At 44.0% G+C, this 72,089-nt stretch overlaps 1 protein-coding gene across 1 annotated transcript; it reads right to left on the bottom strand.

Annotated features, from left to right (window-relative positions):
* Window positions 1–19,587: 19,587 nt before the first annotated feature.
* Window positions 19,588–62,397, bottom strand: LOC147613622 (protein CONTINUOUS VASCULAR RING 1-like). Its single transcript, XM_086781610.1, has 7 exons — window positions 62,106–62,397; window positions 21,920–21,972; window positions 21,708–21,817; window positions 20,957–21,124; window positions 20,691–20,788; window positions 20,141–20,267; window positions 19,588–20,025 (listed from the first exon to the last, which is right to left on the bottom strand). The coding sequence occupies exons 1-7, from the start codon at window positions 62,253–62,255 to the stop codon at window positions 19,949–19,951; spliced, it is 783 nt and encodes a 260-aa protein (XP_086637736.1). The 5' UTR covers window positions 62,256–62,397; the 3' UTR covers window positions 19,588–19,948.
* Window positions 62,398–72,089: the final 9,692 nt, after the last annotated feature.

Raw genomic sequence — 72,089 nt, 5'->3', positions numbered from 1 at the left:
AGCTTCTCCGAACTCTATAACTGGGTTTTATCCCAACTCATGGCTATATTTGTAATTTTCAAAGTTCAAATTTTATCTTGCACACTTTATCACTACGGACAAGTGTACATACAGACCTGCCAAAGAGTCAAGTTACATGCACAAGCCTTGGCGTCCCATTCCACCAAGACTACAATCGATTCCGTGAGAATTGATGTCCCATACCATCAAATTACCACCAAACCAATTGATGTGACATATGGAAAGGCTCTTTCCCCCCTCGAAAGATCACCACAAACTCTCGAGCAGTGGGATGTCGACGCATGGCAATAAAAAGAAGAGAAAACCATGCTTAGTAAGTTTAAGAACAGTTCTCTTCGATCAACTTCTATAAGGGCATTGAGCATTACATCTCAAGATTATACCCCTTCAGATTTGTTTCTTTACAAAACAAACACAAATTTGTCCGAACAAAACTTTAACTCTAGCAAGACAACGCTCGCAAAAGTGGAAATTGAAATCTGGCGAGGCTACGCTCCCAGAGTCTAACACTAGTCATGTCTAGAGAGTACGTTGCTAATGGGGTCATGTGATCAAGGCTACTAGCAGGTAATCGATAAACGCGACCTCAATCCCAGCTATCTTAAATGCCATTGACCAATTTTAGAAGTCATGACCATGGCAAGACCTCGCTTGCAAAAGTGTCTCTACGGACTACATTTGTTCGTCACAATGGACCATGTCCAAGTAGACATTTTTCATTGGGTCTAAGCACATTGGAGCCACGAACTTCTTCTTGTGGACTTTCAACAAGAACAATGTGTCTGATCCGCTCTCATATTACTTTGTGGTAAACCACATGGTTAAACCACTAACAGAGAGAATATATCATGTATTTATGTATTGTCAACGAATACTTCTCGAACTACGCGAGAACATTACCATCGATTTCCCTCTTGCCACCTTAAAAAAAATTCTAGTGCACTACGGCACAATGTGGGTATGAGTGCACTTACGACGTGACACCAACATGTGCACGCCATGACATGACGTGTGTGCAAGACTGTCAATGGTTCAGCAGACATGGGCACGCTACGGCACCCTTAGACGTACGTGCACCGCACGAGCAAGTGCGTTATGCCACAAATGGCCAGGTGCACTACGGCACGACTGGGTTGGACTCTACCAATGCGTCCACAACTGGTACCAAACATTGGAGGATGCAGGCATTGTGCATATTCTCGCGGGCTACGGTCATAGACGTGTTCACTAGGCACAACGGCCATAGAACGGCTTTCTCCGAAGGATTCGGCACTACGGCCGTGGGACTTGTCTCTCTCTTAGCACGCGACGCTACGGTCGTGTGCGGTGGGTCTCTCTCGTGGAAACAGGCACTACGGCCACACGGCACGACGACCGTGTTGGGTTTGTTTGCGTGGGGTGTACCATTGTTTTGTGTTTTTTTTTAAATTAAAAAAAATAAAATAAATAAATAACGGGCCGGGCCGGCCCTCGCCGCTTCGGGCGTGGCCGCCCGCCCGTGGGGAGCGTTCTTAGGGCCGAGTTTTTGGCCGCCGGCCGCTGGTTTGCCGCCTGACTGCTGGGCTAGCCGCCCGTTTCATTTTTTAATTAAAAAAATGAACAAATAAGTTTCATTTTTAATTTAAAAAAATGAACAAATAAGATTTTTTTTTCCTTTTTTTTTTTTCTGCTGCTGTCGTTGGTGGTCGTTGATGGCCGCCTGGCCGCCCACTCTGCTGGCCGCCCGCCTGGCCTTTGGTTGGCCGCCCGCTGGGCGCCTAAGGGTGGCCTGGCCGGCTGGCCGGCCGCCTCAGCTGGCCGCCTAGCTGGCTGCTGGGCTGGCCTGGCTGCAGCGCCGGGTAAGGCTTGGCCGCTGGCCTGGCCTGGCTGCAGCGCCATCCTCCACACTTCCAGCAACACCAACGAGCAGGCGGCGTTTTTTGCTTCAGCTCTTCCCAAGCTTTCGCAGGCTTTCGCAGCCAGACGTCATTTTCGGCAGAATAGGCGTGGGGCTGGTCTGCGCCCCCCCCCAACACACGGGTCAACGAAATGCGTCTCACGGCATCGTGGTATTGCGGTCCTTTCGTGGGCTGGTTTTCGCTGGGGGCTGCTCTTCGCCCCTTCAAGGCTCTTTCCCCACTCAGCCCCTTCAAGGCAGTCAGCGCAAGAGTGTGACGTCTCACACACAGCAGGTTCAAATCGTTTATCCACACAATGCAAGTCGCCCCCCAGGCTTTTCCACGCAGCCGTGGGGCTCGTGGGCGAATCTTCGCAGTGGGGCTGGTGTGTTTCCCCACACACACAATTGTGCTTTCGAAACCTTTCGTTCAGAAAGCTTCAACGATTTTTGCAGACAAGCTCATTATCAAAGAAATTTTATTTCGCATAAAACTTCAACGCAGAGAAAAAACGAGCTCTTACCTGCAATACTCCTTCGTGTGTGTGACGGGGAGAGAGAGAGAGAGAGAGAGTTCTTCCCCTCCATTCTTCCATGGCTGTCTCCCTCCACACCCTCCATTCGAGATAAGGATAAGGAGATTGTGGATGAAAACCATCGAGTGGGCTCCGGTCCCCCGTTCACGCGCGGGCTCTCACGATTCCCTCGAACCACGCTCTGATACCAGTGTTACATATCCGTAACGCCGCTACGGGCCTTACCACAAGAGGGGACGGCCTCTGGCTCACCACCCAGCCATAGAGGAAGAATGAGGATTGCCCCTCATCCCCCAGGCTATATAGTGTGTGGCCTGCCGTCCACACTAGCCTGGCCGCCCATGACTCCGCATGGGCGTCCTCTCCCACTGAACCCCGGATATAGCCATCCGGTCTGCCGTCGGTCACAGGCATTACAGCCTACGTGACACAATATATTCTCCTGAATATTCTCATCAACACATAAGAGCTCCTTGTCTATATATGAGCTACCAAGAGTGTGCATACCCCCCAAACTGTTTGTAGTAATGTCATACAAGTAGACAGTCAAACCCTTGATCCAAAAACCCATGTGATATCTTAACTGCATCTGTGATATGAGCAAGAAAATCCCGAATGATACACTCATCCTCCTCAACAATGGCAGCCCCAAGAAAATCCCGAATGATACACTCATCCTCCTCAACAATAACATCCCCAAGAAAATCCTCAATGATACACTTGTCCTCCTCAACAATGATAGCCCCAAGAAACTCATTTATATCTTCAATGTTGACCAAAAACTTCCCAATAGTATCTTTGTCTTGAGCAACCATGACACTCCCATGCTAAGAAGCCCATAGGCATCCTCATCCATGAATGATGTGAATCACACGAGACAAAAGAATAAGCAACCCCCCATTTTCCTTAAGCACAAAGACACTTTCATAAAGCACAAGCCAAATAAAGACTCAATCCTTGAAAATGATTAATCTAACCACAAGGAACTCGTAAGCATATGCATAATCCCAAATTTTAGGCCCAAGTTCTTGTGATGACCATATAAAGAACATGAGCCTTGAAGAGCAACCATACCATCGTGTTGTTAAAACCATGTCTTGTCAAAGAAGAAAGAAACATACCATGCATCATCATCAAGTGTAGTATCCAAACCATATACTAACCCCCCAATGTGTCCATGAAGATCACTTCCTTCATGAAATTCAAGAAATTTTCCACAATCAAACATAGAACATGATGACATCACAATATCCCCTTTGTAGAATCCATGCAAATAATCATTTAGAAGCTTATCACATGGCCAATCAATCCTTCTCAAATGTTTGTAATCCATATCCATGTGATCATCAACAAGCATCAAGGCATAAGGTGCTTGGTCCTCCAACTCAATATCAACAATGGGCTTCCCATGCACAATATTGTCAAGAACTTCATGTAGCTCATGCACATCAAATTCTAGACAAATCATCAAATGTAGCAAATAAAAACAAACCATCATAAGCATCGTCCTCATCATCAAATGTAGCAAATAAAAACAAACCATCATATGCCCCATTTTTGTTGATGTGGTTGAACACTTTTCCCTATGGGTCTTCAAATAAATGCACTTCCATGGAGAGAAGATCCTCCCCCTTGAGCTCATCAATGTAAAGTTTAGGAGCATCCACCTCCTCTTCAAACAAATCCCTTACAAAAAAGAGAAGATCATTCTCCTCAAGCTGCATAGCTTTTTGAGAGATATGTGTACGTAGAGTAGGTATAAACCATCCATATCTAAATGATAAGGAACCAAGGTACAACTCATTTTTTTCCCAACGGTGGAGAGATGGCATATGAACTGATGTCCCTTCGCAATGCCATAGGCGCACGAATGAGAGCCTTCTTCTTTCCCTCAGCCTCACTCTCCTACTTTTCATCAAATACCACTCATGGCACTGGATTCAAAGCTCGCAATAGCTGAATGACATTAGAGACTAATGGTGGAGGTGTGGATATGGATGCTACAGTCGCTACTGTGGAAGTGGATGTCTTGGTAGACTTTTTGGCTTGCCACTTAGTGTAATCCTTCTTGTCGTGTCCTAAACAACAATTCTCTACCTTGTATCATGTATGTTTATCCCGTTGGAGGTAAGCTCCAGTGATGCCCTCCTTAGATTTTTCCTTTAGGTGTTTTCTTGGGTTTAGAATCTTTCTTATTTCTCAACGACCTTGAAAATTTTTCTTTTTGTCCTTCTGGTCTTTGTTTAAATGGAGTCTTTTGCTTTTATTTTCAAAAGTGTTACAACAAACAAAAGACAAAACATCAAACAAAATTTATAGCATCACCTTCTAAATCAACTATGCCATGCACTCCTGCATACCAAGTTAAGAAAACAAAACGGCAACCTCTTGGGGTTCATTAGTGGTGGTCCAAAAACCCTCATGAGGTTTGGTGGCACTACTGATAGAGTAGATCCAATGGATCAACACCAATCTCTAAATGGCCCCCACTCCATGTTCCCCTATCCATGGCCCCCTCAAGCCTTCAATCTCTCATGTCTCTCTCCATGTCTCTCTCCATGGCTCTCTCCATTGCAAATACAAAATTCAAAAAAACGCCCTGTGGGCAGGCCGCGTCGGCACGGCCTGCCCATGGGGCGTTTATTTTTTTTGTGTAGGCTCTCAAAGCCCTCATGCTCTCAATGGCCACAAAGTCCTCATGCTCTCAAAGCCCTCATGATCTCAATGACTCAAGCTCTCCATGGCCATAAAAATTTTAAAAACGCCCTATGGGCAGGCCACGCCAGCGCGGCATGCCCATAGGGTGTTTTTTTTTTGTGAAGGCCTTCAAATCCCTCAAGATTGTAATGACTCAAGCTCTGCATGGCTCTCTTCATGGCCACAAAAATAAAAGAATAAGCCATCAAGCTCTCATTAACTCAAGCTCTCCGTGGCTCTCTTCATGGCCACATAAATTTTAAAAAATGCCATGTGAGCAGGCTGCGTCCACGCGGCCTACCCACAGGGCATTTTTTTGTGAAGGCTCGTAAAGCCATCAATCTCTCAAATGACTAAGATCTCCATGGCTCTCTTCATGACCACAAAAATAAAAAAAAACTCCCTATGGGCACACCACACCGACATGGCCTACCCACAATGCATTTTTTTATTTGTGAAGTCCTTCAAAGTTATCAAGCTCTCATTGACTCAAGTTCTCCATGGCTCTCTCCATGGCCACATAAATTCAAAAAAACACCCTGTGGGCAAGCCGCGCTGGCGCGACCTAGCCACAAGGCTTTTTTTTTTATTTTATGAAGGCTCTCAAAGCCATCAAGCTCTTAATGACTAAGATCTCCATGGCTCTCTCCATGGCCACACAAAAAATTTAAAAAAAAAGTGAAGGCTATCAAAGCCATAAAGCTCTCAATGGCCAAGCTCTCCATGGCCACATAAAAAATTACAAAAATGCCATGTGGGCAGGCCTACACGGCCTGCCCACAGGGTGTTTTTTTAAATTTTGTGAAGGCCATCAAAGCCCTAGATCTCTCAATGACTCAAGCTCACCATGGCTCTCTCCATGGCCACGAAAATAAAAAAATGCCCCTGTAGGCAGGTCTACGCGGCCTGCCCACATGGTGTTTTTTTTAATTTTGTGAAGGCCAACAAATCCCTAGAGATCTCAATGACTCAAGTTCGCCATGGCTCTCTCCAAGGCCATGAAAATCTAAAAAAATGCCCTATGGGCAGGCCGCGCTGGCACAGCCTGCCTACATGGCATTTTTTTAAATTTTCGTGGCCTAGGAGAAAGCCATGGTGAGCTTGAAAACCCTAAAATGAAGAAGAGATGCAAAGAGAAAAGGAAGTAGAGAAGGCACTCACCTACAAACCAACTTCCTCGACGGCATCGAAGCTTCAGACCACGAAGAGGAAAGGAAGAAGAAAGATCTCAAGACCAAAGTGATACCTTAGTTAAAAGAAAAGAGAGAATAAGTAGATAAGTTTTTTTTGTTATTTTTTAAAAATTCGTACTTGTTAGTTAAGATGCATTAATTTTTTTTTCCAAAAAACTGGCTATTTATATTAAGAAGTTAGAAAGAGATAGGTTACAACATGTTGAGAACTCTAATGAGACCAGTGACTATGCACATGACATACAGTTCCGCAAGCCCCGAGCTTGCCTTTGACTTAATTGAGCAGTTTCTCTAGCTGTGAAACCAGCTTTTCCCTCTTTTCGTGAGTGTGACTTTCAAAAGGCATAGAGTGCTTTGATGAGCAACACATCCTTGGAGATGACGGCCTCTCTCATCTTCTACAATTCTTGAATTTGCTGTGTTATTTGATCCACTTGCTTTCCTTTAGCTTTTTCCTGCATAGCCGATGAAGCTTGGAGTCCATGTCTTTCAACCTTCTTTCTATGCATCTTTCACCTACATGAATCAAGTTCTCTTTCGGCCTGAAATTGTTAGTATGCATACTATTAAAAATGGAATCAAGTCTATTTAACCATAAGCACCATAACATTTCGGTTCTTAGGACAGCCCATAGTTCCAAGGTACACCCGATGCCTTCTCCAAGTAACAAGTTTTTCCAGCCAAGGGTGTAGCCATTCCATAGCTTAATGCATTTGGCCAATGACTCAAAACATTTCTTTGCAATAGGGCAATGCATGAAAATGTGCAGGTCATCCTCCACCTTCTTGCATCTGTGGCACTTCCCATCCCCTATGTTAAGTCTGAAGGCTTTAAGCTGGGTCCAAATAGCTTTGCACATGACCAACCAAGCTAGGCCGCATGCTTTTTTTGGTTCCACATACTTATTCCATAGCTTGTCAAATAGAAAATACCATTGCACTCTGTCCAGAAGGATTCTCCATCTCTTTGTTTAGTGTGCAATGGATAGGATCCATCCTCTGTTTGGGGGGAATAGGGAGAAGTCATTTTTTATTCTTCCATTGGAAAGCTTTGTGCGCTGGCATATCTTTAATCGAAAGCAGCCAAGTGTCCGATTGGTGCCATAAACTGATTCTTATCCCAATAAGGTCTAATTCTGCATATGAGATTATAATCTCAGATCAGCTCTGGACATCCAAGCATTGATGTCTGTGTGTCCCAAATATCCCACCAATAGCATATTCCTTTTCTGTGCATTCTCAAAGCTGCTTCAGCTTGGGCATTATCAATTGGGGGGAGAGGAATGCTTGGCCAGATAGAGTCTCTCCCGTGTACCCCCCATGTGTAGCTAGGCTTCTCAGACAGGAAAAGGTCAGTCTTGATAGCATTCCAGGCGGACCAAAGTGAATGGACCAATTGGCTGCCAACCGGTTTCACCAAGTATTTGCTCGCCATAATTGTGAGTGGGGGGAGCTTCTTCCACTTGGGGAAGTGTTTAAGTTGGAATTTTTCCAGCTTCCTAGTGATCAACCAGGCCTAGTCTTTAGAGGGGTAGAGAAAGCTTCTCAGCACCACCCACTTGGCAGCCATTCTATTAGCCAGATTGGACACGTCTTTAACACCATATTAGTGAATTTGGGAATTTCCCAATTCCCATTTTTGAATACTTAAAAAAGGGGACATGGATAACATGTTTGTAAGTTTCTCAAAACCCTATCATATGACCTATCGTTGGAAAGCGCTTGAAAAATGGAATCTAAAGAGTTATAAAGCGCTCATTTTGGATTAGTGGTGTTCAAGTTATGGTTAATCCAAACTTTTGACCACGTGTCCCAAACTTGTGGAAAATTTCCATATTCCCCAATATGGTGTTCTTTGATTCCAAGGCCCCCTTTACCTGTATCCAAACAGCACCATTCCCACCTGACTTCAGGGATTTTCCTAATCCAGGGGTCCCCCCCCATAGGTAGTTCCTGCAAAGACTTATGACTCCTGCAGTAGACCAGAGAGCGGTCTCTAGCAGGTAAGAAAGTAGATGATAGAAGGGATAATGAAGTGGTTAATTACCATCTTTCTACCCCCCAAGTTTAGATGCATTTTCTGCCATCTGTTAAGTTTCTCTTCCACCTTGTTTAGCACCCACATCCATCTTTGCTTCAAGGTGACCTTGAATCCCATGGGAATGCCCTATAATCTAAAAATTACTCCCTCTTCCAGGACTTTGCAGCCAGCTTTAATCAGCCAATCAGGAGGCTTGTCAATAAGGGACCTGATACTTGTTTTTTTATGGTTAATGACTGAGCCAGAAGCCCTGTAGTAAATGTCCAAGCACTCCCAAAAGCACTTTATACTTATCTCAGTATTGGCAACCATGGCATTAGTATCATCAGCAAACATTTGGGTGCATAGCTGTTTATTGTTGGGCAGAGATATACCATTCATTTCCCCTTTGTCCATCCTATCTTTAATTAGCCAGTTCAGACCGTCTGCAGGCAATAGCATAGAGGAGGGGAGCTAGAGGGCAGCCTTGTTTGATAGATTTGGTCAGGGAGAACGCATCAGAGAGCACATCATTGACATTCACCCTAGCTGTGGCATTCCCAAAAAGAGTACTCACCATCTGGATGAAGTGCTGACCTGCACCCATGTGTTTAAGGGATTCTAGAACATAATGCCAATCGAGCCTATCATAGGCTTTGTCAAAGTCAATTTTGAAGAAGATGTAGTCCTGTTCAGATTCTCCTGCATACTCCATACCCTCCCACAAGGTGATAATGGGATCCAGAATGTACCTTCCTTTGATGAATCCCTTCTGCTCCTGTTTGATCCAACAAGTTGATAATGGGATCCAGAATGTACCTTCCTTTGATGAATCCCTTCTGCTCCTGTCTGATCCAATTCTTTAGATGACTAGATAGTCTCAGCGCAAGGGCCTTGGCAAATATTTTGTAGGCATAGTTTAACATGGTAATCGGTCTCCAATTGCTCAAATCATTCTTCTCCCCTTTCTTATGGATAAGTTTTATCCACCCTTCATTGATCGGGCGAGGCAATGCCCCAAAAGAGACAGCCTCCTGCCACACCGCCAGTAAGGGAGACAGCAAGAGATCCTTGAACGTCTTGTAGAATTCAGCGGGCATGCCATCAATCCCCAAGCTTTTCCTCACCTTTAGGCAGTCTATGGCCTTGCTAATCTCTTCCTTGGAGATATTGTTTTCTAGCTCTTTAGCAAGTGTGTCAGGTATGGTTGGCTTCCTGGCCTGTCCTATGAGAGCTATGCATTTGAGTTGGTCATTGGTCACCCCTCCCCCTTTACTAAATATATTGTTAAAGTACTAGGAGACTCTTGATCTTTTCCCTTCCTCAGAGGTGTTATCCAGATAGTTGGGATCATGCAGTGTAGAGATTGCATCCTTACATTGTTTGACTTTTAGCATTTTGAACATCTCAAGAGTGGGAAGGTCAACTTTTCCAGCGCACCAATCTGTAAAGAAAAGAAGGGCCTGCTTCTGGGTTACCTCCTCTTCTCTCCTAATTTCAGCCCCCCTAGTGCCAAGAACAGCTTCTTGAATAGCCGCATCTTCCTTATTGGCTGCAGTTTCCAGTTCTTTTAGTTTCAGATATAGCAGATCTCTTCTATTTTTCCTGATTCTGGTTACCTCTTTCCTAATGCAGATCAAAAGAGCTTGGGTAGATTTGATGGCCAGACTCCAAGCCCTCTCGCCGGGGTAATGCCACAGCTGAAGAATTCAGTCCAGATTCTTTTGACTTCCTCCTGAACAATAGGCATTTTGAACAGGGCAGGATCCATGTGGAACCATTGATTAGAGAGCTTTTTGTCATGGTTGTCCAACACTAATATCACGCGGTAATGATCAGAGAGGCAAGTAGAGATGTCAGTTCTACATTCACATCTGATGTAGGAGTTAGTGAGGGTTTTGCTAATGTATCCTCTATCCAATCTTGCTTTCCTGGTCAATTCCCCATGGGCATAGTTCTGCCACGTGAAGTCTCCCCTATTCCCCACATCACATAGCTCAAAGTGATCCGCAGTGCACTTCCAAGCTAGGAGCTCTGCCCCTTTAATGACTTGTCCCAGCCCTCTTAATCTGTCATTTCTGGATTCTACCATATTGAAGTCTCCCATTAGAATGATAGGATCCGAGACGCTTCTTAGTGCACCCCAAGTTCTGATTCTGCTCATGCCTGAGGACCTCCAGCATAAATCCCAATGAAGGAGAAGGTTGTCATTTCAAATGCACCCCATTGATCAAACGTATCAATCCTCACATCTTTCAGATCATTCTGATGGTCCACATGCATCCCCACAGCCACTCCTCCAAATCCCTGGCAGTGTGCTGTGTAGATCCAGATGTGCTCTTTAGAGATGTTGAGCAGCCTTTTTTCAAGCTCATCTCCGCTAACTTTGACTTCCGTTAGAGCTATAAAGTCAAATCTTCTTTATTTCCTTAGCCATTGTTTCACTAGTTGGACTTTTGAAAGGTCAGTCAACCCCTTGACATTCAAAGTGGTGCATCTCATTTGCTCTTTTTCTGGGAGTTGACCCTTTTAGGTCCCACTTTTGATGCAGCTTGAGGTGTGGTGGAACCCACCTGAGCGTGCATTCTTTTCAATTCCTTGACTATCTCCATTTCTTTGGGCAAGCCATTTTCTATATCAGACAGAGACTGCTCAACCCTATCTTGCTCAACTCCCAATGGGCCAGCCATCATTGTGCGGGCAGGAGCACTTGGTCATGGTCCATTTGATTTGTTTCGGCCAGAATTCTAGATCTATCCAACGGTGTGGATTGACTGATCTCTTGGGAGCCAACCGAATCATCCGGGTCAGATATGCTATCTAATAAGACAAAGGAGTTGGCAAATGCCCTCTGGTTTCCCGCCCTATTCTGTCTAAAGGTCTTCTTCCTATTGGGCACAGTAAACTTTTCTCTCTTTTCTTTTGATGTAGAGGGAACAAGGGGAGAAGGCACCGTAGTATTCTTACTCATTCCAGTAGGCTGAGCTTGGTTGATGGCTAGGGGAAGATAAGGGGCACTAGTGGCACTCAAATTGGGGTATTAAGGGCCATATTTGGGTCCTTGAATAGAAAGAGATAGTATCCATTTGGGAGGGCTTGGATGATCTCTACCTCGATACCAATGGAAGTCCAGTTATCTTTGACCCACCCCCTAAAGGAAATCTACTGGTGGTCTTGGCCCAAACATTAACCCAACTAAACAACGGGCTATGTAATCAGTTTCCACCGAATGAACCAACTCAGGAGGAAGACAAACCACGGGATTAGTGGAAGAGGGTTTACCTGATGTGTCCATTACCTTAGCTGGAGCTTGCTTGTTAATTTGAGCCTCTTCTTCGACTTGTTTCTGCAGCAACAACAGATTTAGCTCTTCCACTCGAGCTCTGGAATCTTCCAACTGTTTTTTGGTATCCATGAAGTCTTCTAAAACATGCTCATACTTCAGCATGGTTTCTCTGTTGCCATCCATGGCCGCTGAAAGGTAGCTTGAGTGAACTGAGATGGCTTACTCCCAGAGCAGGATCCCTGTTCTCTGAGAAGAGTAGGAGCTCCCCTCCACTCGGTGCCCATGCACCTGAGGGGGGGGCTGTGGAGAGTAGGAAAGGAAGCGCACAAAGGGCTTCAAGCCTCTGGGCAGGGCAGTAGTTTTTGCAGAAGGGCAAGAGAGGAGAAGCTCAGGCACAGCAAGTGGACATCGTAAGCTTCAGACTGCTTCGCCTGCAGAGAGCCGTTCGGGAGCGCTCATTCTCTCTATTTGTCTCTTTATGTCGTAAGAGGTTTGCATCTAAGTTGAAATTTTATGAACTTTTTTGTTTATTAAGTTATGTGTGAATCTGACATTGTGAAAGATAATACTAAAGAATGTATGTGCATTTAATGCTATTTACAGCACGATAACTCTAAGGGTATAGTTTTCGGGGTGCAACCACCTGCCTAGTTTTGAGTGCAACCACGATCCTCCTCTAACTAGATTTTCATCAGTTTGGTTTAGCTAACTAGATGCCCAAGTGAACCAAACTACCTCCCAACCAGGTTGGCTATAAACCTTATGAACGATGTCGACGACACAGGTCACAGGTCGGATTAGATTCTCCCCTTCGGCATCTAGATTCGGAACCATCGGATTCCGCTTCTATCCTCTGCGTGTCTGATTCCGATCCATCAGATTTCGACTCCAATTCTGACTCCATTCTCTGCGCCCACATTTCTGTCCATCGGATTTCGATTCCGCCGTCGGATTCTGATTCCACCATCGGATTATGATTCTATTGTCAAACTCCGTTCAGCCATCCGGATTCCACCTTGCCGTTGAGTTCTGATTCCACCATCGGACTCCAATCTGACTGTCTAGATTCAAATTTCGATCCGACTATCTAGATTCTGATCGGATTGTTGGATTCTGATTCTAGCGTGTTTGATTTCGATCTGACCGTCATATTCCGATTCTGCCGTCAGATTCCAATCCAACTGTCAAATTCTGATCCGACCGTCGAATTCCGATTCTGTCATGTTTGATTTCAATCCGATCATCGGATTTGGATTCCAGGTGTCTGATTCCAATCCGCTGATTCCAATCCGACCGTCTAGATTCTGATTCCGTCACATCATATTCCAATTCCACCATCGGATTATGATTCCGCCGTTGGATTTCATTCTACCATTTGGATTCCACCTCTGCTGTTGGGTTTTGATTCCACCATCGGACTCCGATCCGACCGTCTAGATTTCGATCCGTCTTCGTGCTGCTGAACCCACTGTTCAAATTCTGATCCGATTGTCTGAATTCCAATCCGACCATCGGATTCCGATTCCGCAGTGTCTGATTCCGATCCGACCGTCCAATTCCGATTCTGTGTGTCGAATTCCAATCCGACCATCGGATTCCGATTCTGTGTGTCTGATTCCGATTCGACCGTTTGGATGGGTTCTCTTTTTTTAAGTTTCTCATGTGTGTATGGGTTCTCTACCTGAGATGTCCCTCATAATAAGATGTAATAAATGTTTTTCATGTGTGTGTACCCGGATTAAAATCCAAGATGAGATGTCAATTCTATAGTACTATTAAAATTGTAGTATAATAATGATATACGATATATTATAATATTATAAAACTATAAATTTCTATAATAATATTTTAATTATATGTTACCATTTATAAAAATTACTATAACTCTATTGATATTACTTTTATTAATATTATATCTAATACTAACATATAAAATTTATTAATTTCAGTTTTACTCTTGGGAATTAAAATTTGTTAGTTGTTATAAAACATTTATTACTTTGTTATCATCACAACAATGACAGTTTAATTAACATTGAATTTTAGTAATATAAACATTAAATTAATGACTCGTTATCAACCAGACTATTAATGGTTATATCTCCTTCCTCAAAACTGCTTTTTGATTGTTGCAAGGTCTTCTTCTCATTTTCTTCATTCTTGTTTGGCCTTTTTGCACAAATCAGATGTCGCACCATATTACCATCTGCGGCCCAGAGCCGAGACAAAAGCTAGTGCTTACGTCAAGTGATAGACTAGTTTCTATTGGTTTAGTGGAGATAAAAACTCATTTCGGTTGGGAAGGAATGCATATTTCTTTGCGATCTCTGATGATGGAAGGTGAAGAAGTGAAGCTTGAGCCGATGTTGCTTTCAAATAGAGAAAAGGGGTTCAATCTTGATGCCATGCAGCACCAATTTTACAAAGTTGTTGCAATGACTGCTAATGTAAACAATGAGGAGCCTGTTAATCTAGACAAGGTGAACAATTGCAGAGGTAATGTAAATAGTGTTCTACATTTAATAAGACCATTAGCTCTGAACAATAGTTTACATGCATCCATTAGGAAAAATTTAGACTCAAATTGGGCCCTTTAAGGATTTGTACACCTTCTCTCTCTACCAAAATGGGCTCATGGTAAAATTTTTGTAGATCAACTCAGAAGTGAGCAGAGTTTGGACATTTGGAATAATCTACTCTTCAAGACCTTTCCAATGATATATATCATGATGGGAAATCTTGCATATTTAAGGAGTCCCCGATTTTGGTGATGACATGGCACATTACATGCCACATCATCACCAAATTTGGGGACTTCGTGAATATGCAAAATTGCCTATCATGCTATATCTCCTTGGAAAGGTCTTGAGTGAAGAGTAGATTCCAAATGTCTAAACTCCACGCACTTCTGAGTTGATTTGCAAAAATTTTACCATGAGCACATTTTTGTAGAGAGAGAATGTGTGTAAATCCTTAAATGGCCCAATTTGAGTCCAAATTTTTCCTAATGCTTTGCCTAGTGTTGAAGAAGTTAAGCAAGTGAACAAGCTGCCTAGTGTCTATGATGATGGGTATGTAGCATTTGAACTACCTCCATGTTTGGAGAAGTCAGCAATGTATAGGATGGAACAAAAATTAGTGGGTTGAATATAATACATGTTCAAGTCACTGTTTCCCGAGACAAGCTCGGTTTAGTAGATGTTTAGGCCACTTGCATTGTATGAACATTGATTGTCCTTATTACTCTAGGCTTGGTTATCACAATGAAACACAACAAAAGGGTAGATTTACAAAGAAATTTTTCTCACAGGGTTGATTGGCCCCGAGTACGGGAAACTTTTTTGCAGACATTGTGACCAGCTGCCAGAATGTGTGGTCTTGTCATGCTATGATATATTACTACTTACCCAAAGACCATAAGGGTACTATCAGATGTGCAATACACTTGGGTCATCACAGTCATCCATATGAGGAAGGACAAAGTAGAACACTGCAGGAAAGCATTAAAGACATGGTTTCATTAAGAGCAAACTTCAATCCATTTACTACAGTCAAACAGATGGAGACAAATGTGAGTAAGGATGTGATATTCAATATGCTTGTTGATGAGAAGGGTGGAGCCTCGGGGAGGAGTATGCTGAGTTTATGGATAGTGTGACTCCTCTTTCAAACAGAAAAAGGATTGAGCGATGTTTGGCAGATGCAAGGAAGGGGAAGTATGGCCATGGTTATGGCTTGGAGGCTATCCTTCATTTGAAAACAAAATGTAGGTTTCCATTCATTCATGGTGTCGTGTTTCCTAGTCAGCTGGGCCGCCCTGAACATGAACCCCATGTGTTCAAAATGACAACTATGGGCCCTAGAAGTGGGTTTGACTTGGTTAACAGGATGCGACCACATGGAAATTTAGAGAGCATGTGGATTCAATTTGACCATGTGCATAGAGTGCAAGGTTGGCAAACCATGTCAGCCTTCATGTACGATCCATTTGTGAGGGAGCTTCTTACCATTGCCACCTGTGAATTTAGGATCAAGGATAGGAATGCCCAAGTAAGATTCTGGAGGATGCTTAATAAAGTGGTTCAATAAAGTGGTTCATGACAATGGGTTTGCAATACCAAAAATTAGAGGTTTAATGGTAGATGAATCCAATGCCAATTGGATTGCAAACCACACTGTTTACTTTGGAGGGAAAAAGCAGAAAATGCCAAAGAAGGAGAGGTCATGTGTATTCCATTGGGAGGAGCAGAGTATGGTCTAACATACAATGAATTGTATTAGGCGGGCTTTCCAAGAGGAGCATAAAATATTGTGTTCCAAATGGATAAGTGCTCCATCTCACAGACTACATCATAACAATGCAAGCATGAGATTCGCAAGTTCTGGCATGCAGGTCATGCAAAAAAAGATGAGATACCTTCATTGGAAACATGGCTATCTTGGTGGGAGGTTAGAGAGTTTCACTGGGGTGCCTGGTTTGTAACACAGGATGACTCTGGTGTATTTGTGCCAACAACAAATTTGTCTGAGAGCAAGCATGCAAGCATGTGTGCTTGTGTGGCTTGCAAGTCAAGAATCTCCCTCTTTGATGCAATAGCTGCAGACATGTCAATGGCAGTACTACAAAGTGTCAAGTACAATGCATACTTGAAAGGCACTCGTTCGGGGACTAGACTAAGCATGCAAGATTTATATAGATTTCAAAGTTAAAAAAGTTCAAATAAGTCATCTGCTAAACGACTTGTTTATCTCACTCACTCTTCCATGCAAGAGATGGGGGTGCATTCTCCAGAAATACGTAGAGACCATGCAAGCAAAAAGAGTGTTCGTAGAAAGCAGCCTCCTTTGGTAGATCCAGGAGTGGAGTTGGAAGATAATAGCTATAGACCTGAGTATGTTTAACTCACCGATGACAAAAGTAGAGTTGGGTCAAAATAGGAGAAAGGAGGACAGAACCAGACTGTTGTAGAAGCCAAAGTGGCAAAGACAATGTGGGCAATTCGTCAGGCTGGGCCAAGGAAAGAAATGACATGCTTTGGGATTCCACCTGGACATAATACAAGATGTGGAAGATATATTAATGAGGGGACTAAAGAAGTAGGAGCTCCAACACCTTGTTTTTGGGGGTGTCAACAATACCCTAGTGGAACGGTGGGAGGATTTCTTTGGTTTTGTAACATTACGCCATATCATTCTTGGATTGTCAATGAGAATCAAGTTATTGGGATGCTGGGACCCGCTCCAAGAGTTTGGTCGATCGAGGAGGGTACATCTCTTCAACCCTAGGAAGAGATAGAAATGCTCACTTTGAACGGGTTTGTGTTGTAGGGTGTTACTCCCTGTGTGTCTTCTTTGCAGGGTACCGGGAAGGTTCCTTCATCCTTTTGATCCAAATCACGGATGGAAAGATTGTCAAGTGGAGGAACAGGGAGAACATTGGATGCATAGGTCATTAGAGAATCACTTGCATTTTGTAATGAGTCTCATGTGTTTTATGTTAGTATAGAAGGGTTAGGGACTTGGGATTGAACTATTCAGTGACAAACGCTAAGTTCCCTAGCTGCTCATGCGAAGGATTCCAGAAAAGAGAGTAAAAAGGTGACATATGTCCCATGCAAGCATATTTACTATATTTACATCCCGGTGCTTGGCTTGGAGCCTGTGGCACATGAGTTCATGCACCAAGCTGCGCTCACTAAGGTGGAGTTGTTTTAAGCATTAGGTGGGAGACGCCATAACATTGCTCCTTGATATTGTTTGATATTGTCATCCCGATCCATCTTGGTATTTATGTGCCACATGTTGGGACACTGCTGATATTCATCCTTACAATTGCACCTACATTATTTAGGTGGGCTATGTCTTCCTGTCCACATTATGTTTTTGGAATCCACTAGAGTTGATGCATTTTTGGAAAGTTGCCACTTGTGCTCTGTTAGTAAGGAAGTTTGAAAAGTGCCATATCCTTCGTTGTGCTCTTTTGTTGTTATGTGTTTCAATCTCGATATGCATGTCTTGGCGTTGGTTCGAACTCCGAAGTGCTCACTCTGATGGTATAATTGATTTTGAATCGTAATGATTTGCATGCGACTTTCCATTTGCTGACAAAGTATGAAGGTGTACTACCTGTGAAGGAAAAGCTCTATACAAAAACACATGCAATCCATTCCTAGATGTGTTGAATTTGGGTTGCACACCTATGGTGTTCTCATTACTGGCCTTAGCCTTCTTGTGTGCATATTCCTTGGAATGTGTCGCTCGATTTTTTCCTCACTCTAAAAATTTCGTTCGAAGAACGGGAGGACTCACCTCGAACTACCAAAGACCAATCGTTGCGTACCTCATCCGATAGTCGAACATACCAATCATAAATGCAAACCTCTCGCAAATACAAGATGATACGGCTCACCTATTCTTCAACTGAACACTTCTCCAGAATCGGCATATCTTTATATATCCACAAGAACTGCCATAAATCATCATCACATGGATACATCTAGAAACAATATGGGAACAGAATTCCAGCCTTAGTCATACACCAAACATTGTTACACTCGCACACAGCCCACGTATGTGCGAGACTTGACGTCGGGTCACCAAATAAAGATCATGGCCAAATTCACCCTCGTGTACATGAAAGCATCACCCGTGCATTGTGTTGTGCAAACGCACGTAAGAAAATTTCGTAAAGTCCAAGATCCGCTTGTAAGTAAGCTCTTAAACCGATCCTTTACTTAGTATTTCTTGAAAAAAAGAACCAATCCTTTAATTAGTATTTTCTTGCTTTTCTAGAAGTCCATAACTTTCTCATGTTTTCAAAAAAAAACATGTATTTATGCAATATACATATCTATATATATGTGTTATATATCTATATATATATATATGTGTGTGTGTGTGTGTATGTGTATGTGTATGTGTATATAACGACCATACAGATGCACAAAAACATGTGCTCCGGCTTGTTCCGACCCATATACATGGGATGCCGGCGTTGTTGACGATGATCCTGATACTCTTGTGGATGTGCACATTGCTGCGCTAGAGAGCAAAAAAGCTCTCCTCTTTAACACATGGAAGAGATCGACACATAAGACGTGGAAAACTCTCTTCTTCTCTCTTACATAGAGGCACCAACCTTGGTTAAAAGCTCTCCTCCTCCTCCATCATGCTCTTTACAAATAAGCCACTTTATGAAAAGCTAATTTTAAAAAATGTAGGCTTTATATAGCATTTTAAAAAACACAAACCCAAGGCTTAAAATCCCATCAGTAAAGAGTAGATTGGCTTCTTCTGAAACCTCCAAAGTCGCAAAAACATTACACTTCTATCGTGTGCACAAGTATTCACCACAAAACCATGCCCACAATGTAAAGACCCAAGGAAAAAGATCGTTCCATGGAAGGCCATCAAGATCCAAAAAAAACCCACATCCACATCAATGTCACCATAGACGACACACAAATAAATGAAAACACGAACACCGATAGCGCGCACACATGTATTCAGCCGAGCACGTGAAAAACCGGAGCAAAAAATCCCATCAGAGTATGCATTGCATGCATACATATATATATACCTCCTAAATGTTTTCCAATCTTCAGGCTAAAAATGAGATGGATCACTAGAGCCTGCCTTATACAAAGGCATGCCAAAAACAAACCTAAGATATGTGCATACAACAGTTGGCACACTAAATGTGCGCTTTATTGGCCCATGGTGTTGCCTCGTCCTCAACAAGTTGGCACCAAAATCGCCCGATCCAGCTGCCCCTTTTGTTGCCCACTTTGACTTTTCACCAAGTTACATGTATTAAACATACGTGTACACCGTACACCATGAGAAAATTTTAAATCATGCATGGTAATCTTATCTACATGGATGCATGTGCAAAGCGCTGTGTTGCACAGTAATGTTATGCACATGGATGTATGTGCAAGTGAGCTCCCAAAGACAAGGTTGACCAAGGAGTCACTATCGACCCATATATATAGTGCAAAGAGCAAGATTCAATGCTGTCAGCAAATAAATGTACCCTAGTAAGAAACAAATCAACTTCTAGGCCAAGTTTTAATTCTTCTCAGTGACCCCATGATTGCAAGAGTGTACAAGTGAAGAACCAAGCTTGTGGTCTTGGCACTGCTTGAACTAGGAAAAATATACAAGCTATATCAAACTGCAGATTCCTCTTTTCACTGTGGTGTACAATTCTTGAGGGGCAAACATGCACAAAATTCTAACATGTATCCTTATGATATATTACAAGACCAGGCCATGGAGCATGTGATATGAGAAATCAACAAAAGCATAAAGCTCCTCTTCAAACCCTGTCTGCACCTCGTGCTTCCTTTGGCAAGATCACTTGAGGCATCGTCATACCACCCGACACAACAATCTCTGCCAACACAAGAAACCCAACCGTTCAGCACCAGGTTACACGCCCATGTTCAACACGGGCCAACCCTTTTTCATGACATTGAGGTCGATCTATCAGAACCAGAGAAAAACTTACCAATGCCCTCACGAACAGAAAGATTTGGCCTGATGATATCTCTTGAGTTTATAAGGAAGATGTCCCCTAAGTAAAGATGATTTGTTGGCACATAAATGCTGCATAACTCTTCTTCACCTGTTGGTGTCTGCAAACATCAGCAAGCAGAAAAAAGCAATAATTAACCATTGTTACAGAAAACAACCAAAACGGAGCCAATGAGGACAACAACCACCACCACCACCACCAAAATGGAAACTCCCCTCCCCTTCTCCCCAGCTTGTATATCCCTTGCTGCTCTTGGTCCTGGGTTCAAAACCCCCCTTGGTGCTTCCTGGCGGTATCACCTACGGGCGGTGAAAAATCGGTAACTACGGGAGGATCTTGGTCACCTAAAGCCAGTCGGGGGGGGGGGGGGGGGGGGGGGGGAGGGGGGACACAACAACAACAACAACAACAACAACCACCACCAAAATGGAAACTCCCCTCACCTTCTCCCCAGCTTTTATATCCCTTGCTGCCTATGGTAAATTGAAAGTACCCTGCAAGGATGAAGAAGAGATTAACCTACCTGAAGAGTAAGGGATGATGTGATAAAACCGAACACATATTCTCCCACACGTGGATGCCGGATTATTGCAACCTCCTTAAAGGCTCTCGAATTTTGGTCTGCCCATAGCCAAATTTAGAAAATACCAGCTTTGAGTGGACTCTTGCAACAGACAACAAAGCAAAAATTTCACCACTATCCTTTCCATATGTAATATTCTTCATCAAATCGAGTAAGCAATGTGCATGTTTAATCTACAAAAAGGGGGGGATAAAAACCAGAATTACCGGGTGATATGGCAGTACTAATTTGCTTCGACGCAGAATAGATGTGCCTCACCAATGGCATTTTTTTGATGAACCACTCACCGAGTGAAAGGATAGAAGCCCCCATCCATGATGAGAAAAATATACCCACCATAAATATAAACACTATTGATGTGACAAAGCCTAAGCCTGCACATATCAAAATGCCAAAGCAAGCATAGCCTAAGATGACGTATGTATGTATGTATGCATGCATAGATGTGGTACAAATGAATTATGTGTGTACGTACATATGTACGTATGCATGCATACATGCATGTGGCAATGTGCGTATGTACATACGTATGTATGTATGCATGGATGTGTGTATGTATATATATACCTAGATGAATCTAGGAACATGCCCAAATTCACCTTTTAGGAACGTGCATGTTATATACTCATGGTAGTTAACCCACAAGACTATATAACTATCAACTCCATTATGCACAATATGGACTAGATACTACAACATCCCCACTACTAACGCCATCAATGCCCAATAGTGGATGTAGAACTATGTATCAAGATATGCTCTCACACACGCGCGCACACACACACACACACATAAGAGCATATATTCACACAAAGGCCTTCGTACTGAGTTTCTGTCAAACCTCCGGAGATGAGGGCAGACTCAGCCATAATGAAGCCTAGCACTAAGGGAAGTAGCAAATAGAAAGAATTAGTGTGTATGTATGCACATAAAAAACATATAAAAAAGCTCACTTACCGAAGATGTGTACTCCAAGGCGTGCATAGAGGGGTGAAAAAAACCCATCAACAAACTTTACAAACCACCAAGTTATATAGAAAGTAATTGCAATCGGAAGTAGGATTGCACTGCAAAAAGAGACATCAAATCTAGTCAATCATTTTTTTAAGGGAACACATTGCTTTCAAGAGAATCATCACAGAATTTGACTCGAGTGCTAGAAGACTTACCATCCACTCATAAACTTTTTTGATGCCCAACTCCGAAGCACAGCATGAAATGCCTACACACATGCAAAAGATTGATAATTTTTAAAAGCATTGTATAAGACAAATAGGCCTAGCTTGAAGTCAAACAAAGGTAGTGTACACATTTACATGAGGTGGTCAAAAGAAAATAAAAATAACACTTGGCGACGTATCTTTCGAAACACCCGTTGGCAGGGAGCAACCTGCAATCTTAGTGAGTGACTATTCGCAACACATTTCCTCTACAATGATCCTCTAGTTCTGAAGTAGCCGCCTCTTTGGAAAGTTTCTTTTTCCCAAAAGAAAAAATCCCTCTAACAGTACAGAGTGGAAACGTATGCACTGTGGCACATTAAACAAGAGGTAATGTACAAATATGGGAGCTTAACAAGATGATGTCTTGGGTGTTTGTGGAGCTTATAGGGAAGTGTGTGATTATCTTTTTAGATGATATACTCATCTTTTCTGCTACTGCAAAGCAGCATGAGCAGGATGTTGAAAAGGTCTTGGAACTTTTGCGAGACAATGAGCTCTACATCAATAATGCGAAAAAAGAGCGAATTTGGAGTAGAAGAAAATCTCGGATATGTTATCAATGCATACGGGATTAGCCTCGAGCCTGAAAAGGTAAGGGCAATTCTCAAATGGGATGTTTCCAAAAATGCTTAGGAGATACGCTCTTTTGTAGGTCTCTGTCAAGCATACACTTCCATATGGACAATTTTCCAACCTTGCAACACCTCTTACAAATTTGCTCAAGGGCGTGAAGACGCGTCCACAGAAAGTGTCCATCACGGGCAAAGCACTCCAGGCATTCCATGCAATGAAGAAACTTACTCCAAGTCTCTGGTTCTCAAATTGGCTTCATGGGATGATCCTTTTGAGGTGATTACCAATGGCAATAATTTAGCCATAGGAGCTGTCCTCCAACAAGAAGGGTGCCCAGTGGCTTATTATAGCCAAAAATTAAATGACGTAGAAGAGAATTATATACGGATGTATGGATCGGTATTGGGAAAGACTGTGCACATCCTTTTTGACCCTGGTAGTACTCACAACTTCGTTAATGCCAAACTTGTGCAAAAGTTGAGAGTGGAGACGCAACCAAGTGATCATGTTTACTGTGTGAAGCTGGCGGCGAGGCATGGACAGATTTGGGATCAACGAGTTTCTCAATTGCTAATCTCCATCCAAGATTGTGCAGAGACTCTAGATTTCTTGATTTATGGATCTAGATAGGCTTGATGTTATTCAAGGAAAGGAATGGTTTTATAGCCATGATTTTCATGTCAATTGGTGTTGGCCTAGGAGGAGAGCTACAACTACACAGAATTACACGGCCCACCAAGATCACAGAGATGGTGAGAGATAGAGATGCAAATGTGTGGCATGCATTGGAATGTGTGTGGAGCTGAGAAGTCAACCCACATATAATCTGAAAATACAACAATAATGAAAAAGTGTCCTTTCACACCATGTGTGCCAGCGGAAAAAGTACCTCTAGTTATGCCATGTTCACATGTGGCACTACACCCATGTAATATATGCCAATAAATCCCCCCTATAGTGGTAATGTGAACCTGTACAAGGTCAATAGCAGATTACTCACTGTAGGAGAGTAAGCCCAAAGCTTTGCGGAAAGCTTCAAACTTCTTTTGAGACAACGCCTTTGTGAACATATTTGCAACATTATCCTGTGTAGAGTAGTAAGATAATGTGATCTCCCCTGCATATATCCTCACCCTGACATAATGATAATGAATCTCGATGTGCCTAGTGCGTGCATGAAACACTGGGTTTTGTGCCACGGCTATAGCACTCTAACTAATACTGAGTATGGTAGTGGATGTCTATTACATATTAACCCTGCTTTTTGCAGTAGTGACACTTGCCCTTTTTCTTGGGCTTGCTTGCACCATTGTTAGCCTTTTGTGAAGACTGTCCCAAATCAGCCTTTACATGAAAATTGTTGTTGGCTTTTCCTTTGCTCTTGCTTGGGCAACAAAAGCCCCATCACTACCACGCATGACTCCGATCGTGCTCCTCCTGTAGCAACAAACTAACCAGCTCTTCAAACAAGATTGGTTCTGGGTTTCCCGGCATAGACAGAGTGTTTATTGATTGCAAGTGTTTCTTGGTATGAGTATTGACCTTGAGCGGATTTAGGTGGTGTTAGATTGGCCAGTTCCTCAGATAATGAGGCACTTTCGGGCATTCTTGGAATTCAGTCTTTCTAAAAATGTCAGTGAAGGATTATTCGAATTTGAATGTTTCTTTCGCAAACCTTTTTAAAGGACAGGGACGTTGTCACCAATTGGCCGACCATTTGGTCCATCTCCAGTTTTTGCGTCTCGTTCACTTGAGGCCAGGCCGGTGTCTCATGTGAAGAGGCCAGTATTTTACTGACATGGACGGGAGCCAGACTGGTGCCACCCGTGTATGACATGGACTGTGTTCGACCCATGGGATTGTCACGCCATGGAAGAGCCAGTATTCGTACCGTGTTTTGCCTATGGGACTGTCACACTCGTGCCTGGAACTGTGTCTTACCTATGGGACTGTCACTCCATAGGAAGACCGGGTCTTTATGTTTTTATGTCGTGCCAGTTTTGTGCCGATAGATATTTTGTACTTGTTCCATGAACGGGAGATATGTCCATGTTACTATTTGCACATGCACACATATTTTGCATGTTTGAAACTGTTTTCGCATGACATGTATTTGTGTGTTTGCCTGCTTGACGTGTTACTTACTGAGCGGGGACGCCTGCCAGTGAGTCGTGAAGTCTACTCTGTATTCTGACGAGTTTTGGTGCATGTGAACAGGTGGTAAGTATATGTTGTTTTTATTATTTTATTTCTAACCTTTAGTTTTATAAGGTTAAGTGTTCACATTCACTTAAAAGTGGGCACACCCTTTGGGCACCCACTTAGGGGCCAAGGTGGGGAGCCCCACTTGAGTGAGTGTGGGGGTGGGCATGGTCACCTACCCACACTCCTCACCCACATGCAAGCGTAGAGAAAACTCCACTCTAATTTTTATAAAAGAAAACCTTCCCTTTCAAGCGTGGGCATGATTCGCTTCCACCTTACGTGAGACAACCGGCGACTCTCTTTCCGGCGCATGCTTTCACTCAGGCGGCTGCTTCTGTACCCTCTGCTGCGGGCTGCGCCTGCCTCTCTACAGGCGGCTGATTATTGTTGCAGGTGGCTGCGCCTACACCATCTTCCCCCCTCCAGGACAGGCTGCGCATACCTCATCAGGCTGCAGCCTCAGGCGCCTGTGTAGAGCAGCCAGGCGTCGTTTTTTTCTCACAGGCGGCTGCGTGTACCTCAGCCCCTTCAGTAGGCGGCTGTCACCTCCAAAAGGCTGCACCGCTGCGCTGCCACCTCTCCTGCATGCGGCTGCTTCTACTCCCATACAGGCAACTACACCCTCTGCAAGCTGCGCCTGTTTTACCTGCAGGGCTGCCCACCATCCTCATAAGTGGCTGCCCTTTTCTCTTGCAAGCAGCTGTGGGTGTACACTCTCTTCATAATAGGCTGCTCCTCCACACCATCTTCTTCCCACGCTGCAGTCGGGTATCTTCTCCCTTGCAAGTGGGTACTCCTCCTCTCACAGCAGGCGGCTGTGGTCTCTTGCGGTGGTACTTGTCTTGGTGGTTCACCACGAGGTGACTATTCCTTCAACAAAGTGTCTTTTTCCTATTTTGAAAGAGGTTGCTCATCTTCTCCACCGGCGACTACAAGAAGACTTCACATCCCTTGGGTGGCTTCATCTTCTACACAAACACCACGGGTATTGGTTTTCTATCAGCCATCCACAAGTAAGTGAATTTCACATTTAAGTAAAGTATTTTGTGTTTAAATCTGATAAGGGATTCCCGACTCCCCATACAGCCAACACCCGTTCGGTGCCGGGTTGTCCAAGCTCTATTGGAGAACCTCGGTCCAAAGGTGCTGAGATCGGGAGAGCCAGGCATTAGTACGAGAGCGCCTGTCTGTGCGTGGTCTCGGAACACCAGTGTGGCGCTCTCCGCAGAGTCCAGTGAAAGCACAGGACCGTAGAGATTGGACTACACTAGTGGTCGTTCTGCTTCGAGCTTCTACATCGAAATTCGACTTCGAGCCTATTTGTTTGGTACTATTTTCATATGTACATGGACATCATCTGGTTCTTGGAGCCCATGGAGCATTGCATTTATTAAATACTCCCAATAAATATATCATATATTGAGGGGGGGGTCGGCCCGTTCCGGCCCCAGTGCTGGTGTCCATCTTTCCATTTCATTTCATTTCAATTTCAAGTTGTATTAAGTTGTCCATTTTAAATTTGTGGTTTTAAAGTTGTGCTATTAAGCGTGTGGGTGTCCAACGGAGTCTTTCCCACTTGACAAGATCGGTTTCATTGGTATCAGAGCACGGTTGTTTCCCTCTTCCTAGTGGGGAAACAAACCTGTGTACTGGACATCCCGCTTTTAGCAAACTTAAAACACAATGGACAGCCAAGGCAACCCTTTGGAAGTGCCTAATTCGAGGAGTCCATCTAGTGCCTCTCGTGGGTCTGATGCCCTGCGAGGTAAAGACAAGCTCCTTGAAAGGGTTATTGATAGTGAATCAAAACTGTCTCCAGGAAAGACAGTTATGCTTGAACAAGAGCCTGATGCTATGAGGGCTGAAATGGAACATATGAGAAAACTTTTGCAGGCTCAAGAGCAAGAGTTAAAGTTTTTACATGAAGATCCCCATCTACAAAGTGCTATTGAAGCCAGGAAGGCTGATGCTATGGTAGATGTAACTTTTGAATCAATGGCACAGGAAGTGGGCAAGAAGCCAAGGGAGTTGGCACTTGCCTACCTCCTCCGCAAAGGTGATATTAAAGAGGGGGATGACGGAGAGCTGAAATTCAAAAATCCACCTCGTTTGAAGCATGGAGATCCCGCATCTCAAAGGCTGAAATCTTTTATGCAAAAGGAAGAGGTGACAGTCACCTCTCGACATGCATCTTCTCCACAAGACAAAAAGCCTGACAGATATATGTATGCCAGTGCTCATGGAGGGCATGAAAGTCACATGCATGCAAGACATGTATCTCATGGTGACAGGTCTGCTTCTAGAAAAATTTTGCCTTCTGAGTTGTCTCATGAAGAGACATTGCCATATGCAGGTAAGTCACATGCATCTGAGTTTCGAGTTCGTGGAGCACATGCCACCGTGCCTCATGAAACTTCTATGACGGCCCATGGAGCCCATGCAGATAGGGCTAGCCCGTTGGATAAGGGGAAAAGAAAAAGAGAAGACTATAAGCCTTATGCTAGGAAGCTCAAGGAATTCAAAGCAGGTGATAAATCTGTCAAATTTGATGTCTTTCATGGAGAACATGATGCTTCTAAGGTGTTAGCATTTGTGGCATAGTTCGACATTGCTTTTAGCGATGAGGACTTTACTGAAAAGTCACAAGTACACCATGCTAGCATGTTTTTGAAAGGGACTGCTGCTCATTGGTGGATCACTAAAAAGATCACCAAGGATCCCATCTCCACTTGGAGGAATTCAAAGAGAGATTCTATGCTCAGTTTTTGCCACCAAATGCAGAGCAAACTCTCACTCAAAAGTGGGACAGGTTGGAGCAAAGAGACAATGAAAGCGTGCAACAGTATATTAACAAGTTCTGGAAAGTGTTGCTGGAAGTGACTCCCTTTATGCAAATCACTGAGGATGAAAGAAAGAGGAAGTTTCGTTATGCACTGCAGGATGAAAGAAAGAGGAAGTTTCGTTATGCACTGCAACCAGCATATCGATCAGGCATTGAATTGCACCCGAAACATACGTTGCAACAGCTCACAGCTTCTGCTCTTGCTACGGAGCAATTGGTGCTCAAGATTAAACAGGATCAAGGAGCTTCAAAGGGGAAGGACGAGGCTGTCCCAAATCAGCAAAAGGGTGGACAGCCACCTAAAAAGAACTTCCGGGAGTCCTACAAGGGTGGTAAAGCCGAAAATAACACATCTAAAGATCAGGGCCCAAGAAAGAACAAATTCGGCTTAACTCCGGAGCAAAGAGAGCAATATGCCAAGGATGGAAAATGCTTTTCTTGTGGTAGCAAAGACCACATGTTTCGACAATGCCCAGATCGCAAACCAAAGCACGAGGACAAGCACACCAAAGCTAATGTACATGCAGTTCCTGATGTGCAAGGAAATACAGGTCATGATGCAAAAGAGCGAATGGTTTGCAAGGCTTGGGGGCAAATCAAGGATCAGCCCGCACTATTCATGTTTGATGACTGTGCAACTGACAACTTCATCTCTATGCAAACGGCAGCTGCATTGGGTATTGAGGTTAAGAACATGGGACCTCAGATTGAAGCCAAAGCTGCATTTATTGGTAAAGAGGTGCAGGTTACCCCTTTGATAGGAAAGTTGCACATCCATATCCAGGGCTACCTTGATAATGAGCATTTCCTAGTTGCTCCACTGAATGGATGTGATATATTGTTGGGCAAGCCGTGGCACCATAGGCTTGAGCCCCGCAAAGACTACAAGTCTAATATGATTTCTTTTATGCATAAAGGCCGCATGCATTTTATTGATGCTGGCAAAGAAGGGGATTCCATCCCACTTGTATCACACATCCAAATTAATAAAGCAATGAAAAAGAGTCTTTCAGCGTACTTGGTTTTTGTGCGTGATAGTCTTGTGCCAAATCATCAAAATGTGGATGCTATGTCTAATGATAGGCTGAATTTTCTTAATGCATTCAACGACTGTTTTGCTGACTCGTTGCCAGGTGAATTATCTCCCCAAAGGCCCGGAGATCATCGCATAAATCTTGTGCCAGGTAGTTCTCCACCCAACAAACCCGCATACCGAGTGAGTGCTGCACAACAAGAAGAAATCATGAAGCAGGTAAACGAGCTTTTAGAGAAAGGTTTGGTTCAGTCCAGTTCTTCACCTTACTGCTCTCCTGTGCTTCTTGTTCAAAAGAAGGACGGATCATTCCGTATGTGTGTGGACTATAGAGCTTTGAACAAGCTTACCGTCAAGAACAGATTCCCAATTCCACGTATTGATGATATTTTGGATAAGCTTGATGGTTCGGCTTGTTTTAGCAGACTTGATTTGAAGAGTGGTTATCACCAGATACGCGTGGTGCCACAAGATGTCCATAAGACTGCATTCAGGACAGCCTTCGGATTATATGAAATCTTGGTAATGCCTTTTGGTCTCACCAATGCTCCTGCTACTTTTAATCGTATGATGGATAGGATATTCAGACTCCATCGCAAGTTCACAGGAGTCTTCTTTGGGGGATGTCACCAATTGGCCGACCATTTGGTCCATCTCCAGTTTTTGCGTCTCGTTCACTTGAGGCCAGGCCGGTGTCTCATGTGAAGAGGCCAGTATTTTGCTGACATGGACGGGAGCCAGACTGGTGCCACCCGTGTGTTAGCAGGATGGCGTCGTATGGACGGGAGCCAGACTGGTGCCACCCGTGTATGACCTGGACTGTGTTCGACCCATGGGATTGTCATGCCATGGAAGAGCTAGTATTCGTGCCGTGTTTTGCCTATGGGACTGTCACACCATAGGGAGACTCGTGCCTGGAACTGTGTCTTACCTATGGAACTGTCACTCCATAGGAAGACCGGGTTTTTATGTTTTTATGTCGTGCCAGTTTTGTGCCGACAGATATTTTGTACTTGTTCCATGAACGGGAGATATGTCCATGTTACTATTTGCACATGCACACATATTTTGCATGTTTGAAACTGTTTTCGCATGACATGTATTTGTGTGTTTGCCTGCTTGACGTGTTACTTACTGAGCGGGGACGCCTGCCAGTGAGTCGTGAAGTCTACTCTGTATTCTGACGAGTTTTGGTGCATGTGAACAGGTCGTAAGTATATGGTACATGTTGTTTTTATTATTTTATTTCTAACCTTTAGTTTTATAAGGTTAAGTGTTCACATTCACTTAAAAGTGGGCACCCCCTTTGGGCACCCACTTAGGGGCCAAGGTGGGGAGCCCCACTTAAGTGAGTGTGGGGGTGGGCATGGTCACCTACCCACACTCCTCACCCACATGCAAGCGTAGAGAAAACTCCACTCTAATTTTTATAAAAGAAAACCTTCCCTTTCAAGCGTGGGCATGATTCGCTTCCACCTTACTGTTAGCACTTTCATCCCCAGTTTCTGCTCTTTATGGTGCCCATTTGGTCCCCTTTTGTATGGCCCTTGCTTGTGGGCTGGCCACCCCTTTTTTACTATTTTTCTAGGATTTTTCCCAGCCATTCTGGCATTTTTCCAGTAGGCCATGTCCAACAGCTCCAGTCGGCCTGTTTATGAGCTCCAGTCGGCCAGCACTTCCCCACTATAAATAGTGGGTGCTGGCCTCTCATTTTTCATTGAGTCTTGTACTTATTTGCTCCCTCACTTATGAGACTATCACTGTCTCTTGCTTGGGACTGTTTTGGTTCAGTATATTCAGCATAGTTTGCTCCATATCTCTCTCTCTCTTGCACTCTCTGTTCAGCACATTCTAGTGCCACTCTGCTTCCGCTCTGTGCACTCTTTCATGGTATCATCGCTCCAGGTTTAGCAACCTTTCTGCTGCCCCAGATTCAGCCCTGTTTTCAGCACCTTCTCCTCTGAGTTTTCTTCCAGATCCATAGCTTTTGCTGCTGCATTTTCTGGACAGCACTCTGCTGGTCGTTTTTTCTTCAGATTGGCTTCACCGATTCAGCCGTCTAGCTCTTGTAGATCAGCGTTTCATTGCCCACTTGGAGATTGGACTGCAGGTGGCCTGTTTTCTACAGGACAGCACTTGTTCAATGCTGCGTTTTCCTCTCCAGTGGTCCTTTCCCTTTGCAGAGGGGGCTTGTGGTGTTGCAGGCTTTGGTGGCACTCTTGGTACCTGTGGAGGACACCTTTTCTTCAGAGTTTGTGCATTTCTTGAGATTGAGCCCAAGCTCTTGTGATGGCTGCTCCCACTTCTCTTCATATGTTTGCTGAGTCTGACAAGTTGGATGGTTCCAACTACACCCTATGGAAGGTGAAGGTGAAATCGGCCTTGCGTGGCGTGGATCTCTGGGATTGGCTTGTTACACCAGCCAATGCCACCCCTCCCACCCTTGCTTCCGGTGGTGTGACTCAGGCACAGATTGATGTTTGGCAGTCAAATGATCGACGTGCTTTCTCCTTCCTGATGTTGAACTGTCAGGATGTTGTTCTCTCTCATGTGCGTCCAGCAGATGCTGCACATGAAGTTTGGAAGGCTTTTGCAGATCTCTATGAGATTAAGTCTCCGGGTTGGATTTTGGCATTGGAAAAGCAACTTATAAACTTATCAGTTTCTGCGTTTCCATCTTTATCTGCTTTCATCTCAAAGATGAAAGATCTCCGGGACGAGCTTGCTGTTTGTGGCAAGGACATCTCCACAGAGGATATGGCTATTCGGCTGCTCTCCAAACTTCCAGAGCGGTTTGATGCATACTTTCAGTCTCTGGTTTCTTCTCCTCGTCCTGTTCCAGTTACTTGGGAGGAAGTTCTCCCCTCCATTATGCAGATTGAGTCTCGCTTTGAGGAGCGGACTGGCACCTCCGGTGGCGCTGATGGAGCTTTGGCAGCACGAGATAAAGGGAAGTCTCAACAAAAGAAAGGTAAAGGGGGTTCTGACAAGAACTCCAAGGATTCCGATAAGGATAAAGACAACAAATCTTCAAAGAATAAGGACATTGAATGTCATTATTGTGGCAAGAAGGGTCACAAGTCACCCCAATGTCACAAGAAGAAGCGTGATGAAGCAGCAAAGAACTCTTCCTCAACGGCGGTGTCTCAACCCAAGAAGGATGATGGAATTCTTCTCTTAGCAGGTACTTGGCGTATACTTGCTCTTGTGACTTCTCACTCACGGTCTTGGATTGTTGATAGTGGTGCTACTGCTCATATGACACCCCATCGAGATTGGTTCGAGGACTTCACTGCCAGATCAGGCGAGATCACTCTAGGTGATTCTTCTTCTGTGCCAGTGCATGGTCATGGCACTCTCCCCAAAGAGGTACTTCTCTGACGTTCTGTATATTCCAGATTTGGCTTTTAACCTTTTGTCAGTGAGTGCTCTTACAGCTCAGGGTGCGGAGGTGATTTTTTCTCGTTATGAGATTACCATTCGTGATAAAGCCACTGGTAGCATCTTGGCTCTGGGAGTCCAAGATAGTGGCCTCTACAAACTGACCGCTCTGCTTTCTTCTGGTGCTTCTTCTGCTCTTTGGCATGCTCGGTTTGGCCATTTGAGCTATCAGCTTCTGCAGCGAGCTTCAAAGGATGGGTTGGTTGATGGATTACCAACCATCAAGGCTCCGTCTTCTGCTTGTTCCTCTTGTTTACAGGGGAAGCAGCACCGAGCCGCCTTTCTGAAGGAGGCGATACACAGATCTTCGACATCACTTGCTCTCATTCATGCAGACTTATGTGGTCCTATGAGTACCGCGTCTTTGAGAAAGGCGTTGTACATGCTCGTGATGGTGGATGATTTTACCAGATATACTTGGGTTTTCTTTCTGAAGACCAAGGATGAGACTTTTCATCACTTCTGTGATTGGAAAGCCGAGGTGGAAAAAGAGACCGGTCACTCAATCAAGGCTCTCAGGACCGATGGAGGGGGTGAGTTTACATCCCAAGAGTTTCAGCAATATTGCAAGATACATGGCATTCGGAGACAGCTTACTACAGCATATACTCCATCTCAGAATGGAGTTGCCGAGAGGAAGAATAGGACCATTATGGAGATGGCCCGTGCTATGCTTGAGCATTCTTCACTACCTCGACGTTTCTGGGCTGAGGCGGCTTCCACTGCTGTCTACATTCAGAATAGGTCTCCTACTGCTGCTCTTCCCGACAAAACTCCATATGAGGCTTTCCATGGTGAGAAGCCCTCCGTTGTTCATTTCCGGATATTTGGATGTACCGCGTATGTTCATGTGCCTAAGGAGCACCGCTCCAAGTTGGACTCGAAGTCTCAGCGCATGACTTTTCTCGGATACAGCACTGTGTCCAAGGCATATCGTCTTTATGATCCTCAAGCCGGTAAAGTTGTTGTGAGCCGTGATGTGGTGTTCGATGAGACTCCTACATCTTCAGAGGGGGGTGGTGAGCTTCTTCTTCCTGCACCTCCTTCTCCTCCTCCTCCTCCTCCTCCTGCTCCCGCTGTTACTGTTACACCTCCAGCTGAGGATTCTCAGTCAGATGATGATGACCCTGCTCCTCCTCCGGCGAGTTCGAGCAGATCTGTACCTGGTTGGTATTATCAGACAGTTCGTGACTCTGGGTTACGTGAGCTTCCTTTTGCTCCTCCGCCTGGTTCTCTTCAGCGTTCTTCCAGAGTTACAGGAAAACAAATTCATGAGGGCACCATTTGGTTCCCTTTTGTATGGCCCTTGCTTGTGGGCTGGCCACCCCTTTTTTACTATTTTTATGGGATTTTTCCCAACCATTCTGGCATTTTTCCAGTAGGCCATGTCCAACAGCTCCAGTCGGCCTGTTTATGAGCTCCAGTCGGCCAGCACTTCCCCACTATAAATAGTGGGTGCTGGCCTCTCATTTTTCATTGAGTCTTGTACTTATTTGCTCCCTCACTTATGAGACTATCACTGTCTCCTGCTTGGGACTGTTTTGGTTCAGTATATTCAGCATAGTTTCCTCCATATCTCTCTCTCTCTTGCACTCTCTGTTCACCACATTCTAGTGCCACTCTGCTTCCGCTTTGTGCACTCATTCACTTACGTGAGACAACCGGCGACACTCTTTCTGGCGCATGCTTTCATTCAGGCGGCTGCTTCTGTACCCTCTGCTGCTGGCTGCGCCTGCCTCTCTACAGGCGGCTGATTATTGTTGCAGGTGGCTGCGCCTACACCATCTTCCCCCTACAGGACAGGCTGCGCATACCTCATCAGGCTGCAGCCTCAGGCGCCTGTGTACAGCAGCCAGGCGTCGTTTTTTTCTCACAGGCGGCTGTGTGTACCTCAACCCCTTCAGTAGGCGGCTGTCACCTCCAAAAGGCTGAACTGCTACGCTGCCACCTCTCCTGCAACAGCAGGCGGCTGCTTCTACTCCCATACAGGAAACTACACCCTCTGCAGGCTGCGCCTGTTTTACCTGCAGGGCTGCCCACCATCCTCATAAGTGGCTGCCCTTTTCTCTTGCAAGCAGCTGTGGGTGTACACTCTCTTCATAACAGGCTGCTGCTCCACACCATCTTCTTCCCACGCTGCAGTCGGGTATCTTCTCCCTTGCAAGTGGGTACTCCTCCTCTCACAGCAGGCGGCTGTGGTCTCTTGCGGTGGTACTTGTCTTGGTGGTTCACCACTATTTTGAAAGAGGTTGCTCATCTTCTCCACCGGCGACTACAAGAAGACTTCACATCCCCTGGGTGGCTTCATCTTCTACACAAACACCACGGGTATTGGTTTTCTATCAGCCATCCACAAGTAAGTGAATTTCAGATTTAAGTAAAGTATTTTGTGTTTAAATCTGATAAGGGATTCCCGACTCCCTATACGGCCAACACCCGTTCGGTGCCAGGTTGTCCAAGCTCTATTGGAGAACCTCGGTCCAAAGGTGCTGAGATCGGGAGAGCCAGGCGTTAGTACGAGAGCGCCTGTCTGTGCGTGGTCTCAGAACACCAGTGTGGCGCTCTCCGCGGAGTCCAGTGAAAGCACAGGACCGTAGAGATTGGACCACACTAGTGGTCGTTCTGCTTCGAGCTTCTACATCGAAATTCGACTTCGAGCCTATTTGTTTGGTACTGTTTTCACATGTACATGGACATCATCTAGTTCTTGGAACCCGTGGAGCATTGTATTTATTAAATACTCCCAATAAATATATCATATATTGAGGGGGGGGGTCGGCCCGTTCCTGCCCCAGTGCTGGTGTCCATCTTTCCATTTCATTTCATTTCAATTTCAAGTTGTATTAAGTTGTCCATTTCAAATTTGTGGTTTTAAAGTTGTGCTATTAAGCGTGTGGGTGTCCAACGGAGTCTTTCCCACTTGACGGGATCGATTTCATACGTAAATCCAATAGTCCTATTACTTGGAGTAAGAGGCTTGACAAGGCTTTACATACTCTCAAGCTTAAGGTGAAGGAAGCCCCTATTTTAGCCTCACTGGATCTTGGCCAACCATTTGTGGTTGAGACTGATGGCAGTGATTACGCAATAAGGGTCCCCTTATTCCAAGGGGGCAACTGGGGCATTTGAAAGCAAGAAGCTTGATGATAACCAAGTCAGGTGGAATACTTAGGAGAAAGAATTGTATGCGGTTATATATGCATTGAAAATTTGGAGTCATTATAGTTAGAATTTGTGCATCTCAATGTTTTGGGGATCTACTATTTATTTGGTATTTTATCTATTTTCTCCTATTTATTTTGTCCAGGGCCAGTCGGCCAGCCCTAGAGGCAGTCGGCTAGGTCCCTACTGCACTATATAAGGAGTTCCCCATTATTCACTCATTTATCCATTTCCCTTGCACATAGTTCAACACTCAGTTGCTGGCCATTGCCATTGTAAAGTTTTACTACAGTTATAAAAGGTGATCTTGTCCAACTCTGTCAATCTCCTTTGCACTCTCTCATATGTTTACTGCAGTTTCAGCCATCTCTCTTCAGCGTTTGTCTCCTAGATCAGCCCCAAACAGTGGCTGCGTTTTCTGGTCCAGCCAGCCCTTCTTGCTGCCGGCCAGTTTGTTGGCTGCGTTTTCTCCTACAAAGGCAAGCCGGCCTGGTTTTCTGGCTGCGTTTTCTTCTGCAGAGGCAAGCGTTGGAGTTTTGGCTGCAAATTCTGTTCCGGCATCAGATTTGGTGAGTTCTCTTGCATGTGGAGTTGCCAGACAAGTGGCTGTACATTTCCTTCTTCCTCCACGAGTCCCTGCCCTTCTGGTAGGAGGTTCCCGATGGTTTCTTGGCCTGTTTTGCTGCTGTCCAGCCTCCTTCTCTCTCAGGTTTGAGAGGGGGCTGATTGTTCCTAGTGCCTCGCTTCGTTGGAAAGCACTTGAGAGGAGTGTTTGAGAGCTGAGATTTGTTCTTTGTTGCTATGGATATGGCTCCCCCCTATACGAACAAGGATGACAAGTTGAAAGGACCCAACTATGCTCATTGGAAGCTTCAGATGCGGATCTGGTTCATCCATAAGGGTTTGTGAGACATTGTTCAGGGAACTGAAAGGAAGCTCGAGCGTCCTCAAAACTCTAGGCGGTGGACTCAAGATCAAGAGGATGAATTTGCTGTGGAATTACAAGACTGGGAGAATCGGGACTCGAAGGTGCATTATGTGCTTGTGCAGACCATCACCGAGGAGGTCTCACCGGCAATGCGAACTCTCACCAGTGCCCATCAAGTATGGTCGAAATTGGAGGATCTCTTTGCTCGAGATTCATCGATGAGGGCAGTTACCTTGCAAGGGCAGCTCTACGGCTTGTTATTTCCTGAAGGCAATTTAATGTAGTCTTTTCTCATGAAGGCCAAGGTTATCCATGACCAGTTACTGGCTATGGGTGCTCCTTTAGGCTTTGTCCTCTTCTCAGCTGGCTGCTCTTATCCTCACCAAGCTTCCCCCGGACTATGATGTGATTTCTCGATCTTTGCGGTGCTAGGTCGCATCCACTCAGTTGGATTTTGATGATCTTAGCTCCCTTCTTTTGGAGGAGGAGTCCGTTCTCATCTCACAGGGTAAATTGAAGGTGTCAGTCAATAGTTCTAACCAGGCACTTTCCTCAGTTCAAAAGAAAGGTCAAAGTCACTGCTTTACTTGTGGAAAAAGAGGCCATCTGTCCAAAGATTGTTTGTCCAAGAAGGACAAGACCAAGGGCAAGACTTCATCTCAGAGAAAAGACAAAGAAATGACACAGGATAGTGATACAGATTCTAGTACCACTTCTAGGGCTCCCAAGGTGCTTCCGGCTCAGGAGACCCCAAATGGTGTGCTTCTCTAGTACACATGAAGTTTCCCCCCATGTGCTTCTAGCCAGAAGAGGCTTGTGGGCGGAAGAGGGGGCTGATTCATAGTTCATAACATTCGCGTTTGCTTCATGAAGCAAACGTTTGCAACATACGCCTTTGAAACTCGTGTTTCATACGTGCTTTTTTTTATAAATGTTTTTTCTAAGGTTTTACGTTTGTTGAAAGTTGCTACCTTTTTTTTATCGAAAATCGGTCCACACAATGAGCATTTATGTAACTTGTAAGTTGTAACTTTGTAAGTTTTTATAATGGAACTTGGAGAGCTTGAGTTTACAATGTATATTTGTATCTATTTGTCTAAATCTCGTCCTTTCTATGAGGTATTATATTGGTCACGTATGTTACTCGGCCCGAACCTCAAACATACTCCAAACATTCTTACATCCCCGAATGTGTATGCGTTTGCTAAACGTATGTTATGAACTATGGACTGATTACAGCTCCACCTACTGGTGCATGGGGATCGTGATTCGGAGTTCCAAGCGTTAGACATCTGGCAAGACTTGGTTATATTCGGTACAACAAAGATTATGAACTGGATCTATTCCAAGTTCATTGTTCGAGGCTTTTGGGACGTGATGTGTTCCGTCCACTGTTGGGGATTATGGACGCGGTGTGTCCAGCAACTCATCATCTATTTTTGGAGTTCACTGCACACTTGTGTAGGAATTCGTGGCCAAGCAAAGTTCCTTGTTGTTCGTGGTGGTGGCATCTTGTTTCGAGGAAACAGGTTGGCGGGTGCTCTCTCCGAGGTGAATCCAGTATTCACAGTGCTGGAGGGTCCATGGTTGCATCTTCATCGACTTGTTCGCGGTGCACACTATGAGTTGCAGAGAGGGGGTGTTAGAATTTGTGCATCTCAGTGTTTTGGGGATCTACTATTTATTTAGTATTTTATCTATTTTCTCCTATTTATTTTGTCCAAGGCTAGTCGGCCAGGTCCCTACTGCACTATATAAGGAGTTCCACGTTATTCACTCATTTATCCATTTCCCTTGCACATAGTTCAACACTCAGTTGTTGGCCATTGCCATTGTAAAGTTTTACTGCTGTTATAAAAGGTGATCTTGTCCAACTCTCTCAATCTCCTTTGCACTCTCTCATATGTTTACTATTTATGCTTCCGCCTGTGCTATCTCCTTCAATTATCTGTATGGATCCAAATTTGTTGTCTTGATCGACCATGAGTCGATCAAGTACATTTGTGATAGACCTGAGTTGAGAGGGAGGAAGACACGGTTGGCAAAGCTTATGTAGGATTTTGATATAGAGATTCAGTATAGGAAGTGAAACTTGAGCCGCTTTGAGTTAGATTGGAGAGGCGAGTCCTTTGAGTTTCACCGATATTAGAGCCGACTTGGATGATACCCGAAGAGGGCTATGTCGAACCAATGGGCATTTCAATCAGTATTGGCAGCAAGTTCAGACAAGGAGCTCCATAGTTTTAGACCAAGACTCAGCGGTTGTACCACCTCTTAAAATGGCTGGTACTCAGAATTTGATCCGGAATGCATTATTGTTCCCGGATGATCAAGTCTGTGTAGTACGAGATTGTGCTGAAATTAAGAAGAAGGTTCTTTATGAATGTCATGATTCTCCTATAGCGGGTCATCCGGATGTTTTAGTGGCCTCAGGGTAGATCGGTAACTTCAATGCTCAGAAATCAGCAATCATTCACAATGAGAATAACGCACAAAACTGAAAGTAGATGTGCAAAAGAGAGAGAGAGAGAGAGAGAGAGAGAGAGAGAGAGAAGAGGACACAGTATTGGGTCCCGAATACCCTCTGTAGGGCCCCCAAAACGAATGGTGTATTTGCTTTTATTAGAATGATGCAAAATCTGAAAATAAAAGACTGACTTGACCTGTTTTGGCTGAGATGAATCTCTGCCCTTAACCTTCAACCTTCACCCTTGCATTAGCTTCTCCCTTGGCTGTCCAGGCCCTTGAGTAGCTACAGCACTTTGTGAAATATGAGACGATAGAAACGCTTGGTAGGGCTGGGTATTTATATCCCCTCACATATCCAGTCGGCCAACTTAACCATAGGCGGCCAGCACTTTTCTTTTCCACGACTAGATAAAGTAGCAACTTATGCTAATAAAACTCAACGTTTTCACACGTACAATGCTATCCAGCCTGCGCTTATGCCCTGGCTAGGTGTCCAGGTTACTGGGCAGCCAAATGCAACTAGTGTGGGGCTGCCCCACTGTCACCAATTGGCCGACCATTTGGTCCATCTCCAGTTTTTGCATCTCGTTCACTTGAGGCCAGGCCGGTGTCTCATGTGAAGAGGCCAGTATTTTTGCTGACATGGACGGGAGCCAGACTGGTGCCACCCGTGTATGACCTGGACTGTGTTCGACCCATGGGATTGTCACGCCATGGAAGAGCCAGTATTCGTGCCGTGTTTTGCCTATGGGACTGTCACACCATAGGGAAACTCGTGCCTGGAACTGTCTTACCTATGGGCCTGTCACTCCATAGGAAGACCAAGTTCTTATGTTTTACGTCGTGCCAGTTTTGTGCCGACAAATATTTTGTACTTGTTCCATGAACGGGAGATATGTCCATGTTACTATTTGCACATGCACACATGTTTTGCATGTTTGAAACTGTTTTCGCATGACATGTATTTTTGTGTTTGCCTACTTGACGTGTTACTTACTGAGCGGGGACGCCTGCCAGTGAGTCGTGAAGTCTGCTCTGTATTCTGACGAGTTTTGGTGCATGTGAACAGGTGATAAGTATATTGCACATGTTTTAATGTTTCATTTTCTAACCCTTTGTTTTATAAGGTTTAATGTTCACACACACTTAAAAGTGGGCACCCCCTTTGGGCACCCACTTAGGGGCCAAGGTGGGGAGCCGCACTTAAGTGTGTGTGGGGGTGGGTGCATGGTCACCTGCCCACACTCCCAAAGAGCTGGCCGCCCACATGCAAGCGTGGGGAGCCAGCCAGCACATTTAGTTTTACTCCTCCTCCAACCTTAATAAAAGAAGCCGGCGACCACCTTTGAGATAGACGAGTTTGGTGCGCCTCCATCACCTTGCGCTCCATCGTTTGCTGACGGCGCATCGTTTGCTGACGGCTGAGCAAACTCAAAGGCTGCACTTTCTCTTTCGGCTGCATCTAGGCGACTATAGCTACACCACATGCGGCTGTTACTTCAGCCCTGAAAACGACTATTCCACGCTGGTCCAACAGGCTGCGCCTGTTTACTTGCTGCAAGCGGCCAAAACAGGCACACAACCAGGCAGCTGAGGCCTATAGGCGTGGTTGAATTTTCTGCACTACTGGTTGCTGCGCAGCCTACTACAGCAGCCAACTGCGTAACCATCACCAGCAGGTTAGTGGTCATTCTGCTTCGAGTATCTACTTCGAACGTCGACTTCGAGCCTATTTGTTTGGTACTGTTTTCATATGTACATGGACATCATCTGGTTCTTGGAACCCATGAAGCATTGTATTTGTTAAATACTCCCAATAAATATATCATATATTGAGGGGGGGGGTCGGCCCGTTCCGGCCCCAGTGCTGGTGTCCATCTTTCCATTTCATTTCATTTCAAATTCAAGTTGTATTAAGTTGTTCGTTTCAAATTGTGGTTTTAAAGTTGTGCTATTAAGCGTGTGGGTGTCCAACGGAGTCTTCCCACTTGACGGGATCGGTTTCATTGGTATCAGAGCACGGTTGTTTCCCTCTTCCTAGTGGGGAAACGAACCTGTGTACTGGACATCCCGCTTTTAGCACACTTTAAACACAATGGACAGCCAAAGCAACCCTTTGGAAGGGGTCCATCTAGTGCCTCTCGTGGGTCTGATGCCCTGCGAGGAAGACACAAACCCCTTGAAAGGGTTAATGATAGTGAATCAAAGGGTCAACTGTCTCCAGGAAAGACAGTCATGCTTGAACAAGAGCCTAATGCTATGAGGGCTGAAATGGAACATATGAGAAAACTTCTGCAGGCTCAAGAGCAAGAGTTAAAGTTTTTGCATGAAGATCCCCATGTGCAAAGTGCTATTGAAGCCAGGAAGGCTGATGCAATGGTAGATGTAACTTTTGAGTCTATGGCTCGGGAACTGGGCAAGAAACCAAGGGAGTTGGCACTTGCCTACCTTCTCCGCAAAGGTGATATTAAAGAGGGGGATGACGGAGAGCTGAAATTCAGAAATCCACCTCGTTTGAAGCATGGAGATCCCGCATCTCAAAGGCTGAAATCTTTAATGCAAAAGGAAGAGGTGACAGTCACCTCTCGACATGCATCTTCTCCACAAGGCACTAAGCCTGACAGATATATGTATGCCAGTGCTCATGGAGGGCATGAAAGTCACATGCATTCAAGATATGTATCTCTTGGTAAGGGTGACAGGTCTGCTGCTAGAAAAATTTTGCCTTCTGAGTTGTCTCATGGAGAGACACTGCCTTATGCAGGTAAGTCACATGCATCTGAATTTCAAGTTCGTGGAGCACATGCCACCGTGCCTCATGAAACTTCTATGACGGCCCATGGAGCCCATGCAGATAGGGCTGCCCCGTTGGACAAGGGGAAAAGAAAAAGAGAAGACCATGAGCCTCATGCCAGAAAGCTCAAGGAATTCAAAGCAGGTGACAAATCTGTTAAATTTGATGTTTTTCATGGTGAACATGATGCTTCTAAAGTGTTAGCATTTGTGGCACAGTTCGACATTGCTTTTAGTAACGAGGACTTTACTGAAAAGTCAAAGGTACGCCATGCTAGCATGTTTTTGAAAGGCACTGCTGCTCATTGGTGGATCACTGAAAAGATCACCAAGGATCCCATTTCCACTTGGAAGGAATTTAAAGACAGATTCTATGCTCAGTTTTTGCTTACCAAGGATCCCATTTTCACTTGGAAGGAATTTAAAGACAGATTCTATGCTCAGTTTTTGCCACCAAATGCGGAGCAAATTCTCACTCAAAAGTGGGACAGGCTGGAACAAAGAGACAATCAAAGCGTGCAACAGTATGTTAACAAGTTCTGGAAAGTGTTGCTGGAAGTGACTCCCTTTATGCAAATCACTGAGGATGAAAGAAAGAGGAAGTTTCGTTCTGGACTGCAACCAGCATATCGTTCGGGCATAGAGTTGCACCCGAAACATACTTTGCAACAACTCACAGCTTCTGCTCTTGCTACGGAGCAATTGGTGCTCAAGATTAAGCAGGATCAAGGAGGTTCAAAGGGGAAAGACAAGGCTGTCCCAAATCTGCAAAAGGGTGGACAGCCACCTAAAAAGAACTTCCGGCAGCCCTACAAGGGTGGTAAAGCTGAAAATAACACATCTAAAGATCAGGGCCCAAGGAAGAACAAATTCGACTTAACCCCGGAGCAAAGAGAGCAATATGCCAAGGATGGAAAATGCTTTTCTTGTGGTAGCAAAGACCACATGTTTCGACAATGCCCAGATCGCAAACCAAAGCACGAGGACAAGCACACCAAGGTTAATGTACATGCAATTCCTGATGTGCAAGGAAATACAAGTCATGATGCAAAAGAGCGAATGGTTTGCAAGGCTTGGGGGCAAATCAAGGATCAGCCCGCCTTATTCATGTTTGATGACTGTGCAACTGACAACTTCATCTCTATGCAAAGGGCAGCTGCATTGGGTATTGAGGTTGAGAACATGGGACCTCAGATTGAAGCCGAAGCTGCATTTATTGGTAAAGAGGTGCAGGTTACCCCATTGATAGGGAAGTTGCGCATCCATATCCAGGGCTACCTTGATAATGAGCATTTCCTAGTTGCTCCACTAAATGGATGTGATGTATTGTTGGGCAAGCCGTGGCACCATAGGCTTGAGCCCCGCAAAGATTACAAGTCCAATATGATTTCTTTTATGCATAAAGGCCGCATGCATTTTATTGATGCTGGCAAAGAAGGGGATTCCATCCCACTTGTATCACACATCCAAATTAATAAAGCAATCAAAAAGAGTCTTTCTGCGTACTTGGTTTTTGGGCGAGATAGCCTTGTGTCAAATCATCAAAATGTGGATGCTATGTCTAATGATAGGCTGAATTTTCTTTATGCATTCAACGACTATTTTGCTGATTCATTGCCAGGAGAATTACCTCCCCAAAGGCCTGAAGATCATCGTATAGATCTTGTGCCAGGTAGTTCTCCACCCAACAAACCCGCATACCAAGTGAGTGCTGCACAACAAGAAGAAATCATGAAGCAATTAAACGAGCTTTTAGAGAAAGGTTTGGTACAGCCCAGTTCCTCACCTTACTGCTCCCCTGTGCTTCTTGTTCAAAAGAAGGACGGATCATTCCGTATGTGTGTGGACTATAGAGCTTTGAACAAGCTTACCATCAAGAGCAGATTCCCAATTCCGCGAATTGATGATATCTTGGATAAGCTTGATGGCTCAGCCTGCTTTAGCAGACTTGATTTGAAGAGTGGTTATCACCAGATACGCATGGTGCCACAAGATGTCCATAAGATTGCATTCAGGACAACCTTCGGATTATATGAATTCTTGGTAATGCCTTTTGGTCTCACCAATGCTCCTGCTACTTTTAATCGTATGATGGATAGGATATTCCGACCCCATCGCAAGTTCACAGGAGTCTTCTTTGATGATATCTTGGTTTTCTCCAAGAATGAGCAGGAACACAGAACTCATTTGGTCACAGTGTTCGAAGAGTTGCGGAAGCATAAACTTTTCGTCAATGCCAAGAAAAGTGAGTTTTTCCTTTCAGAGATTCATTATTTGGGTCATATTCAGGGATTTAATATTCACGTGATCACAAGATTTTTTGTGATAATAACACATGTGAACAAGTTATTCACATGTTCTCATGTTACCGTTCACAAAATAACAGGTCACTTGCCATTTGGGAACCCCTTAAAAGCTTGGCTACACATGGGAATAAGCTATTCACATGTTCTCATGTTACCATCTTCACATAATAGCAGGTTAGTGGCCACCTAAGAAGATTTTTTATGCCCGACAAAGATAATTTTATTAGGCCCTTGTGAAAGCTTTGTGAATATAACATGTGATCACAAGATTTTTTGTGTTATTAACATATGTTATTAACATGTTCACATGTTCTCATTTACGTCAGTGAAATCCCTGGTCATATTGTATCCAAAGATGGAGTTACAATGGATCCTGCAAAGATAGAGACCATTCGGAATTGGCCCAAATTGCAAAACGTACATCAAGTACGTAGTTTTCTGGGATTATGTTCGTACTATAGGCGTTTCATAAGGCATTTTGCTATGATTGCCACTCCTCTACATGATCTCACGAAGAAGAAAACTACTTTCAAATAGACTTCAAAGGAACAAGATGCTTTCTTGCAGCTCAAGCATGCTATCATATGTGGCCCAGTATTGATTGTTCCTGACTTGCACAAGTCATTCATGGTTGAATGTGATGCTTGTGGTGATTGCATAGGAGCTGTCCTAAATCAGGAAGGGCATGCAGTTGCATACGAGAGCCGTCGTTTGCATGATGCTGAGCTTCATATGGACATCTATAAGAAAGAGCTCTTGGCTGTAATTCATGCCTTAAAGATATGGAAACATTATCTTCTTGGGGTTGAATTTGTCGTCAAGACAGATCATCAAAGCTTGAGATACTTTCTATCTCAAACAAAGCTTTCAGAGAAGTAGATGAGAATGGCAAACTTTCTTTCCATGATTTATTTTCAGATTGTGCATACTCCAAGAAAGAAAAATGTGGTGGCCGATGCACTATCCAGGAGGCCTTATGTAGCTGCAGTCTCAGTGGCCTCTCATGGCGACTTATCTGCTATGAGAGATTTGTATCATTTGGATGCTGATTTTTGCCATATATGGACTGATTTGTTGGCTGGTCATTCACATGCCTCTTATGTTATCAACGAGGGTTATCTTATGAAGGATAATTGCCTATGTGTGGTGAAGGATTTGCGTCCAAAGGTTATGGACGAATGTCACGCTCCACCATATGCTGGTCATAGAGGTATTGTGCCCACTACTCGCATGATTCAGAGATATTTCTTCTGGCCAAGCATGCGTAAAGACATTGAGGCTTATGTGCGTGCATGTATTACTTGCCAAAAGGTGAAATTTGACAGGCAAAAACCTCCAAGTTTGCTTCAGCCATTGCCTATTCCCTCGCAACCTTGGGAAAGTATTACTATGGATTTTATTATGGACTTGCCTAGATCCCAGCATGGGAATGATGCTATTTGGACCATCGTGGACAGGTTTAGCAAGCAAGCTCATTTCTTGCCCGTCAAGAAAACCATTAAAGCTGATCATATGGTAAAGCTTTTTCTTGCTAGTATTTTCAAGCATCATGGTATGCCTAAATCCATTGTTGGGGATAGAGATCCCAGGACTACAAGCCTCTTTTGGAGGGCTTTATTTGATAATATGGGTACTAAGCTTGAGTTTTCATCAGCTTATCATCCCCAAACGGATGGCGAAAGTGAAGCTGCAAATTCAGCCGTGTTGGATTTATTGAAGTGTTATGTGGCAGATCAAAAGACTGCATGGGAGAAGTATCTTCCACTTGTTGAGTTTGCCTACAACAATACAGTCCATGCCTCCACGGGAAAGGCTCCGTTTGAGATTATTTATGGCAGAGTGGTATTGCCACCCATCCTTCGTACTAAGGATGAGATTTTTGCAGCTGATGAATATGTTCGTGACTTGGATGTAGCCGTTGGTCAGGTGCGGACAGCCATTGCAAGATCTCAGGATAAGCATAAAATGGCTGCTGACAAACATAGAAGGGACATGGAAGTCAAAGAAGGTGATTGGGTTTTGCTGAAATTTGAGAAGGCTAGGCTTCGGAAAAGGCAAGGACAAGAAGGATCATATCCTAAGCTTTCTCCTCGCTATTATGAACCCTTCAAGGTGATTCACAAGATCAATGAAGTGTCATACAGGCTTGCTTTACCTAGTCACTGGAAGATTCACAATGCTTCTCATGTGAGTCTATTTCGGAAATATGTGGGGCCAGATCCTGATGAGCCTGTCACAGAAGATCCGCCAGAGATTGAAGAGCTTGAGGAGATCCTCCAGCCAGAACAGATTGTTTTTAACAAGGAGCGAAAGCTACCTGCTCGGAAGCTTTCCACGAGATACCTTGTGAAGTTTAAGAATTATCGGCCTATTGATGCCAAGTGGGTAAATGAGGATTATTTTGTTGATTACCCACAATTGTTGCACGCATATCTTGAGGCTTTTCAGTTGAGGACAACTCTTTAGAAGCCCGGGGGATGTCACCAATTGGCCGACCATTTGGTCCATCTCCAGTTTTTGCGTCTCGTTCACTTGAGGCCAGGCCGGTGTCTCATGTGAAGAGGCCAATATTTTTGCTGACATGGACAGGAGCCAGACTGGTGCCACCCGTGTTTTAGCAAGATGGTGTCGTATGGACGGGAGCCAGACTGGTGCCACCCGTGTATGACCTGGACTGTGTTCGACCCATGGGATTGTCACACCATGGAAGAGCCAGTATTCGTGCCGTGTTTTGCCTATGGGACTGTCACACCATAGGGAAACTCGTGCCTGGAACTGTGTCTTACCTATGGGACTGTCACTCCATAGGAAGACCAGGTTTTTATGTTTTACGTCATGCCAGTTTTGTGCCGACAGATATTTTGTACTTGTTCCATGAACGGGAGATATGTCCATGTTACTATTTGCACATGCACACATGTTTTGCATGTTTGAAACTGTTTTCGCATGACATGTATTTTTGTGTTTGCCTCCTTGACGTGTTACTTATTGAGCGGGGACGCCTGCTAGTGAGTCGTGAAGTCTGCTCTGTATTCTGACTAGTTTTGGTGCATGTGAACAAGTGGTAAGTATATTGCACATGTTGTTTTAATGTTTCATATTCTAACCCTTTGTTTTATAAGGTTTAATGTTCACACACTTAAAAGTGGGCACCCCCTTTGGGCACCCACTTAGGGGCCAAGGTGGGGAGCCCCACTTAAGTGTGTGTGGGGGTGGGTGCATGGTCACCTACCCACACTCCCAAAGAGCTGGCCGCCCACATGCAAGCGTGGGGAGCCAACCAGCACATTTAGTTTTACTCCTCCTCCAACCTTGATAAAAGAAGCCGGCGACCACCTTTGAGATAGACGAGTTTGGTGCGCCTCCATCACCCTGCGCTCCATCGTTTGCTGACGGCTGAGCAAACTCAAAGGCTGCACTTTCTCTTTCGGCTGCATCTAGGCGACTAGAGCTACACCACAGGCGGGTGTTACTTCAGCCCTAAAAACGGCTGTTCCACACTGGTCCAACAGGCTGCGCCTGTTTACTTGCTGCAAGCGGCCAAAACAGGCACACAACCAGGCAGCTGAGGCCTATAGGCGTGGTTGAATTTTCTGCACTACTGGTTGCTGCGCAGCCTACTACAACAGCCGGCTGCGTAACCATCACCAACAGGTTGTGCTGATTCTCCAGCAGCGCGCACCCTCACCTGTAGGCGACCTTCAGGCTGCACGTGACTGTGCGCTTCCATCTCCTCCAACAGGCTGCCTTTTTCTCCACTGCAGTCAGCAAGGCATTCCTCTCCTAAGGCGGCTACTCCAACTTCTTTTTGGCAAGAGGTTGTGTCTTCTTCTCATAGGAGGTCTCTCTCTTCTTCATGAGGCTATACCTTTCTCCAGGCCATTACTGCCCTCGACCTTGCTGCTGCAGCTTGGTGTCCGTCCCTAATAGCTGCACACAGACAGACATCGTGGGTATTGGTCCTCTATCTGCCATCCACAAGTAAGTGAATTTCAGATTTAAGTAAAGTATTTTGTGTTAAATCTGATAAGGGATTCCCGACTCCCTATACGGCCAACACCCATTCGGTGCCGGGTAGTCCAAGCTCTATTGGTGAACCTCGGTCCAAAGGTGCTGAGATCGGGAGAGCCAGGCGTTAGTACGGGAGCACCTGTTTGTGCGTGGTCTCGGAACACCAGTGAGGCGCTCTCCGCGGAGTCCAGTGAAAGCACAGGACCATAGAGACTGGACCACGCTAGTGGTCGTTCTGCTTTGAGTATCTACTTCGAACGTCGACTTCGAGCCTATTTGTTTGGTACTGTTTTCATATGTACATGGACATTATCTGGTTCTTGGAACCCATGGAGCATTGTATTTGTTAAATACTCCCAATAAATATATCATATATTGAGGGGGGGGGGTCGGCCCGTTCCAGCCCCAGTGCTGGTGTCCATCTTTCCATTTCATTTCATTTCAAATTTAAGTTGTATTAAGTTGTTCATTTCAAATTGTGGTTTTAAAGTTGTGCTATAAAGCGTGTGGGTGTCCAACGGAGTCTTCCCACTTGACGGGATCGGTTTCACCCACCCACAATCGATTGGCTGGACGGGGCCTGGGACCCTGTCGGCTGCCTGTCCAGAGCCCCTAGGGCTGGCCAACAGCCTGCTGCCCAGCCCACACTAGGGCTGGTGGGCTCGGCATGGGGCCCTCCTAGCCCCTTGGGGCGGATTCTACACCTCCCCCATGCCCACATAAATGATCTTGGTTTAGCCCTATGGGCTAGCCCCATCTCTACATGAAAATCCTACATGCCTACACAGAGGTCTGGCATCCAGTATCATACCAAATACACAAAACCACTAACATCATTCCAGAGGGAGACTCAACGCGGACTGGCATTGGTTCATATGCAGGACAATGCGCACCTGACCTCGGACACATGGAGTGGAGCCCTGGCTGACTCGTCCCGAACTGGGCTCTGAAACCGATCCCGTCAAGTGGGAAAGACTCTGTTGGACACCCACACGCTTAATAGCACAACTTTAAAACCACAAATATGAAATGGACAACTTAAAACAACTTGAAATTTAAATGAATAGAAATGGAAAGATGGACACCAGCACTGGGGCCGGAACGGGCCGACCCCCCCCTCAATATATGATATATTTATTGGGAGTATTTAAAGAATACAATGCTCCATGGGTTCTGAGAACCAGATAATGTCCATGTACATATGAAAACAGTACCAAACAAGTAGGCTCGAATTTCGATGTAGAAACTCAAAGCAGAACGACCACTAGTGTGGTCCAATCTCTACGGTCCTGTGCTTTCACTGGACTCCACGGAGAGCGCCTCACTGGTGTTCCGAGACCACGCACAAACAGGCGCTCTCGTACTAACGCCTGGCTCTCCCGATCTCAGCACCTTTGGACCGAGGTTCTCCAATAAAGCTTGGACAACCCGGCACCGAACGGGTGTTGGCCGAGCGGAATGGATCTTTTATCAGATTTAAACATAAAATACTTTATTCAAATCTGAAAGTCACTTACTTGTAGATGGTTGATATGAAACCAATACTCAGAGTATGATGAAGTCTTCCAGGTGATGTGAAGTCCCCTTGATGAAGATTCAGTCTCCTCGTGATGCACTACCAAGGCAAGAAAAACCACAACCACCTGTTGTGAAAGAAGGAGAACTCACTTGGAGAAGAGGCCGGGCTATAGTGTGGAGAGAAGATGGCCCACGTTTGCTTGCAAAAGAACAAGGCAACGCAGCCAGTGGGTAAACAGCCGCCTGTAGGAATGCTTCCACCTGTAGGAGCAGTAATCAAAGCCTGTTGGAAGAGGGTACCCAGCAGCCTGCACAGCCACCTGAGAAACAGTGGTTGGCCTGGCTGCAGCCGCCTGGTGATGCAATCAATGGGGCAGCCAGCCGCCTGGGAGAGGACAAGCACAGCCTGTTGTGTAAGGAAAAACAGTCGCCTGTAGAGGGGCAGGTGCAGCAGCGGGAACAGAGGGTACAGCAGTAGTGGCAGCCAGCCTGTTGAGGTGCAGGCGCAGCCTGCAGCAGAGAGTGAGTGCCTGCTGTAGGTGGTTCAGCTATACAGAGGAAGCCGGCAGAGGATATGTGCAGCCACTTGAGGCGTGTACAGCCACCAGCCACGATGGAAGAGATGGCCGCCTGGTTCCTTTTCGAAGGGTGATGAATCAACGTCAGGAAGAAGCGATGCATCCACACTTGAGAGAGAGGGATTTCTTTAATAAAATTAAAGTGAAGATTCAGCTAGAGATTTCCCACGCATGCATGAAGGGGGACTAGTGGGGGTTGGTGACCATGCCCACCCCCACACTCACTTAAAAGTGAGGCTCCCCACCTTGGCCCCAAAGTGGGTGCCCAAAGGGGGTGCCCACTTTTAAATAAGTGTGAACCCCTAACCTTATAAATCAAAGGGTTAGAATATAAAACATTAAAACAACATGTACCATATACTTACCACCTGTTCACATGCACTGAAAACTTGTCAGAATACAGGGCAAACTTCACGACTCACTGGCAGGCGTCCCCGCTCAGTAAGTAACACGTCAGGCAAGCAAACACACAAATACATGTCATGCGAAAACAGTTTCAAACATGCAAAATATGTGTGCATGTGCAAAAAGTAACATGGACATATCTCCCGTTCATGGAACAAGTACAAAATATCTGTCGGCACAAAACTGGCACGACATAAAAACATAAAATCCTGGTCTTCCTATGGAGTGACAGTCCCATAGGTAAGACACAGTTCCAGGCACGAGTTTCCCTATGGTGTGACAGTCCCATAGGCAAAACACGGCACGAATACTGGCTCTTCCATGGCGTGACAGTCCCATGGATCGAACACAGTCCAGGTCATACACGGGTGGCACTGATCTGGCTCCCGTCCATACGACACCATCCTGCTAACACACGGGTGGCACCAGTCTGGCTCCCGTCCATGTCAGCAAAATACTGGCCTCTTCACATGAGACACCGGCCTGGCCTCAAGTGAACGAGACGTAAAATCTAGGAATGGACCAAATGGTCGGCCAATTGGTGACATCCCCCCGGGCTTCTAAAGAGTTGACCTCAACTTAAAAGCCTCAAGATATACCTGCAACAATTGCGGATAATCTGCAAAGTAATCCTCATTTACCCATTTGGCATAAATAGGCAAATAATTTTTAAACTTCACAAGGTATCTCCTGGAAAGCTTTCCTGCAGGTAGCTTTCTTTCCTTGTGAAAAACAATCTGTTCTGGCTGGAGAATCTCCTCAAGCTCTTCAATTTCTGGCGGATCTTCTGTGACAGGCTCATCAGGATCTGGCCCCACATATTTCCGAAATAGACTCACATGAAAAGCATTGTGAATCTTCCAATGACTAGGTAAAGCAAGTCTGTAGGACACTTCATTGATTTTGTGAATCACCTTGAAGGGTCCATAATAGCGAGGAGAAAGCTTAGGATATGATCCTTCGCGTCCTGGCCTCTTCCGAAGCCTAGCCTTCTCAAATTTCAGCAATACCCAATCACCTTCTTTGACTTCCATGTCCCTTCTATGCTTGTCAGCAGCCATTTTATGCTTATCCTGAGATCTTGCAATGGCTGTCCGCACCTGACCAAAGGCAACATCCAAGTCACGAACATATTCATCAGCTGCAAAAATCTCATCCTTTGTACGAAGGATGGGTGGCAAGACCACTCTGCCATAAATAATCTCAAACGGAGCCTTTCCTGTGGAAGCATGGATCGTATTGTTGTAGGCAAACTCAACAAGTGGAAGATACTTCTCCCATGCACTCTTTTGATCTGCCACATAACACTTCAATAAATCCAACACAGCTGAATTTGCAGCTTCACTTTGGCCATCCGTTTGGGGATGATAAGCTGATGAAAACTCAAGCTTAGTACCCATATTATCAAACAAAGCCCTCCAAAATAGGCTTGTAGTCCTGGGATCTCTATCCCCAACAATGGATTTAGGCATACCATGATGCTTGAAAATATTAGCAAGAAAAAGCTTTACCATATGATCAGCTTTAATGGTTTTCTTGACGGGCAAGAAGTGAGCTTGCTTGCTAAACCTGTCCACAATAGTCCAAATAGCATCATTCCCATATTGGGATCTAGGCAAATCCATAATAAAATCCATCGTGATACTTTCCCAAGGTTGCGAGGGAATAGGCAATGGCTGAAGCAAACCTGGAGGCTTTTGCCTGTCAAATTTCACCTTTTGGCAAGTAATACATGCACGCACATAAGCCTCAATGTCTTTACGCATGCTTGGCCAAAAGAAATACCTCTGAATCATGCGAGTAGTAGGCATAATACCTCTATGACCAGCATATGGTGGAGCGTGACATTCGTCCATAACCTTTGGACGCAAATCCTTCACCACACATAGGCAATTATCCTTCATGAGATATCCCTCGTTGATAACATAAGAGGCATGTGAATGACCAGCCATCAAATCAGTCCAAATATGGCAAAAATCAGCATCCAAATGATACAAATCTCTGATAGCAGATAGATCTCCATGAGAGGCCACTGAGACTGCAGCAACATAAGGCCTCCTAGATAGTGCATCGGCCACCACATTTTTCTTTCCTGGAGTATGCACAATCTGAAAATGAAACATGGAAAGAAAATTTGCCATTCTCATCTGCTTCTCTGAAAGCTTAGTTTGAGATAGAAAGTATCTCAAGCTTTGATGATCTGTCTTGACTACAAATTCAGCCCCAAGAAGGTAATGTTTCCAAATCTTTAAGGCGTGAATTACAGCCAAGAGCTCTTTCTCATAGATATCCATATGAAGCTCAGCATCATGCAAACGACGGCTCTCGTATGCAACTGCATGCCCTTCTTGATTTAGGACAGCTCCTATGCAATCACCACAAGCATCACATTCAACCACGAATGACTTGTGCAAGTCAGGAACAATCAATACTGGACCACATATGATCGCATGCTTGAGCTGCGAGAAAGCATCCTGTTCCTTTGAAGTCCATTTGAAAACAGTTTTCTTCTTCGTGAGATCATGTAGAGGAGTGGCAATCATAGCAAAATGCCTTATGAAACACCTGTAGTACGAACATAATCCCAGAAAACTACGTACTTGATGTACGTTTTGCAATTCGGGCCAATTCCGAATAGTCTCGATCTTTGCAGGATCCATTGTAACTCCATCTTTGGATACAATATGTCCCAGATAATGAATCTCTGAAAGGAAAAACTCACTTTTCTTGGCATTGACGAAAAGTTTATGCTTCCGCAACTCTTCGAACACTGTGACCAAATGAGTTCTGTGTTCCTGCTCATTCTTGGAGAAAACCAAGATATCATCAAAAAAGACTCCTGTAAACTTGCGATGGGATCGGAATATCCTATCCATCATACGATTAAAAGTAGCAGGAGCATTGGTGAGACCAAAAGGCATTACCAAGAATTTATATAATCCGAAGGCTGTCCTGAATGCAGTCTTATGGACATCTTGTGGCACCACGCGGATCTGGTGATAACCACTCTTCAAATCAAGTCTGCTAAAGCAAGCTGAACCATCAAGCTTATCCAAGATATCATCAATACGTGGAATTGGGAATCTGTTCTTGATGGTAAGCTTGTTCAAAGCTCTATAGTCAACACACATACGGAATGATCCGTCCTTCTTTTGAACAAGAAGCACAGGAGAGCAGTAAGGTGAGGAACTGGGCTGAACCAAACCTTTCTCTAAAAGCTCGTTTACCTGCTTCATAATTTCTTCTTGTTGTGCAGCACTCACTCGGTATGCGGGTTTGTTAGGTGGAGAACTACCTGGCACAAGATCTATACGGTGATCTTCGGGCCTTTGGGGAGGTAATTCACCTGGCAATGAGTCAGCAAAACAGTCTTTGAATGCATTAAGAAAATTCAACCTATCATTAGACATAGTATCCACATTTTGATGATTTGGCACAAGACTATCACGCACAAAAACCAAGTACGCTGAAAGACTCTTTTTCATTGCTTTATTAATTTGGATGTGTGATACAACTGGGATGGAATCCCCTTCTTTGCCAGCATCAATAAAATGCATGCGGCCTTTATGCATAAAAGAAATCATATTGGACTTGTAGTCTTTGCGGGGCTCAAGCCTATGGTGCCACGGCTTGCCCAACAATACATCACATCCATTCAGAGGAGCAACTAAGAAATGCTCATTATCAAGATAGCCCTGTATATGGATACGCAACTTCCCAATCAAAGGGGTAACCTGCACCTCTTTACCAATAAATGCAGCTTCGGCTTCAATCTGAGGTCCCATGTTTTCAACCTCAATACCCAATGCAGCTGCCATTTGCATAGAGATGAAATTGTCAGTTGCACAGTCATCAAACATAAAGAGTGCGGGCTGATCCTTGATTTGCCCCCAAGCCTTGCAAACCATACGCTCTTTAGCATCATGACCTGTATTACCTTGCACATCAGGAACTGCATGAACATTTGCTTTGGTGTGCTTGTCCTCGTGCTTTGGTTTGCGATCTGGGCATTGCCGAAACATGTGGTCTTTGCTACCACAAGAAAAGCATTTTCCATCCTTAGCATATTGCTCTCTTTGCTCCGGGGTTAATCCAAATTTGTTCTTTCTTGGGCCCTGTTCTTTGGATGAGTTATTTTCAGCTTTACCACCCTTGTAAGGCTCCCGGAAGTTCTTTTTAGATGGCTGTCCGCCCTTTTGCTGATTTGGGACAGCCTTGTCCTTCCCCTTGGAACCTCCTTGATCCTGCTTGATTTTCAGCACCAATTGCTCTGTAGCAAGGGCAGAAGCTGTGAGTTGTTGCAATGTATGTTTTGGGTGCAATTCAATACCCGATCTATATGCAGGTTGCAATCCAGAACGAAACTTCCTCTTTCTTTCATCCTCTGAGATTAGCATGAAGGGAGTCACTTCCAGCAACACTTTCCAAAATTTGTTAACATACTGTTGCACACTCTCATTGTCTTTTTGTTCCAGCCTGTCCCACTTTTGAGTGAGAGTTTGCTCTGCATTGGGTGGCAAGAACTGAGCATAAAATCTATCTTTGAATTCCTTCCAAGTAGAGATGGGATCCTTGGTGATCTTTTCGGTGATCCACCAATGGGCAGCAGTGCCTTTCAGAAACATGCTAGCATGGCGCACCTTCGACTTTTCTGTAAAGTCCTCATCGCTAAAAGCAATGTCGAACTGTGCCACAAACGCTAACACCTTAGAAGCATCATGTTCACCATGAAAGACATCAAATTTGACAGATTTATCACCTGCTTTGAACTCCTTGAGCTTCCTGGCATGAGGCTCATGGTCCTCTCTTTTTCTTTTCCCCTTATCCAACGGGGTAGCCCTGTCTGCATGGGCTCCATGGGCCGTCAAAGAAGCTTCATGGGGCACGGTGGCATGTGCTCCACGAACTCGAAGCTCAGATGCATGTGACTTACCTGCATATGGCATAGTCTCTCCATGAGACAACTCAGAAGGCAAAATTTTTCTGGAAGCAGACCTGTCACCATGAGATACATATCTTGCATGCATGTGACTTTCGTGCCCTCCATGAGCACTGGCATACATAAATCTATTAGGCTTAGTGCCTTGGGGAGAGGATGCATGTCGAGAGGTGACAGTCACCTCTTCCTTTTGCATAAAAGATTTCAGCCTCTGGGATGCGGGATCTCCATGCTTCAAACGAGGTGGATTTCTGAATTTTAGCTCTCCGTCATCCCCCTCTTTGATATCACCTTTGCGAAGGAGATAGGCAAGTGCCAACTCCCTTGGTTTCTTGCCCACTTCACGAGCCATTGATTCAAAGGTTACATCAACCATAGCATCAGCCTTCCTGGCTTCAATAGCACTTTGTAGATGAGGATCTTCATGCAAAAACTTCAATTCTTGCTCTTGAGCCTGCAAAAGTTTTCTCATATGTTCCATTTCAGCTCTCATAGCATCAGGGTCTTGTTCAAGCATAACTGTCTTTCCTGGAGACAGTTGACCTTTGGATTCACTATCCATAACCCTTTCAAGAGGCTTGTGTCTACCTCGCAGGGCATCAGACCCACGAGAAGCACTAGAGGGACCCCTCGAATTTGGCACTTCCAAAGGGTTGCCTTGGCTGTCCATTGTGTTCAAAGTTTGCTAAAAGCGGGATGTCCAGTACACAGGTTCGTTTCCCCACTAGGAAGAGGGAAACAACCGTGCTCTGATACCAATGAAACCGATCCCGTCAAGTGGGAAAGACTCCGTTGGACACCCACACGCTTAATAGCACAACTTTAAAACCACAAATATGAAATGGACAACTTAAAACAACTTGAAATTTAAATGAATAGAAATGGAAAGATGGACACCAGCACTGGGGCCGGAACGGGCCGACCCCCCCCTCAATATATGATATATTTATTGGGAGTATTTAAAGAATACAATGCTCCATGGGTTCTGAGAACCAGATAATGTCCATGTACATATGAAAACAGTACCAAACAAGTAGGCTCGAATTTCGATGTAGAAACTCGAAGCAGAACGACCACTGGTGTGGTCCAATCTCTACGGTCCTGTGCTTTCACTGGACTCCGCGGAGAGCGCCTCACTGGTGTTCCGAGACCACGCACAAACAGGCGCTCTCGTACTAACGCCTGGCTCTCCCGATCTCAGCACCTTTGGACCGAGGTTCTCCAATAAAGCTTGGACAACCCGGCACCGAACGGGTGTTGGCCGAGCGGAATGGATCTTTTATCAGATTTAAACATAAAATACTTTATTCAAATCTGAAAGTCACTTACTTGTAGATGGTTGATATGAAACCAATACTCAGAGTATGATGAAGTCTTCCAGGTGATGTGAAGTCCCCTTGATGAAGATTCAGTCTCCTCGTGATGCACTACCAAGGCAAGAAAAACCACAACCACCTGTTGTGAAAGAAGGAGAACTCACTTGGAGAAGAGGCCGGGCTATAGTGTGGAGAGAAGATGGCCCACGTTTGCTTGCAAAAGAACAAGGAAACGCAGCCAGTGGGTAAACAGCCGCCTGTAGGAATGCTTCCACCTGTAGGAGCAGTAATCAAAGCCTGTTGGAAGAGGGTACCCAGCAGCCTGCGCAGCCACCTGAGAAACAGTGGTTGGCCTGGCTGCAGCCGCCTGGTGATGCAATCAATGGGGCAGCCAGCCGCCTGGGAGAGGACAAGCACAGCCTGTTGTGTAAGGAAAAACAGTCGCCTGTAGAGGGGCAGGTGCAGCAGCGGGAACAGAGGGTACAGCAGTAGTGGCAGCCAGCCTGTTGAGGTGCAGGCGCAGCCTGCAGCAGAGAGTGAGTGCCTGCTGTAGGTGGTTCAGCTATACAGAGGAAGCCGGCAGAGGATATGTGCAGCCACTTGAGGCGTGTACAGCCACCAGCCACGATGGAAGAGATGGCCGCCTGGTTCCTTTTCGAAGGGTGATGAATCAACGTCAGGAAGAAGCGATGCATCCACACTTGAGAGAGAGGGATTTCTTTAATAAAATTAAAGTGAAGATTCAGCTAGAGATTTCCCACGCATGCATGAAGGGGGACTAGTGGGGGTTGGTGACCATGCCCACCCCCACACTCACTTAAAAGTGAGGCTCCCCACCTTGGCCCCAAAGTGGGTGCCCAAAGGGGGTGCCCACTTTTAAATAAGTGTGAACCCCTAACCTTATAAATCAAAGGGTTAGAATATAAAACATTAAAACAACATGTACCATATACTTACCACCTGTTCACATGCACTGAAAACTTGTCAGAATACAGGGCAAACTTCACGACTCACTGGCAGGCGTCCCCGCTCAGTAAGTAACACGTCAGACAAGCAAACACACAAATACATGTCATGCGAAAACAGTTTCAAACATGCAAAATATGTGTGCATGTGCAAAAAGTAACATGGACATATCTCCCGTTCATGGAACAAGTACAAAATATCTGTCGGCACAAAACTGGCACGACATAAAAACATAAAATCCTGGTCTTCCTATGGAGTGACAGTCCCATAGGTAAGACACAGTTCCAGGCACGAGTTTCCCTATGGTGTGACAGTCCCATAGGCAAAACACGGCACGAATACTGGCTCTTCCATGGCGTGACAGTCCCATGGATCGAACACAGTCCAGGTCATACACGGGTGGAACTGATCTGGCTCCCGTCCATACGACACCATCCTGCTAACACACGGGTGGCACCAGTCTGGCTCCCGTCCATGTCAGCAAAATACTGGCCTCTTCACATGAGACACCGGCCTGGCCTCAAGTGAACGAGACGCAAAATCTAGGAATGGACCAAATGGTCGGCCAATTGGTGACAGGCTCACATGGGACTAGATTTCCACTCCAAGTCCTGCACCTTCTTGTTCAGATATGTCTACGTGGCATCCAAGTGCGGGATGCACGTGACAGGATTATTGTTCCCGGATGATCAAGTCTGTGTATGAGATTGTGCTGAGATTAAGAAGAAGGTTCTTTATGAATGTCATGATTCTCCTATAGCGGGTCATCCGGACGTTTTAGTGGCCTAGAATGAAGGTGGAAGTCCAGGACTATGTGTGTCACATGCACCCTGCACTGTGGTGCTATGTGAGTCTTGCCACACTAGCTCAACATTCAGTTTAACATTTTACATCATTAATACCCTATTAGGCACATTTATCGTATGCCATGGCCTAGTCCGGCGGGACACGTCAGGCACAAGCTACGTAGGTCAGTGTCTCAGCCTTAGGTTTCAGGGTTAGTCCCTTAACCCACTTGGAGAACACGCATTTAGGTCATCTGAGATTAGGGCATGAGAGGCCTGTCCATTAGATGCATTAAACCAAGCATATTAGAGCATGTAAAGTATGGGACAGCCAAGTCATATCTTATGCCTTGGGTAGGGTGCCAAACATCATAGGCAAGTCCTAACTACTCAAAATTGCCTAGAGTGCGAGATTTCTTAGAAACTTGTTTCTGTTTCTTCCTAGGCATGTTCTCCTCATAAATCCTAGCATACTTGATAGCATTCTCAAGCGTCCTACTGTGATTATTTCTCACCTAGAGTTTGTGATATCGGGCCATGTGTCCTGCTCCAGACTGCAATTTCCTAAACCTCTATAGATACGTGTCAAAAGACATGTTGCACGTATCCAAGTCTGCAAACTTGGCCACATCAAACTCATCCTCCCCCTAGAGAAACCTACACCTTAAAATTTGCCCAAGTACCACTAGTTCAGCCAGGCGTCTACAACCTTTGATGTCCTCTCCTTCTTGCCCACAAAAGCATCCGGTGTGAAAGAAGGCACAGCTGCAACCGTACTTGGAGTAGGGGCTGAGCCAAGCAGTGCTCTCTGTAGGAGTATCACCTCATCCCACAGTTGTTGCATATCAGCCTGTAAGAAGTCGACCAAGAGTTTGGCCATTTCTCCTCATCAGTAAGATTTTTCCACACCTTCAACCTCCTCTTGCTCAACCTCTATAGGCTCCCCATCGGGTTGAGGGTTCTCCTCATGGTCCGATAGGTCATCATTAAAGCGAAGTGCGGGCTCCATGAGATAGAAAAGAGAACGTAAAAGATGGTGCAGCAAGAAAATTGTGTACTGATTCTGAATTTCAGAAATTAAAGAGAAAAAACATGCTTTTTCACGCCAGGAAAGACGAGAAAATACGCCAAAACCACCCAATGCTCTAAGCACGAGAGATGGAAACCAAATTGTGAAGCCTCGCGATAGAGCGTCTACAAGGTTTCATCGCGTCCGGAGAATAAAGCATCCCCAAGCCATGTTTTTATAGGTTTAAAAAACACCCATGTGCTTTCCCAATGTAAATAATGGAGATGCCTTTAATAAAAAAGGCTAGAAGGGACTAAACCACCGCCACCCGCCCCCCCCCCACCCTGCGCACATGTTTTCTAAAAAAGATGGACTTTTGGTGGTTTAACACTCCCACTTGCTTCTTTTTTCTAACACCCCTAAAAATATATGTTTCGCCAATATTAGCATGCCCGAATCAGCATTTGCTTTCTGCAGCTCCCATGTGCACCTGCTGTACGGCTGCCTTTGTATGACTGCACCTGTTAGGCTGCACGCCACCCTTTCCACCCCCTTGCTGTCGTCAACACCAATCCGCTGCACCATGCGCTGCCTGCAGTCCTGTAGGCCTGCTGCTTCATCTCCAGCACTGTACAACCAGCAGTGTGTACATTAGCTGCTGTGCGCCCTACACAAACTGTGCAGACAGATGCTGCCATACCATTCGCTGCCACTGAACTGTGCGCACACAGTTCAGTATAGGGGAACGCTGAGATGCAGCAAACATCACACCTGCAGCACAGCAAAGACCAAAAGGGAGAAGGGCTTCCAGCATTTAAGGGTTTCAGGGTTTCTGGGATGGCAGATCTCCAGTCACACATGTGCAAAACTCTCTCTCTAAACAGAATCCAGAAGTTCCTTATGCAACCCTAAGAACAAGAACACTTACCAGATTAGCAAATCAAACAAGAGCACAGTGACTGAGACATACCTGGACAAGGCAACTAGTGACAACACATGATAGAGACACAAACCTTATGAACTTTTCCGCTTCCGTGATCGGGCAAGCTCTGATACCAATTGAAAGCCGCCATAGGACCACCTAATACACAAGCTAAACACACAAGATTGGAACACATAGAAGGATGCAGGAAAACTCACCTCCCAATTGTAGATTCCATCAGGAATCTCCCGCGAGCCAAACTAAGGTTCCCCACCAAAGCCTGTCCTAAGGGACCTTCGGCAAGACCGCCTATGAACAGCCATGTCCATGGCAGGAGTCTGGTCCAGGCACAAACTATCAACCAAAGTAATATGACTGAATGAATCACAATAACCCGTAAGTCACTTATATAGTGACTATTGCTGCTATAAATAACAACACAGCTATAAATAGCCAGTAACCATGGATTATCAGCCACCTATACCTTGCGTGTGGGCTTCCCCTAATCCCAGGGCCCCCAACCCAGACCAGAGTAGGACCTAATCCAATGTTAGGTACATAACAGAAGGCCTCTACTTGCCGATGCCATGGGCAAAGGCAAAGGCCAAATGTTTGCACATGAAACATATCTATGCAAGATGAGGATAAGGGGAAGCAGCCCATACATGTTATGCAAACACGACATCATGGCAAAGATGCAACGGGTATGAATGCTTGCCCCTTGGATGGGACACCTTTTGAACATAGTTCGGAGGCCAAATATGACTTTTAGCACATTATTATGTAGGTCAAAAAGGGAAAACCAACTTGATTATGACTTCTCTACTTGTAGCCCATATAAAGGAGGTTTCAACCCTCATTCAAGCATCTTGCAGTTGTTGGCAAGAACCCTCACATGGAGGCAGCTCCAAGCATGAACGCAATCTGGAGACATGACCAAGCTATGGAATCAGCAAGAATAGGGTTACATCTCTTGCCTTTTGTGTGTTTGCTAAACATAGGATTAGTATTAATCGTGATCACGCTTCTACAACGCATGTAACACATTTTCTCGCAACCATCGACTAAGGGTGGGCATCCTCTTAAGAAGCGCATGCTTGAGCTTCAGCTTAAATAGAAAGATTGAATGATGAAGTAACAGCAAGCCCTATCGGACAATTCACCACAGCACAACAAAGCTTAGATTCAACTCTCTTAAAAGCCTACACTTGCTTGGTTAGGTGACAAGAATCCAGGACAATCTTCCCATCACCCATGTATTGCAGGGGCGCACCTTAAACCGATGAAATTGAGCTGTTGACTTGTGGTTTCATACTTGGAGAAAGTGACTTTCTTTGGGAGGGGCATTGGCGGAACCAATATTGAAGGCAATGAGGCAGAAAAAGCTAGGAAAAGTGGCTGTGAAGGATAACGGACCCACATAGACATTGTTATAACCATGATTGCAAGAATTGCAAGACATGTCCTTCCTGCCTGGTGGATAAGTCTCTAGTATCACTCAATTACCATGAAACTTCATAAATCAGGCACAAACAATGACATTATCGAAACGGGTTTGCATCTCCCACTTTTTTTTGGAAGAGATTAATTATGTATGAAGGTGCCAGGGTTTAAACCTTGGAACTGTGCATCGGCAAGCATCAGCAAGAGGCATACGACTCGGGCTAGAGCCCAGTGGTTGCATCCTACCACGTTTTTTGTAATTAGAAATAAGATAATCCAGAAGACCCACACCGCCACAACAGGTATTGTGAGAGGTAAAACACAATTTTGCAACATGCTAAGAGATACACACATGCTGTAAGCTCTGAATAACTGTACAAGGAAGTGGAAAACAATCTAAATTTTAGTGCATAGATGTCCTTCATAAGCTATACATGTAAAACCTCTCTCTCTCTCTCTCACTCACACACACACACACACACACTAACCTCTCGACTGGAGTAATGGCCCGAGCTAGAAGAAGGGCCAGACTTGATGGGGTCTTCGGGGTCCTGCAAAACCGGCACGAGGAGGTCGCGGTCTGTTGAAGGCAGCCTCGATCCCATGGGTGAAGACGCAGCAGGAAGATCATCGCCCATCACAGAAACAGCGAACCGCCAGCAGCAACAAGAAGCCAAACACAGCGCGGATGATCAAGCTTGCTTCGACACAGTATCACCATCCCCTATTTCCTGTTTTTATTTGTCAAACACCGCTTCTAAGTCTTGAATATATTTATTTTTTTTAATTCGTTAGCAGAAAACGTGCAATGGCATTACTTATTGCCCCTAGGTACTAAGGTACTTAAAGCCTTCTACCCCCTCCACGTGGTGCATTGTTCAGACCCTTTCCACGTGGCCTAGACTGCACTGCTACCGTTGCCTTCCTCTGTGGGTTGCAAGCCACCTCTCCATGCAACCGCCTCTTTCTTCAATCTCCCCTTGCAGGGCCACCACTTCTCCCCTCTATCACCCGCGGTGCATCCTCCTTCAATCTCCCCTCTGTGATCTCATAGGTTGCAAAGCCACCTCTTCAATGTGGCTAAATTTGAATTCGAGCGAGTTTCTATTGCAATTCGTTTCTATTCATCCTGAGCGAACATCCTTCGAGCGAGTTTCCTTTCAATTTTTTCATTTCTGTGTGTTTTGTGCAGCTGGTGAGCCATCCCCCCCTCTCTCTCTCATTCTCTCTCTTCGTGTGTCTATTCTCATCCCTCTCTCTCTCTCTCTCTCTCTCTCTCTCTTTGTTTGGTTTGTTTGTTGTGCAAGTTTGCAGACGTGTGTGTGCTTCCGATTGGCCCTCACCTCCCCTCCTTGGTCTGGTCTAGCCCATTTCCTTTCTGTCAACAGTGTAGCTTTCTGTCGTTTGTCTGAGGTAAGTCCATCTCTTTTAAGCATGTTTCTTATAAATTTGTATAAATTTGAGAGCAATTAAATGCCAGGTGCCCATCTGTTGGTTTCTCCCGCATAAGGTGGTTGCATTGCATTCTTTGTTTTTCTTTTATTGTTGCGCTGCTTCCAGTTGGTCCACCTATACTTTGGCGTGTTCTTCTTTGCTGAGGGTTGCAACCCTTCTCCCATGCAAGGTGGCTGCATGGCATTCTTTGTTTTTCTTTTATTGTTGCGCTACTTCTGGTTAGCCCGCCTATACTTTGGCGCATTCATCTGCCGAGGGTTGCAACCTTACTGGGAAAAAAATGAATTTGTGTGTATTATTATATGCATTAACGGTGGCATGCATTAACGTGTGTGTGTGTGTGTGTGTGTGTGTGTGTGTGTGTGTGTGTGTGAGAGAGAGAGAGAGAGAGAGAGAGAGAGAGAGAGAGATTTATTTCACTTTGTGTGTGTGTGTGTGTGTGTGTGTGTGTGTGTGAGAGAGAGAGAGAGAGAGAGAGAGAGATTGATATCACTTTGTGAGAGAGTAAACTTCATGAAGCAAGGAGATAGTAGGTTATGAAGCATTTAGACACAATTCAAGTATGTGTAGAGTAAAGTTTTCTGTAAAGAATTCATTTTGTGAGTGTGTGTGTGTGTGTGTGTGTGTGTGTGTGTGAGAGAGAGAGAGAGAGAGAGAGAGAGAGAGAGAGAGTTGGTTTTGAAGTTTTTAGACACAAATCAAGTATGTGGAGAGTAAAGTTTTTGTAGGGATCACATCTAAGTCTTTTGGTTTGGGTTCATAACATGTTCGAGACATGGAAAAAGGTGGAATGCATAAATCAAAAGGCTTATAAAAATGTAGATGATTCAAGTGTGTTTCTTTCTACCAAGGTTAAAACATGTTGATATGTTAATCCAAGACAGTACAATCAATGAGGATTAGCCAAGTGTGCATTACAAGGAATAAAAGGATGTGTTGCGAAGGAACTTAGCTTGGATAAGATGGTAATCAACATGTAAGTGTTTTAAATTGATTGCTTTTTTCTTGATTTATGAATGATTTTAAAATCTAGAACTTTTTCATTGTATATATCATATGGTTTTGATCTTCAATATCACTTAAGTATTGTTTGGTTTTGATCTTTTAAATTATATACATTTTATCCAATTTATGCTAAATCTTGACATCATGTTTTTTTATATTATGTCTCCATTTTTTGCTATGTTTTTGTGTTTTATATACAAAATGAATACAAGGTATTAATTTATATTATCACTTTATATGTCATATGTATTGTCTATAACCATTGCTTATATGATCAATTTATACTTAAGTTTTGTATGCTTAAGTGAAAATTTGTTGATATTGTATATCAAGATATAATTAACTTGATGTATTCATCTTCTGCTTATGTACGAGTGTAGGCCTAAAAAGGATGCTTTATATTTCAATAAATTTGATTTGATGTATTTATCTTCTACTTATGGAGTGTAGGCCTAAAATGGATACAAGGCATCCACTTTAGGTGTCATTTTATATCTTTGTTATGCATATTTTACTATTACAGTGGATTATGTGCTTAAGTCTACGCATAAAAGAGTTGTTTAGGGATTTAGCACATCTTTGGTGGAACTAATTGATAAAATATATGTTGGTTTCATATAACCTTCAAATGATTGTGCGTGCGTGCGCGCGCACGTGTGTGTGCGCGCGCATGTGTGTGTGTGCGCGCGCATGTGTGTGTGTGTGTTTGTGTGAGGTTTTTTTTTGTGTGTGTGTGTGTGTGTGTTTGTGTGTGTGTGTGTGTGTGTGTGTGTGTGTGTGTGTGTGAGAGAGAGAGAGAGAGAGAGAGAGAGAGAGAGAGAGAGAGAGAAAGAGAGATTGATTTCATTTGTGAGTGTGGGTGTGGGTGTGGGTGTGTGTGTGTGTGTGTGTGTGTGTGTGCCCTTCCATGTTTGTTGCCTTTAAAGTGTGATACATGGTTATGTGGGGTTGTGATTTGAATGGCATGTATTTTGTTCATTTGTATGTGCATTAACTGTGGCATGCATTAACTTTGTGTGTGTGTTTGAGAGAGAGAGAGAGAGAGAAATATATATTTATATGTGTGCTCATACATAGGCACATTTGACTCACATAGATCATACACAAGCACATTTGACTCACATATGTTGAAACATGTGTAGCACATAGATCACACATGGATGCAGATGCTCAATCACATGGTTATTTGAAATGTAATATTGATCTTTGATCTTTGAATGAAGTTTCAATTAACACATAGTAGTTACAATTATGATCTTTACACCCATGTGCATGCACATAGTAGTTAAAATTACGATTTATACACAAATGCACACATACATTGTAGTCACAATTAAGTGTGTGTTTGTGCGCACACGCAAGGCATGCAAAAACACACATATGCAAGGTGAAAGCTGTTTTTTTTAAAAGGAACTTTTAATATTCTTTTTCTTTATGGGCATTAACTTTGGCATGCATTAAGTTTGTGTGTTGTGTGTGTGTGTGTGTGTGTGTGTGTGTGTGTGTGTGAGAGAGAGAGAGAGAGAGAGAGAGAGAGAGAGAGACGCCATCCACACTCACACAAATGTAGATACATGTAACACATAGATCATCCATGGTTTATCACATGGTAATATTGATTTCTCTCTCTCTCTCTCTCTCTCTCTCTCTCTCTCTCTCTCACACACACACACACACACACACACAAGGGTAAGCACCCAAATGTACAAATTTAGACACACATAATAGTTATAATTATGATTTTTACACCCATTCGCACGCATATAGTAGATACAATTATGATTTATACACACATGCACATAGTAATGTATCTACTTGCCTATATGTATGTATGTATGATTGACAGAGATGAAAGAGGCATCTTGCATTTTTTTTAGCACATGAGGAGTACTCTTTCCTGTGAGGAAAGGCTGAATTTGGCTACAGAATTTGAGCGTCACTTTTTTCATAGTCCAAGTTGGTTTGGGCTATGGTCGGTTGAAGTTGCTGGATGGAACAACATTTTTAAAATTATTATACGTTGAGCCATAAAAATTAGATGAAAATATTACATTAATGAATATTTAAAAAAGTCTAGGCTTGATCGATTTGTATGAAATAGACTATAATGTTTTTGGTGATAGAGATCAAGTACGACAAGTATTTAATGAAGTTATTAAATGTATCCCAAAGCATAAGATCCTTAGAAAATAAATATGGGTCTTCTTCTATGACCATTGGTGCTAGTAGGTCACTTTTGGTATTTGAATAGTTTGTTGTTTTGTTAGAAGGTAGATATTGTCTGTCTCTCATTCTTTTCTTATGATTTCTCTCTCTTTGTCGCTCACTATAAAAAAGATAATGATTGTTATTAATGTAAAGTTTGATTATGTTTTATGCAAAGACATGGCATTATACATTTTAAAGTTGGCCTATGACAATAATAAATTATCAGATACAATCTGTTTTTAGGAAATGCCACAATTGTGTTTTTTTGGACACCAACCTAGCCCAAAATGTGAAGTTCTTGGATTTGATAGATGGGATGAGGCTAATCCCGCTATATTTATATAATCTTAGACCCGTATAGGCTAGATGACAATCTCAAGCTCCTCTTGTGGGTAGCAGATGTAGAAGCTCCGAGGAAAAGCGCTTCATTTTTAGGGAAATACTGAAATGCATTCCGATAAGGAAATTGGTAAAGACAATGATGTAATAATTTATAATTTTTAAGATTATTGATGGATGTATCTTCTCTCTCTATATATATTATCTATCCCTCTTAAAGTAGGTGGTTTCGGATACCATTCTCTCTTCAGTTTGACGTCAGTTTTATTGTTGCCCTTTTTCTCTCTATCTATTTGTGTTCATATGTTTGGTTAGCTAAGAGAGAGAGAGAGAGAGAGAGAGAGAGAGAGAGAGAGAGAGAGAGAGAGAGAGAGAGAGATCTCATCGAGTGTTTTAATATTGATAATTTGTATGGCAAATGTGAACGTAATAACGAATTTTGCCTATCTAATACTTTTTCATTTATTAGACCATTGCCTTTGAGATTCTAGAGAGAGTTTTGTCAATACTAGGCTTTTAGAGAGACAATTATATGTCTCGCTAAGAGTTAATATTGTGTACTTTTTTTTATAAATGAGGTATCTACATGTATATAGTGTTGATATATAGTTGGCATATTAGGATTATGTTACATGTTGACAAAGATATAAAGAGATGTTTGGAGAGCCTTAAGATATTCATTTTGGATTTCAGTAAATGGAGATCCAAAATGATAAGAACGGCTCAAATGCCATAGTGGTTGCTAATGGAGCTTGCAATTCAGAAGTAGCTTTGTCTACCCCGCCTGAGTTGCTGAATGTTTGAGCTGTAAAACACCTTGCTCGGTCAAGGTCTCCATCTGGACATCCAAGCTCTAAACGTCTACAAACAATTGCGGACATGTGCTAGCGCACTGAGAAAAATCAGGTTGCTTACAAGGAGTACTTGGATGCCCTTTGGGATGAGATCCATGGAAGTGGTAGCCAAAGGGGAGATACGCTAAGAGATGAGTTGACACATCATCTCCATCGCATTCTTGATAGTAGTGGTTGCATGGAGGTTAACCAACTAGACATGATTTCTTTCATGGAAAATATGCACGTTCAAATTAGGTAACGTCTAGGTGGATATAATAGGGAATGTAAAGAATAAATTGATTCTCTAAAAAAGCAAGTACGTACATTAGGCTTAGAGGTATTGAGTCTAAAGATATCGGTTAATCGACTCAATACTATTATGAAAAAGATGAGCCATATGTTGGAAACCAGGGTAGTTGCGCCTAGAGTTTTATAAGAGTAATGATGTTTTTGCTCAAGGGACAAATTGCATTGCAACTTTCAAGATTTGTCTCTCTGTGGTGATATTTATGAATTCTCTATTTTCTCAATTTATTTACATCTCTCTTTCTATTTTGTTCTCTCGCTCTTCTTTTTCTGTCTCTCAACATGTTTTGTATTTCTATGTTTTTTTCGTGCTCTCTCTCTCTCTCTCTCTCTCTCTCTCTCTCTCTCTTTGGAGATGGAGAGATGTTTTCAGTTATTAGTGTCATAAGAAGATGGATTGTATATGTTAGACACACTTATCTATTATAAATTTCTCTAATAATTACATCATGTTTGCTAGTGTGGAGTCTATTGCCGAGAGTAGGGTCACATGTGATAATGGTTCTTGATGTAGAATAAATGCAATAAGGTAATATTGTGTTGTCCGTTTGAAGTTAAGAATGTTTGTAAAAGGCAAATTACTATCTGTTATTTTGTTTTTCGAAGGAAGTTGAAGACAGTTAGGAGCTACATATACCTAAGTTTGAACCAAGTTCATCGACTTCGAATTTTGGATGCAACATGCGTGTCATCGTAATTGTTTATTCGCAGACAAGGACTTGCATTCAAAATAATTGTTGCTAATTTCATGGTTCTTGATGTAGAATAAATGCAATAAGGTAATATTGTGTTGTCCGTTTGAAGTTAAGAATATTTGTAAAAAGCAAATTAGTATTTGTTATTTTGTTTTTCGAAGGAAGTTGAAGACAGTTAGGAGCTACATATACCTAAGTTTGAACCAAGTTCATCGACTTCGAATTTTGGATGCAACATGCGTGTCGTCGTAATTGTTTATTCGCAGACAAGGACTCGCATTCAAAATAGTTGTTGCTAATTTCATGGAGTACACTAGAACATAATGAGGGTTTAGTAGAAATAGCAGCGCTTTTATAAAACTAGACATGTACGAAGATGTCGGGCCCATTTCGTAGCTAAACTCGCTGCTATTCGTTGTTGTAATGGGTTCGCTACTGCTGAGTAGCGAAATATTGATGCTGTTTTTGTTGTTGAGCAGCAGAAGTACTACAGAGTAAAAAAAAGTTGGGGGGCAAACTGGGGAGTCTGCACAGGACTCCCCAATCTGCCCCAGCTCTTTTTTTCTAATGTAGACACAGTAAAACTAACATAACTTCATGTCCTACTCATCGTCATGGACAATTGTAACCTAAATAAAACTTGACAAATACAAAAAAAAGGACAATTTCAATTCATGGTTTTAGGAATGTCGAAATTCAATTACAATACTTGGCGGAATTACATCCAAAAAGCTCATATACAAAATAAAGTGTAATGAAAAACTATGGAGCTAGGGGCTACATTAAGGGGGGTCTACATCTCATGCATTGCGAGATTATTATTGTTCCTTGCAGCTCCACCCCCTTCGCTTCTCACATTTCCATTGCTTCTTGCTTAGACATTTGCACCATTGTTTCTAGTTACATGATCCTAAAACACAATAAAACTATCACAAGTGAAAATCAATTTTTGTAAAAAAAGAAAGAAAAAGAGGTTAGGGTTTAGGAATGTACTTACTTGCCATGCTTACCAAGCATGTCCTCTAGTAATAACACCAATATATACTTACAAATATTGTTGGGATATTAACTCCTCTTTCACGTGTAACATCGCGCCGCAAGTTATTTGCCATCTATCCAAGAAGAAACATAAATACTTAAGACTCTTATGCATATGGTTAATGCATAAGGCTATCGGCATGCATTGGAAGCTACCGGCATGCATAGGAAACTATCGGCATGCCTGGGTTGCTATCGGCATGCATAGGAAGCTATCGGCACACGTAGGTAGCTACCGGCATGCATAGGAAGCTACCAGCATGTATTGGAAGCTACCGGTATACCTAGGCTGCTACCGACATGCATTGGAAGCTATTGGCATGCATAGGAAGCTAGCGGCATGCCTAGGTAGCTATACTGGCATGTAAAGGAAGCTAGCGGCATGCCTAGGTAGCTACCGGTATGCATTGGAAGCTACCGGCATGCCTAGGTTGCTACTGACATGCATGGAAGCTACTAACATACCTAGGTTGCTACTGACATGCATTGGAAGCTACCGACATACCTAGGGTACTACCTGCATGCATTGCAAGCTACTGGCATGCCTAGGTTGCTACTAGCATGCATAGGAAGCTACCGGTATACCTAGGTTACTACTAGCATGCGTAGGAAGTTACCAGCATGCATAGGTTGTTACCAACATGCATTGGAAGCTACCAAAATGCCTAGGTTACGACCGACATGCATTGGAAAAGCTACCGGCATGCATAGCTAGCTACCGGCATCATGCATTGGAAGCTACCGGCATGCCTAGGTTGCTACTGGCATGCATTGGAAGCTACTGGCATGCATAGGTAGCTACCGACATGCCTAGGTTACTACCGGCATGCATTGGAATCTACCAATATGCCTAGGAAGCTATCAGCATGCTACGAAGCTACCGGCATGCATTGGAAGCTATCGGCATGCCTAGGTAGCTACCAGCATGCATAGGAAGCTGTCGGCATGCCTAGGAAGCTACCGGCATGCCTAGGAAGCTATCGGCATGCATTGGAAGCTAGCGGCATGCCTAGGTTGCTACCGGCATATGCATTGGAAGCTACCGGCATGCATAGGAAGCTATCGGCATGCCTAGGTTGCTACTAGCATGCATTGGAAGCTATCGGCATGCATAGGTAGCTACCGGCATGCCTAGGTTACTACCGGCATGCATTGCAAGCTACCAGCATGCCTAGGTTGCTAACTGGCATGCATTGGAAGCTACTGGAATGCATAGGAAGCTACCAGCATACTTAGGTAGCTATCGGCATGCCTAGGTTGCCACCAACATGCATAGGAAGCTACCGGCATGCATTGGAAGCCACCGGCATGCCTAGGTTGCTACTGGCATGCATAGGAAGCTACCAGCATGCCTAGGTTGCTATCCGCATGCATTAGTAGCTTCTGGTGGCATGCATTGGAAACTACTGGCATACATGGAGCATGGAGCATGGAAAAAATTAACAAACCCTGATCTTAAAACCGTAAACTTACAAACCCTATAACATGTAAAAGCATAAGAGAAGAAACATACAATAAAGAGATCTCTTACCTTGTGAGACTTGTATGTGTTGAAAACCTACAAAATCAAACCAAAACAAGAAAAAAAAAGTATTAATAACAAATCCTAATCTTAAAATCCCTAAAACTTACAAACCCTAAAAACATGTAAAAGCATGAAAGAAGAAACATACAAGAAAGAGAGGATTGCCAGAAAGAGAGCGACTGTGTTTGAGCAAGGTGGCAGTTCGAGTGAGGACTTTTGTTGATTTTCACAACAAAGTGTAAGTTATTTATGTTCCAAATAGAGGTATATCTCATTCATTTTTGGAAAAGAGCTTATGTGCATGAATTTTTTGAATATGAAAAATCAAAAGAAATATGGAAGCAACAGTCTTTAGAACATATATCCAATATCAAAAGTATAATTCGTGGTTAGTTAGATCTGATTGCATCTATATGTTCAAAAAAATTACATTGTAGATATATCCCTAGTTAAAATTTATTGATTGAAAACATCTCTAAATATAGTCCTCTTTGCTTTATTTATGGTTGATGTTTTGCCCACGTTATTTTTAATGTCAAGAACTTCAAGGATTAAAATTTTAGCAATTACTTTTCCTTCATTCAAACAACAATGGTCTCTTAAAGATTGAAAAACCAAAACCACTTGAACATCTATATTATTGTCAATATGCACAAATCAATTCATTATCCTCAAGTCATTTATGTTCCAAATATAGGTATTTCCCATTCATTAATGTAAAATCCAAAAGTCCACATGATTTTATTGAATAAAAAGAAATCCATACACATTTAGAAGCAAGGGTTCTTAGACCGTTACCCAACATCAAAATAGCAAAATTACACCAAGGGTAGCTTTGACGCTTCTATACATTCCCAAAATTACATTGTAGATATATCAGAACATATATAAGCATTTCTCAAATTCTTCTCCCAAAATAAGCTAATGCATCCTCATTCCTATTGCAAATACATAATGCTAGTCCAATATGATCCTATGCAGTCTCAAAATTCAACCAAGTGGCCAGCCAATACTTGGCTAGTTTCTACGAGAAGCTAGTGCTTGGAACAATTCCACCTTTGTAAG

The sequence above is a fragment of the Cibotium barometz genome, chromosome 43 (assembly GCF_041138505.1).
Source record: "Cibotium barometz isolate CiBa-2024 chromosome 43, ASM4113850v1, whole genome shotgun sequence".
Taxonomy (NCBI): Eukaryota; Viridiplantae; Streptophyta; class Polypodiopsida; order Cyatheales; family Cibotiaceae; genus Cibotium; species Cibotium barometz.
This window is presented reverse-complemented; position numbering and strand designations above follow the sequence as displayed.

Bases quoted from the DNA above. Each gene is read 5' to 3' on its own strand.
- LOC147613622 (XM_086781610.1), bottom strand. From the start codon at position 62,255: ATGGGCGATGATCTTCCTGCTGCGTCTTCACCCATGGGATCGAGGCTG. The intron at 20,789-20,956 runs GTAATTCTGGTT...GGCTATGGGCAG, and splicing joins TAGTACTGCCATATCACCCG to ACCAAAATTCGAGAGCCTTT. The intron at 20,268-20,690 runs GTAGGTTAATCT...TGATGTTTGCAG, and splicing joins CATCATCCCTTACTCTTCAG to ACACCAACAGGTGAAGAAGA.